Here is a 72,089-nt window from a genome sequence, read left to right as displayed (position 1 = left end):
GCTGAACCTGTGGACCCAGCCCTTGGTCCTCTTTCATATCTATTAAGATTGACTTTCATATTTTTGTAATAGTGTGTCGTGATACACATTCTTTTTTATATAGGTGCACTCCTTAGAAACCGGCTATAGGTGTAATCCCTGGTGTATGGAAGTTGTGCACTGCGAGACCATTATTTCTTTACTTTTAGAAGGTGTTGTAAAAAATCATCCTGTTCATAGCAGTTTTTTTTCTAAACTAAGGCCTAATTACATATCTTGAAGGAGACGTTTACAGGATTTGTCCAAGGTTTCGATGTTATTCCCTATACCTATTGAACAGAGTGGCAGGTCTACTATGTACCCAGCCACTCTTTTTAATGTCTGCAGGACTAGCAAGCATTTTTCCTTTTGGTAAATTGTGTATATTGTGTAGTGCTTAATTTCACTGCTGGGAAGTATTCTGCTTTGGCTTAATCCCACATCATGTTATTGGACTTCTTGTAGGTCATGCTTGGTGTTAAGGGCGTGCCTTTCAATGAACACCTTTGAAAACACATTAGCATACTTCCCAGAATTCCCCAGTGGAGCATCAATGGCTTTAAAGGGAACCTGTTACCCCCGATCAGCTAAATAAACCCTTAGAGAACACTGTAGAGTAATATCAATGCTTCTAACCCTGTTACTCTGTGTTGCTGTTGTGTGATAAAAACAACTTTTATTCTTCTAGTCATTGTTCATTTATGCAGTAAAGAAGTAGGGACAAGCTTACTGATCCACTCTAGCTCTGCCCGCCTCCTCACGGCTGCTCTCGCTTGAACCCACAAATCAGAACACCGCCCCCGTCTCTACGTCACTACACTACAGTTTCAAACTTCCCTGCATGCTCAGTCCACCTCTGGCCCTACAGGTGCATCACACATATGTCTGTAATATGCATGGTGCTCGTGTGATTGAGAGCTAGCCATCCACGGACGTGCACGCCGATGCCATACTAATATGCGGACTGCGCGTGCAGGGAAGTTTGAAACCGAGTGTAGTGATGTAGAGCTGGGGGCAGTGTTTTGATTTGTGGGTTCAAGCAAGAGCAACTGTGAGGAGGCGGCCAGAGCTTGAGTGGATTGGAAAGCTGTCCCGCCTCCATGACTGCATAAATGAACAACTACAAGAAGATTAAACATTATTTTATCACACAACAGCAATGCAGAGTAACAGGATTAGGATCATTGCAATGACTCTACAGTGTGCTCTAAGGCAGAGGTCCCCAACCGCCGGTCCGCGGACCAGGACCGGGCCGTTGGAGTTTATCAGCCGGTCCGCGCAGGGGCGCCTCCTGCTCCAGCACTGAGCTCCCGCACCGGACGGGACCACATTGCACCCCCCGACGCCGCCGGCACCATACCACGGCCCCCAGACCCTGCCGGCACCGAGCTTCCGCCCCCCTGCCGGCCTGCATCAAACTCCTGCCGGCCGGCCAGCACCACTTTCCAGTGCTCTGTCTGGCATCATGCTCCCGGACCGCCAATGTGCTGCCGCCCCCCACTCCTCGCATAACTTCGCTCTCGCCCATACCTCCCGGCTCCCCCTCCACTCCCGTCTCAACCCCGCTCTGCTAACGCCCCCCCCCCCCTCCAGGCTCTCGGCTCCCCCTGCCCCCGCTCAAACTCCAGGCTCCTTTCCCACTCCCTCCACTAACGTCCCCCCTGCTCCCGGCTCTCCGCCCCCCGCTCTCCGCTCCCTCCGCTCCCGGCTCTCCACTCCCGTCTCAACCTGTCTCCGCTAACGCCCCTCCAGGCTCTGGGCTCCCTGCTCATGCTCCATGCTCCCCTACCGCTCCTTCCGCTCTCGGCTCTCAGCTCCCTCTGCCCCCCCGCTCCCGGTTCTCGGCTCTTGACCTACTTGCTTCCGGCTCTCCACTCCCGGCTCCCCTTCCACTCCCGTCTCAACCCAGCTCCGCTAACGCCCCCCCCCCCTCCAGGCTCTCGGCTCTCGGCTCCCTGCTCCCCCTGCCCCCGCTTAAGCTCCAGGCTCCCTAGCCTCCCGGCTCTCACGACCTACCCGCTCCTGGCTACCTCACCGCGCCACCACCGCTGCAGGACAAGCACCGAAATTTCCAAGAACACAATAGAGAGGTAAGGTTACTTTATCTTTGCATATATATGTGTAATATGTATATATATGTGTAAATATATGTAATATGTGTGTATACATATATGTGTGTGTGTATATGTGTGTTTGTATATATGTATATATGCGTGTATATATGTATGTGTATGTATGTGTGTGTGTGTATATGCTGTATCTACTGTTTGTTTGTGTGTATATATGCTGTATGTATATGCAGCATTTGTGATATTTATCAGGGCTTCTATTTTGTACTACATGGCAGTACTCTGTATGCATTTTATACTACTTGGCGGTACGTTGTATCTATTTTATAATGCTTGGTGGCATGCTGTGTGCATTTTATACTACTTGGTGGCACGCTGGATGCATTTTATACTACATGGCCGTAATCTGTATGCATTTTATACTACATGGCGGTATGCTGTATGCATTTTATAGTACACGGTGATACGCTGTATGCATTTTATACTACATGGCGTTACGCTGTATGCATTTTGTACTACATGGCGGTATGGTGTATGCATTTTATACTACATGGCAGTACGTTGGATACATTTTATACTACATGGCGGTATTCTGTATGCATTTTATACTACATGGTGATACGCTGTACACATTTTATACTACATGGCGATATGCTGTATACATTTTATACTACATGGCGGTATGCTGTATGCATTTTATACTACATGGCGATACGCTGTATGCATTTTATACTACATGGCGATACGCTGTATGCATTTTGCATTGCATTATTTTTACACCAAACCAATATGATGGATCTGGTCCGGACACTCCCTGATATCTTATATGGGTGGGGCGTCTCTCTATGGCTCGCCTCAGGCAGCAGACAGGCTTGGTACACCCCTGGGTCCGCGGCGCTGCTGACAGCTAGCTCCGCGGCCCTGCACCTGGTCAGAGCTCGCTCTGTGTGGATTTATAATGTTTTCTGCCATAGCCGTGATGGCTCACAGCTCCCGGCAGAGAACATTATGCAGGACGGGGTGGGGCGTCAGGCGGGTCTTAGTGACGCAGCCCTCCACAGCACAGCATGGTACCTGTTGTACGTCACGGGGCGGGTCTTAGTGACGCGGTCCTCCTGCACAGCATGGTGTGTTCCTGATGGGGTGGGGCGGTAGGCTCTCCTTACTGACACGCCCCCGGCAGAACATGTTATGTGGGGCATGCTGGGGCAGCAGACTGGCTAAGCAGCAGCGCTGTATACACTGACGCTCAATGTACAATGCTGCTACTTAGCAGCGCTGTACACAGAGGTCCCACCAGTATCCTCCCCATACAGTGCTGTCTGGTGCATATAGCAGTGCTAGTAGCAGTGCTGTACACTAAAACTGGGTTTTCTGCCATGACAACAGCAAAAACGAGATTACGGAGTAGACTGGACATAAGGAACACACTTCGGGTTTCACTGTCTCCCATCACTCCTAGATGGGACCGTCTTGTTGCAGGAAAACAAGCCCAGTGCTCCCACTGATTCAGGGAAACAAGCCTGGTGCTCGAACTCATTCTAAACCTATGGTAAGTTGGATCACATTCTCATTAAAAATGTCATAATTATATGATAAGTATGCACTAAGCTCCACCCCTCCATAACCCCACCCCATATGACCAAAGCCCCGCCCCCACCCCCACCGGGCCATGGAAAACTGGTCAAGCTTAAAGCCGGTCCTTGGTGCAAAAAAGGTTGGGGACCTCTGCTCTAAGGTACTGTTTGGGCCGGCCTGAATTAGCAAACTCTCCATAAGGAGAACTCTTACCTTCTGGCCCTAATTTCCATGCTGTGAGACTAAATCCTGAAATTACTAAATTGTCAAAATTTTATTAAAGAAATAAGCAGTTTAAAGAAAACCTACCATTTGATTTAATGCATTATGAAGCAAACATACCTTGAAAATGCTGTAGCTACACTGATGCAGGATCATATTTTGGTTAATCCCTGAGCTGAGTGGTTTTGCTGAAAAAACAATTATAACATTCAGGATGTTGGGAAAGCTGGGTCAGCATGGCTGGCTCAATCAACACTAAGCTTATAATTACAAATGGAGGTTAGTCAAGCATGACTAATCAACCTGAGCTGGATCACTCACACAGGATGAGCTGGACACACAGCAGCTGGGGGATGGTGCAGCAATTGATTATTCTGTCTGGCATGGAGAAGAGTGTTCGCATCATCTTCTCCTGCCGAGAAAAACATGCCAGGAGAAGGGACAGAGCTTCATTATCATAATGGTATATCTGTTTTATCAGCAAAACCACTCAGCACAGGGATTAACCAAGAAATGCTTCTGCATCAGTGTAGCTACAGCATTCTCAAGGCATGTTTGCCTCATAATGCATCAAATCAAATGGTAGGTTTAACAATTTATACCAAACTCTAAATGGGTTTGTCAAATTGATACCACAAGGTGTCCTAGAACTAAAAATTGTTTGGTATCTTGTGAAATGTGGTATTCATTAACCGGATTTTTGTAGTTGTCAAACAGACTTGACAAATAGACCTAGAGTTCAAATGTTCCATGCAAAGTTTTGAAATTGTGAAAAATAAAGACATTTACATTACCAGAACAGAAGTGGTTGGCCACTTTTCTTCAAGTTTTTATATTATTTATTAAATAATTTACCAATATACATATATTATAATGGTTGGCCAGTGGGGCTATAAAACAAAAAAAATTCCCATTGTCTTGCGCCACCCCTGTTCGCTTACAAAGGCAGGTATGCCTAACCGCCCACTGCCGTGCGACGGACACAGCATTAGATTCAATGTGACTGTGAGTAGTCAGATACAGGCACCTGCCACTGTAAACAAATAGGCAGTGTAGAAGAATACTTTTTGTATTATAGCCCCCTGCCCAGATCTATATTTTTAAACTCAGACAACCCCTTTAAATGCACTGCTTTCTTGATATGTAAAGTAAAGGCTTCTGGTTGAGAAAAATCTTCTACCTCATCAACAACCATTCCCGTCTATAAAATGGTGGGGGTTAGAGGGTCATGTGATCCTAAATCTACATGATCGGTCTGTACATGTTCTATCTTCAAGGGGTATCAATATAGTCACTCGCCTGTATTTTGCTAGGGCAGTAATAGGATAAGTGGATTGATAAACTACGAGACAGGACGCCACTTGTCTCAAGTATAGGGAGTGCCATGTCATTAAAGGGGTATTCCTACGAAGACAAGATTCTCAAATAACAAAACACATTCTCTAAATTACTGTTATTAACAAAAATACAGCATTTCTCAGATACAATTCCAACCTGTATCTTTCAGTCCCAGATCCCTCTTAAATACCTGTGTAAGCAGTTTGCACTAGTAAGAATGTGTAAAGTCCAACAGAAAACTGGCACCTGGAGCTCAGTAAATGTGCACCATTGTTTTCCTGTCTGACGCTTTATTGAGCTCCTTTCTGCAGTGGCCCCCACCCTTGCACTCCAACACGAGCTCACACACACAGACTTCCTGCCGGCAAGCTGTGTGAGGAGACTAAAGCCAGGGCCGGCGTTAGGCGGCGACAAACTGGGCATTTGCCCAGGGTCCCCTATCCTAAAGGGGTCCCATGCATGTTGACAGAGGATGTATTGCTCCTTTAGTACCACTTGGTTGAATGCCCGGGTGAAGATGCTTATCATTTATCTCCTGTCCATATATCTATCATCTTTCTAGTTATCCATATACTATAATTTGTCTATTATTTATGTATATATCTCACTATTTATCTATATATAAACTAATTTATATTGCGCATCTATACATTTATCTTTCATCTATCTATAAATCTGTATCATCTTTCACATTTATCTTCTATCATTCATCTACCTATTATGTCTATCTCCTATAAAATTCTCTTACAATGCCATATTACATGTTACCTTACCATACTACTGATTGTAAACTCAAAGTGTTATTATTGTGCAGGGTAAAGGGAGCTACTGACTGTGACTGTTCACAAAATAGTTTTATTTTGGGGCCCCACTGTTAGTTTTGCCCAAGGCCCCTAAAATTGATTAAAGCTACTAGAAGATAAGGTCTTTATCCAGGGGAGGGAGAGGGAGGCACAGCAAAGCTGACAGTTAATGCAAATGTCATGAGTAATATGCATCTCATGGATCTCATCATCTCTCATTTCTGATCTTTCTCATCTCTCTTTCTATGTGTCAGATACTAGTGAATGTTCAGAAACTAAATGAAAGTGTAGATAAAAATGTACCCGGATAATCTAACCACATTGTCCGCACACAGAACTAGAGGAATCATGACGTTTACACTGACCAACCTAGGGAGTGATAGGAGCAAAAACAGCTATTAAACTGAGTAAAATTGTAAAGTAAGAGGTTAAAAATTATCCCTATTGTGTAAACATCACTAGGGGATTGAAATTAGAGAATTTTCTTTCATGGGCAAACCCCTTTAATGAAACTGAATACCATATATATATAAGGAATATATATATATATATATATATATATATATATATATATATATATATATATATATATATATATTACCTAATGTCCTGCCCCTTAAACATTTACAGATGACGATTTTCTTGTGAAATGTACTTAAACCTCTGACCCAAGATTAGAAAAAGATTTACATAAACAATTGGTCAACAGCTAAAGTGATCCCCATATTTTTTTCTTTCAGAACGCTTTAATAATTGTCACAACAAGCTTATTCAGTTTATTTGGTTTTATTATTTTTAATAAGGAAATCCTAGATTGGTGTCAATGCAGGACAACTGAAAGGTACTTGTTAAAAGTGAAAGTAACATAAAATTAAACTAAGAGAAGTGAGAAGGCCTCTAGAAAGACTATTACCGTATTTTTTGCCCTATAGGGCGCACCGGACTATAAGGCGCATTAGTCCGATGCGCCTTATATATGTAATAATTACATATATAAGGCGCATCGGACTATAAGGCGCGGGGTCCGGGGGCCGGGGGCATGGCGGGGCTTGGCGGAGGCGTGGCGGAGGCGTGGCGGAGAGCCGACATGACGTGACGCGGCGACGGGACGCAGCGACGGGACGCGACGCCGAGACGCGACGGGGAACGCGGGGAAGGTGAGCGGGGAAGGTGAGGGGGAGGTGGAGGAGGGCAGCGGATCATACTTACATAGGTCCCCGCTCCAGGTCCCGCTGGAGATCTGCTGTCTCCGGTCTCCGGTAGCGGGGACCTATGTAAGTTTGGTCCGCTGCCCTGTGCCCAGCGCCATACATAGGGCGCACCGGACTATAGGGCGCACTTTGGATTTCCACGGAAATCCAATGCTTTTAAGTGCGCCTTATAGTCCGGAAAATACGGTAGTAACACAGAAAGGGAAGCTTCTCTAAGTGCAGTGGGTTAGTCCATAAAGTATAGGCATAATACATTCCAGAATACTGAGGGTGTAAATGTTTAAAAACTGGATCAAGAAGGGTAGCATTTAGAACATTCAATAGTAAAGTTTGTCCTATATTCATCCATTGCATGAAGTCAAATTTTTAACTATTCAATACAAACAACATATGTGAGTTACCCATTAAAAAATTGGATCACAAAGAGTAACTCAAACTAAGGGGGGATAACAGAAAGAAGAAAACTAGGTACTTGTGTGTATAAATGTGAGATGAAGACATGCTTCCATCCTGTCCACCATATGTAACATATTGCTGTCTGGCGTTGCTCGCCACCTGCTCCCCTTATTTCTTGTTTTTTTAATTCCATTTCTGTATAAATTCTTAGAATAGTCAGAGAAGGGGATAACAAAATAACACATTGTCTAATTCACTGTTATTAACAAAAATACAGCATTTCACAGATATAAGTCCAACCTCTATGAGTCATGGCGCAATACTGGCTGCCCCTGGCTCCGACCATGGATCTTCTTCTGACTTTAGGGTAAGTAGTTGTTCTTCTGTCTGATGCTGCAGTGAGCTGAGCTCCTCTCTCCCTCTAGCCCCCACAATTCCCGGAAAAGCTCACATAGAAACACACTGACTTCCTGCCAGCAAACAACAACATAGGCTTAGGAGAGTAGAGCTACAAACTACAGGTAGATAAGATCTTTATCCATGGGAGTGGGGTGGTATATAGTAGATCAAGGATCTCATCATCTCTCATCTCTGATCTTTCTCATCTCTCTTTCCAAGTGTGAGATACAAGTACAATGTTCAGAAACAAAATGAAAGTGTATATAAACCTGTACCCGTATAATCTAATCACATTGTCAGCACACAGCATCTCATAGCACTAGAGCAGTGGTTCTCAACCTTTCTAATGCTGTGACCCCGCAATACAGTTCCTCATGTTGCGGTGACCCCAAACCATGCGATTTGCAGTAAAAACGCAATAAAATTGCGGCTCCGATGGCTTTAGACGACCCCCGGTTTTGGTTGTTCGACCCCCGCTGGGGTCGCGACCGACAGGTTGAGAACCACTGCACTAGAGGAATCATGAAGTGTCTGTCTGTGATGGAAGTTTACACTGACCATCACTAAGTGACAGGAACTTAAACAAGAGTAAAATTGTAAGGGGTTAAAATGATCTTTATTGAGTAAACATCACTAGGGAATTGTAATTTTAGAATTTTCTTTCATGGGCAAACCCCTTTAAGGCAGCTTAATAATATTGGACGTCCAACTTTTCAGTTTATTATTTTTTATAAAAGTTTAAAATGTGCAATAAATTTCATTCCACTTCACAAATGTGTCCCACATGTTGTTGATTCTTCACACAAAAAAATTACAATTTTATATCTTTATGTTTGAATCCTGAAAGATAAGAAGTTCAAGGGGGGCGAATACTGCATATTGGCATAAAACCTCTCACAGAAAACTATGCATCCTATGTCTCATTATTAGTGTTTCTCCTTACCTACTACTTTCAGGGATCCACAGTGTCTGCCTGATATGAGTGTGATGTCAGTATGAGAACAGATTGGTTCTTTTACTTTCTGATTAACATAACTGCATATTTATTCATTTTTTTTTTTAATTAACCACATTTACAACCTACTCCAGAAATCTTCTATGTCTCTGACCAGGACTGTATTTTATTTGTCTTTGACTGGGAGATAATTTCATCTATTTCTATTGAGCCATCATAATAGACATGACAAAAGAAGAACTTGATACAGCCACCATATCAGATATTGCAATGCGTAAATTAAACAAAATATGACATAAAACATTTCCAGGACACCTAGTGCTATTAAAAACACAAAAAGATGACAAAATAGTATAGATTTGGTAAACAGTAACATGTGGCTGTTTTGTATTAGAGACGCACTTCCTCATCAGTCTATTTGTTGACACACCTTGGGGCTTTTCTGTACTTCTTCATCGCTTCTGAAAAAAACACATCTATTTGTAAGAGCAATTGAAACTTATCATGCCCAAGGCTCTGCAAATGACTGTATTATTCTTCCCTTACAATGGGACAATATTTCCATAGTGATAAATTAACACACAAATAATTAGTCTTGGATAAAGGAAACACAAAGGATAGGATGATGTCAAACCACGATAACATACAAAAGAACCATGTATTTCCACTCCTTTACAATAACCTTTACACTTATGATAATGTTTTAGACCACCGCCGAAAGGTTATATAGGGTTTAAAATGAATTTTTAAGTATTGAATATCTGAATAAGCAAGTAACTGCTGTAAGTAAACTATATGTACTGTAAAACAATACAGATTTAATAATAATAAAAACTCCTTTATTTATATAGTGCACATAGATTATGCAGCGCCACGCAGAGCTTGCCAAATCAGTTATATAAAGTATATGACATAAAAAAGAAAATGACAAAGGCAGGTTTAGTACTTTACATGTATTTGTGCAAGCTAAGTAAAGTAGGTTGTAAAACTGGGTGTCAATGCACTGGGGAAACATTACATTAACTTGCAAAGATGTATAGAACCTTTGAAATGGATCAGTATTCAGTAACTACTATTCCTTGGCCGGGTGCCTCTTATACACACCACCACTGAAATCATTAGTCAGCAGCATACTGCCTTGTGTAAGAAAGTTATGTGCTGCCGACCAGCACAAGGAGGTCAATAATTCTAGTGGTCATAGTCATGAGGATTCTGTGGCTGGTTCTGGTATAAGTGATTCACTAATGACTTGGAAGCAATGGGAAATAGAAAGGAATAATTTGGTCAGGTTTTAATGGCTTCATAGGGAAGGTCTGGGTTACTTTTGGGCCTTTATGTTTTTTTAGTTATTGGGGGGAAACAGAATAATTTTGCTGTACACCTCCCTCACTATCCCTCACTCATTATACAGGAATGGACAGAAAGAAAAAAAGACAAGAAAAGGGAGCAGGAGGCAAACAACGCCAGGCAGCAATATGTTACATATGGTGGACAGGGAGGAAGAAGGTCTTCTTCTCACTATTCAAGGTCTTTATCTCCCTGTTATTCTAAGTCTGCATTCACACTACCGCAAGGGGGACGTATATACGGCCAACGTATATATGGCCCATATATGTCCCCCATAGCACCGTACCGCTCCGTACCCAGTAAAAAGATAGGATGCGCCATATGTTCCTATGGAGAGGGGTGGGGGTGAGCTGCGCTCACCTCCTCCTCCCCTCCCCGCACGTGAATGTAGCCTAAGGGTATATTCATACGACCGTTAGAGAGACGTATATCCGGCTGCGAATTTGGAGGAATGATATACGTCCCCCATAGGCAGCTATGGCCGCAATAAAGAGTTCTATCTTAGGCTGTAAGAATAGCAGTGTGGCATTATTTTCTATGGAGCACACCTCACCTCTCCTCTTCTCCAGCACCCCTGACATATGCATACATTCATGTGAATGTACCCTAAAAGCCTGTCCAGTTAACTTGCATCCCAATGTGTAACTACAGCTGCTTTGAGGCCTCAGAGGTTTGTTAGAGAACACTTGCATACATGAAAACTAAGCAACACACCAGTAATAAATTTGTGGAACCCTCTGATAAAGCTAGCAGACACTGCAGCGCCATAGCCTCTTCTTCCCCGGACCACCCCTCCCACACCATAGGCCTCCTCCTACCGCCCCCTCATGAATACACTGGACATGAGCTTGGTCCAGCCTCTGAGACTATGGCGCTGCAGTGTCTGCTAGCTTTATGGGAGGGTTCCGATAAAGCTAGCAGTTTAAAACTGCTAAAAATGGGGTAGCAGTGTTCTGATGCATAAAATAACATTTTATAGCCAGTGTAAGAAAGTTTATTAATCTAACAAAAATTTGGAACATGTATGTCACAAAATCTTAATGAAACAACTTCTCCAAAAAATAAACATCACTTTGAAGTGGGATCTTTTTGATACAATCTTCCAAACAGAGTTGCACTTAATAGTGGATGTGAAGATATTCCAGACTTGCTTGTAAGGCGTCCGTCCTTGAACACCTGAAAAACACATTCATAATGAAAATATGTAAATATTACAATAAATTTGGGATGTTTCTTTATTCCTACATTCTTCTTCATCTGGTTAAAAATTATGCTAAAAAGTTAATGAGTGTTATTATGTAAATGCATCCTTTTTAAAGAGAACCTGTCATGAGGATCTGCCACCCTAAAGTGTCCCCATCATGTTCACTGAAATAAATTAGCTTTGGTAAGTTAACCTTATCTAGTCCTAGTGGTGGGAACCTGCTTTATCTAGTCATGCAGTCATCATGCTACACGGTCTATGAGGTGGGCCTAATATCCTACTGTCTGGTGACAGCCTGATGCATTCCTGAATATACTGCAGTACTAGATGACGTTGCAATCACCACTGGTTTATGTAAATTTGTATATACAAATCTAAAGCCTCTTGAACTAAGTTTGATTTCCTTTATGTATGAAATTTACACTTCAACTAAGCTTATGTACTTAGCTGAAACTCATTGGGGGAGATGTATTAATGTGTTGGTTTTTAGATCAGTTCAAAGAATAACTAGACAGTTCTCTGCTGCGCCCCATTATTAATTGATGTATTATAAGACTGGTGAGTTCTACTTTTCACCTCAGATTAGTATTAAATTTTCTGGTGTACAGTCTATCTGATCACGCACCATGTTCCTTTTTGGACAATTCAAAAAACTGACTAAAAATGTTTTAAAACCTTCAATAAACATGAGGCATGTAAGCTCGGTCCGGCGTTCTGAGGCTATAGCGCTGCAGTGCCTGCTAGCTTTTTGGGAGGGTTCCGATAAAGCTAGCATTGCTAAAAATGGGATAGCGCTAGGAGCTGCTTACTTTAGTAAGGGTTACAGGTCCTCTTTAAAGCTAAATATAAAGGTAACAAATCTGTGCTCATTCAATCCAATCACTGCAGAATTTAAGCGTTAGAGGACTACCACAAACCACTCCTTATTAATGTTCTAAAACCTTCAATAAACATGGTGCATGACATTTCATGTATAAACTGCCCCAGTTTTCTGGCCTAGTTAGATTTAAACTTCTCATAGTGTACGTATAATTAACTAAGTTATAACATCGAATGTAGCAGCTCTTTCCTTCCGGTTTACCAATTGCCCTTGCTTATCTCTTTATGAAATGTTTTGCGTTTTTAAAATTTAATGGTTTTTGGGCACTATTTGTACTTTATAAAATGTGGGAAGATGTGATAATAATCATTTGCTTTTTATATTGTACATAATAAATTCTATGTCCCCACCTACTAGAGGTTTCCTCTCCTGTGGTGGCTATAACTACATTTGTTTCATATTATTTAACTGTAATATTTAATTTCAATAAAAATATAAAAAAGTTTTTAAAAAATTTAATAAATGGAGGTTCTCTCTTGCTTCCTTTCTATTTAAATTGAATGTATCCACACTGAAATCATGCAGAAGAGGAGCAGAGGTTTTTAAGACCCATGTTTTAGAGCAGAGATGCTCTCTTTAAAAGGCAAGATTTATCAGAAGTTTCTGAAGAAAAACTGTTTGCCATGCTCCAGGTGTAGTGGACCCACTGGACCACCGCGGATGATGACGTAAGCCAACACCTGAGACCGGAATTTAAGTGGTACCCGGTTTTCACCTCCGCAAAGTGGGTTGGACTTGCTGTCGAGCGGTACCACCATGCCAAGGCAAGGTACACAGACGTTATGCAGATTTGTAGTCGGGGACAGGCAGGATTTATTACCATACCTCTTTAATCTAAAATGAATGTTGAAGTGCTGCATCACCATCACAGTAGGAGGCATGGCTTATTTGTACCTCAATCTGTCTTTTCAAAGTTAGGAGATATCAGTATTATATAAAAAAGGATTATGATGTCAGGATTATTTTACCAAATTTTTAAGGTGGGAACATTTCTTTGGTGGACCCAATGTACCCACAATGTAAATTCACTTGTGTTACTTACCTGGAACATATCTGGGGCCAAATGAACATTGGTCAACAAAACTTCTGGGAAAACAAATGAAGTAGAAAAACTCCCACTTATGGAAAACGAGTCAAATTTGGTTGAAGCTGATTCTACAGATTCCCCGCATGACGTCAGATTTGTACTTTGACATTTTAGCAATGTGCATATCTGGATAAAAAGGGACACATTGAAATGATTCTATTTATTTACACCTGCTTGCAATGTAACACTTGTACACAAACTATATATGGAAAATAATCAAAATATATTAATAGATCTTCATAATATTACACCTCGATATTACACATTTTACCCATTGCACAATTTAAATACCCATAGTCTCTATTTCCTTTGGTCACATGAAAAGACCTATACACTATTCTGTCACCTCTATATTGTGCATTTGCTATTTCCAGAAATATTATTTCTAAGGCTACATGCACACTGCCGTTGCCCCCCGCACCGTAGCACGGCGGGCACAAAGCAGCGCACGGGGAGAGGAGGAGGAGGTGAGCGCAGCTCACCCCCGCCCCTCTCCATAGGAACATATGGGCCACGGCGGCGTAATACAGGAAAAGATAGGACATGTCCTATCTTTGACAAAAAAGAAAAAGGTAGCAGGCAACTACGTCTCTTCCACATATACAATACACCTTGACAAATGCTGGGTCTGCAAATTCACTCGGTGGTGCACTCCGGGTGCAACATGACAGTCAACAATACGAAGAACAATCCAAATAAAGAAAAGGAAACGGGTCACTCACCGAAACGTGAAGATTTATTGGAGCAGGTAGAGAGGTGCCGGACACGCCACCGGCTTCAATAAATCTTCACGTTTCGGTGAGTGACCCGTTTCCATTTCTTTATTTGGCATGTCCAATCTTTTCCCGGGCTACAGAGCGGTATGGAGCCCATAGAAGTGTATGGGGGACGTATATTGGCCGTATATACGTCGACCATATATACGTCCCCCATACATCTGTGTGAATGCAGCCTAAGAATGTATTTATTCACTGATAACTGGGTGTTACCATTTCTTAGAAAAGGGTTGTGCTCCGACAAATGCCCTATCTTTTTTTGCTGACAGCGCAATACATGTATTGTGCGCATTCACCGTATTGTGTCGCATACAGTGCACTTCTACAGCAACCCTATGCAAGCAGGCAGTCATGTGAAAGGGTCCTAGCAACAGTTTTCAGAAATGACCCTAAGGCATGGTGGGCACACATCGGCGCACGGGAGAGGAGGAGGGGGTGAGTGCTGCTCGCCCCCGCCCCTCTCAATAGAAATACATGGCGCATGGCACCGTAATAAAGGGGTAGATAGGACATGCCCTATATTTTCCCCGGGGAAAGAGCTGTACAGTGCTTCACATGTGCGACACCGTAGCACTCTGCACCGCTTGTGGCTGTATATACGTCCCCCAATGGTTCTGTGAATGTAGCATGGATATTATATTTAAGTAGGGACACACACCCAGATGGTAGGTTACACAATGCATAATTGAGAAAAGGCTTCCACTTTAGTATGTTATGTGAAATACAAGTGTGTACTAAGCACTATGCTAGGGTGAAGTATGCATTTATCTAATATTTATGACAAAGTATTTTGTTAGTAGTTCAATACAAAAGGGAATGATAGTTACCTGTAGATAGTACTCTCCTTCAACTGTATGCAGACCATCAAAGACACCAAACACATACACCTCATCGCTGTCCCACTCACCAATGGCATAATTTAAGTGGCAGCAAAAGTCATTTTGACAAATGGAGTACTCGCCATGCAGCTCTTTCAGTTCTGTAAATGTATATTTATCATGAAAAATGAGCCCATTAAACACCTGGCTCTCAGAAGGACAGATATCATTTTGAGAGGAATACTGGTTCCATGTGATAGGATAGTATGTTGAAGAATTCCGAGGATGGGAATTTAGTTCTGAGATGAGGAGGTGTCCTGACTCATTTTGCATGTTATAGTAATATGGAACAACTTTATCTGGGGAAAAGATTCCACTGCCTGGCAATAAAAAGAAACAGAAGGAAAATATATTATATTAATTGTCAGTATATATATACATATATATACACATATACATATACAGCCGTTCCATTACTTAAGAACAGCTAACTTACAGACGACCCCTAGTTACAAACGGACCTCTGGATATTGGTAATTTACTGTACTTTAGCCCTAGACTACAATAATCAGCTGTAACAGTTATCACAGGTGTCTGTAATGAAGCTTTATTGTTAATCCTGGTTCTTATGAGAATCCAACATTTTTAAAATCCAATTCTCACATAGACAAAAAAAAATTTGGCTGGGGTTACAATTATAAAATATACAGTTACGACTTACATGCAAATTCAACCTAAAGGGAACCTGTCACCAGGAGACCCATTTTTAGCACTCCTGGTCCCAGTCCTCACAGACCATCGTACATACACTGCCAAAGTGTTTTTGTATTAAAAATTGGTTTTACAGAAAAGAAGATATGTTATATTGTACCTTTCATTAGCATCTGCTGTGTGACTAGGCAGTTGCCAAATGGGAGGGGCTGGAAAGGAGCAGTTCCCCCCACCCTTGGGAACAGTTACTCCATGTGACCTTTTCAAATATATGAAAACACCCATCACTGGGCTTAGCGACGCCCCCTGCTCCTCTACAGCCAATCCCGAGTGAGAGGAGTTATTCATATATTTGAAAAGGTCACATGTTTCCCAAGGGTGGGGGGAACTGCTCCTTTCCAGCCCCTCCCATTTGGCAACTGCCTAGTCACACAGCAGATGCTAATGAAAGGTACAATATAGCATATCTTTTTTTCTGTAAAACCCATTTTTAAAAACACTTTGGCAGTGTATGTACTATGCTCTGTGGGATATATATATATTCCATTTCTTAGGTTACTTTGGGTTGTTGTAGAATTGTTTTTGCACCATTTTGTTTTGTAGTTTGTAGCTTCACAAATGTACATCTCCTCTGCAATGAGATGCTGCATAAGTAGAAGTTGGTTGTTTGTAAACGCCACTTTTCTTTATTCTTATATCACAATGCGTTTCGACTCTGTACTAGAGCCTTCATTATGTTGTCACAAAAACGTGCTGTGATACAAGAGTATAGAAAAGTGCCCAAAAAATATAGTGGGTAGCACAACCAAAAATACAATAGAGCAGATGCATAAATATTTATAAACAATCTAGCTGAGAGACAAGATGCACCACAAGTTGCTCATAGATAATGCAATTCAAATATTTATTTGTATCCAAACAAGAACAAAATCCGACATACATTTAAAATCATTTAAAACATGCAATGTACATGAAATGACAACCGGAGACCCCGGTGTGGGTCTTCACAGTGAACACCCCCTGCTACGAGTACTCAGTGGTCCTCAATAGTCCCTACCACTCACTATACAATATGAACCAATATATGAATACTCAACAAATGTGTGATTCTTAGTAGTGCATATGCCCACAAAAAGTCTCTGCCATGCAAAGTTGAAATGCTGGCAGGCAGGCATACAGGTGGAGGGAGAAAGAAGCAGGGGTGTGCAGCTCCCCACGCGTTTCGTCGCTCTGGGTGACTTCCTCAGGGGTGTTGAGCACTTGCACTTTATGACAAACACAGGTATTCATCAGTCTATTTGGAGTTTTTGCATCAACTTTGCATGGCAGAGACTTTTTGTGGGCATATGCACTACTAAGAATCACACATTTGTTGAGTATTCATATATTGGTTCATATTGTATAGTGAGTAGTAGGGACTATTGAGGACCACTGAGTACTCGTAGCAGGGGGTGTTCACTTCTCCGGTTGTCATTTCATGTACATTGCATGTTTTAAATGATTTTAAATGTATGTCGGATTTTCTTCTTGTTTGGATACAAATAAATATTTGAATTGCATTATCTATGAGCAACTTGTGGTGCATCTTGTCTCTCAGCTAGATTGTTTAAGAGTATGGAAAAGTGCCGTTTATAAACAGCCACTTCTGCTCTTGCAGCGCCTCCTTGCTGACGGGATCTACAATCTCTTGAACTACCGCGCCCCTGGGACAGGAGGGCTGCGGGCATTTATTTTTATATGAGGTGAGAGTCTCCAACACAATTTCATGAATACCAGAACCTACCTATGTACTTGTATCTCTGCGCTTTCTTTTCTTTTATCCCCTGTCTTTGCCACAAAGATCAGGATCTTTCTCTGTTTGTGGATTTTGCACCATTTCGGAGGGCTAGAATACATAAAATTCTAGACACCTCTGTATTCAGGATTTTCCATGGCTATGGCCAACACTGTGGTCTCACATTGGTGTCCTTATTGTGGAGATGCTTCCATGTATCTGGACAGTTCCTAAGGGATTCTCACAGTTGCTGGGCTGGCCCTACTGTTTACAGTAATAGACCCCCCTCCTCCCTAGCATCTGATCTACACTTGCTCTGCTTCTGTTTATGCTCATTATGCCTTTGTGAATTCCCCTTGCTCTGGACACTTCTGCTCTTGTTAGGGGATGTGTCATCACTTTATTTCTTCTCACCCTGCTTTCAATGTCTGTCCCTCAGTCAAATCATCCAAAGAAATGGTAGAGCCCACAAACTGGCAGGGAGCAATGAGGGGGCAAACACTGAACTCCTGGTAAAAAATTATGTTGGAGCCAAACAACAGTCAAAAGAAGGAGGCAGTGAAAATGGTGAAAAACGCATTTGCGCCATTTTCTTGTGGGCTTGGATTTTACGGCTTTCACTGTGAGCCCCAAATGACATGTCTACTTTATTCTTTGGGTCTGTACGATCACGGGGATACCAAATTTGTATAGGTTTTATAAAGTTTTCATACATTTACAAAAATTAAAACCTCCTGCACAAAAATATTTTTTTGATTTTGCCGTCTTCTGGCGCCAATAACTTTTTCATACTTTCGGTTTACTTTTGATGACGTTTCCATTGCTATCATTTTTAGGACTGTGTGATCTTTTGATAACTTTTTATTGATTATTTAATATTTTTCATAATGGCAAAAAAGTGCTATTTTCCATTACGGGGTTAAACGCAGTGAAAAATCATTATTATATTTTGATAGATCGGGCATTTTCGGATGCGGCGATACCTAATGTGTTTATGATTTTTACTGTTTATTAATATTTATAGCAGTTCTAGGGAAATGGGGGTGATTTGAATTTTTAGGTTTTTTAATTATAATTTTTGTTTTTACTTTTTTTAATTTTTACTTTTACAATTTTTCAGACTACCTAGGGTACTTTAACCCTAGGTTGTCTGATTGATCTTATCATATACTGCCATACTACAGTATGGCAGTATATGGGGATTTTCCTCCTCATTCATTACAGTGTGCTGACAGTACATTGTAATGAAAGGGTTAAAACAAAACAGCCTTTGGCGGGAAAACACCCAGAATTGTACAGATCTGAAACAGTTCTGAGTTCTGCACATCACTAGACCTCAGGGAAAGGAATAGTTTGCAATACATTTACTAGTTATATTCTTGTTGATTGGACTATATCTGTGAGAGTTAGCACTTGCCTGTCATCCTCATGCTTGTCTTATGAGTGTTTGCAGAAATTAAGTTCACACCCATTCCCATGGCCCAAGCAGAGTGGAATTCAATAGCAGTCAGATGTGGGAGAACATTCATCCATGCAGTTGGAAAAATAATAGTGTCCACATTGTGATCTACTACCAGTGCGGCAGCTGGGTAGTAAAAGAGTATATCAAAACAAATAAAAATTCCAAATTTTCCAAATGGTGTGTCAAAGGTCACAATTTCTGGCTCTTTGGGTACATTGAATTGGACCTCTCCAAGAAACAGGTTATACTGCAAGAAAGATGTATCATTAGATAAAATACACAATAATGCAGATAATACCATTATATATATATATATATATATATATATATATATATATATATATATATATACCATTACTTAATATATATTATACAAATATCACATATACACCGTATGCTGCATAAATGTTGTAGAATTGTCAAACCTCACAAATGTAGATTCAAAATAGTCATGCTCTATATCATATATTAACTGGTTATCCCATTGTCAGTAGAGGTGGGAGTATGTGGAAGAGGGGAGGTATAGGGGTGTACATTCCATTTTGTACAAAATATTTTGAGTACTTAACCTCTCCATGCGGAGGTGCTGAGGCTGTATGAAAAGGGCTCAAGGGGTGAGCCCTCTTCATACAGAAGTGGGTGTTTTCTGCGATCGGTCTATTAACCCTTCCGATGACACCGGTGCCATTTAAAAGACATTGGGGCATGGGTGCCGCCATCTTTGCTTTCCGATTGTCGCTCCCCAGGACATTGGACACCATTGGGGCCATGACAGCCTTCTTCAGACCCAAGGCTGTATGGCATCTTTCATTTTGTTACAATGAGCCAGTGACTCATTGTAAAGAATACTGTATAAAAATGCCAAATACTGCAATACAGTAGTATTGCAGTATATGGTGGGAACGATCAGACCAACTAGGGTTAAAATAAAAAAATAGTAAAAAAAAATCACAAACATGTAAGGTATTGCTTTGTCTCAAAATGCCCAATCTATCAAAATATAGAAATGGTTATTCATGGTGGTGAATCCCATAGCGGGGTCCCATAGCGGGAAACACCACTTTTATGCCATTTTATATAACATAAAAAATGTAATAAAAAGTGATCAAAAGGTGGCACAGTACTCAAAATGGAGCAATGAAAACGTTGGCTCATTTTGTAAAAACTGACACCTCACACAGCTCCGTACACCGTAGTATGGAAAAGTTATTAGTCATAAGATGGCGAAACTATTTTTTTTCCTACACATTCATTTCATTTTTGAAAATAGGTTAAAACACAATAAAACCTATATAAATCACCGTCATTGTGCTGAACCAAATAATAAAGTAGATGTATCAGTTGGTAAGAAAGTGACGCAAATTTTTTGCCAATTTTACCACATTTGGAATTTTTTTCCAGCTTCCCAGTAGACGGAATTGAATAATAAATAATGTCACTGAAAAGTGAAATTTGTTACGCAACTTAGTTGATGATAGATAATTATTACTCGCCTCCCTGTTCCCACGTTCTCCCCGCTTCATTTCTCATAACTTGGTATGGCCGCATTTTGGAGAAAAATTATTTTACATCATATGCAAATTAGCCTGTGTAGTCACCAGCTCTCTTTTCAAATGTCAGCAAGCCAGCAGCGCATCGAATATGAAAATCTTGCGCATTCGCGTGGTTACCTGCCAGCTTGTTCCCACCACAAGATTTGAAAAAAGCTCTTTGGGCCGTAGCAACTTCCCCGGGCCGTGCGTTCATTTTTGGTCTATATTCAGTGTTGTTTTGGCGTAGTTGAGGTACAAATGCTGTTTTGTGCCTTCCATTGCACCAAATCAAGACATGACCAAATTCATTATTTGCATAGACTAGTTTTCAAAATACGACTAAATTCATGAATCACAATTAGGCACAAATCTACACCAGTCTATGTGGCGACTTTTGATGGGTTTTTTGAAACTTTTCATGCGGCTGTCACAAACAACCCACACAGCAAAAAAACACTGCCAGAAGATTTATCAAGGGCCAAAGCCACTTAATGAATGTGAATTCAGGGGAGCTCCGAAGACTGACATAGAACTGACGTAAGGAGCCGGTTTAATGATAAATACATTATATATCATATAGATGATTTATACCCCCAGTACATTTCATTCTAACCTGCAGAAGCATTTAAATTCCTCCCGCATTAGTTGCATCTTGACCCTATCATGGAAGAGGCTTGTATGAGCTTTTGGCAAGGTAATTATAGATACAATCCTTACCATATTGAAATATTATATGTGGTCTATCGGAGAAGTTAGGACAGTGGCTGCAGAGGGCAAGATCAGTTAAATGCACAAAAACAAGGGAAGTTAAGAAAATACATTCATAAAAATTGATAAACAAACCGTATATACATACCTTGTGATAGCGTGCTACTAGCTTTCCACTAGAGTCATATACCACAGCAGTGTTATAGTTATACTGACCATCAGCTGGGCATTCCTTGTCAGATTTGTTACACAATTTTTTATCACCGATATTTGCAACCACATAAATAGAATTATTCTTTGCCATACAGCTCAGTCTTGTCTGCACATCAGCTGGACCATACCTGCAGAATTTAGAATCAATAAGGTGAAGAAGGTCCTGCATTATAATTGCATCACCTCTGCCTTCTTATCATAAGGGATTTTAATAGTTCAGTCCCTAGTTGAAACTTCAATGTGTAATCTTACAGCTCATCAGGAGGTGCCAAGAAGTACTATAGGAACAGGAGGGGTGAGACAGTGTAACAGTTTTAACCTTTTAAAAGTTGGTTTTAGATGGAAGGAGGCCATGGATAACTATTATAAGAAGATTACCACAGTCACCATGCCTGGATCCATGGGTAAATGCACCTAGTTTATCATGATGGATTTTGTTGGTAGATTTCCTTTAAGTTAATATAAGAATTGGTGAAGGGATACAAAACTGGTTCTGAGCTGTCTTCAATAAGGGAGACAGTATAGCTGGTTTATTTAGATACATATATGTAAAGATTATAGAAATAAGTACACAATATGCATCAGCAAAGAAACAAAACACAGTACCAGGGCATGCTTCATTTATTGCTTTACAAAATGACATATTTATAGTCTCCTATCCACCGTATGGACTTGAAAATTCATCACATGGATAGTTTAATAGAAAACTGATACAAAACAGAGTAAAAGATGGCACTCCAGCTTCCAAATATTCTCTAGAGCTATTCCAGGTGTCCGCCGGTCAGAAAATGAATGGTTTGTAAAATTGTTCTGGCAATGTACCATATATATGCTGAGTTTTTCAGCACAAAATGTGCAGAAAAAACTCACCTTGGCTTATACACGAGTCAATTAAAAAATAAAAAAACTTAATACTCACCCTCCGGTGTCCGGATCGTTGGCGCGGGTCCTGATCTTCGGCGCGGTTCCCGGCGGCTCCTCTTCTCCGATCTTGGCTGTATACTATATGGGGGCTGGCTGTATACTATATAGGGGCTGGCTTTATAATATATGGGGCTGGCTGTATACTACTTGGGTCTGGCTGTATACTACATGGGTGTGGCTGTATACTACATGGGGCTGGCTGTATACTACTTGGGGCTGGCTGTATACTACTTGGGTCTGGCTGTATACTACTTGGGTCTGGCTGTATACTACATGGGTGTGGCTGTATACTACATGGGGCTGGCTCTATACTACTTGGGGCTGGCTGTAAACTACTTGGGACTGTCTGTATACTACAGGGGGCTGGCTGGCTGTATACTACATGGGAGCTGGCTAGCTGTATACTACACCCTCGGCTTATACTCGAGTCAATATGTTTTCCTAGTTTTGGTGGTAAAATTAGGGGTCTCAGCTTATACTCAGGTCGGCTTATACTCGAGTATATACGGTATCTTCAGAATTCATTTTTATTTTTAACAAATTGTTAAAATACCATTCCTTGAATATTTTCTCATATTATTGCATATTGACTATGAAATGGTATTTTAACAATCTATAAAAATAAAAAAAATCGAATGATAATTCTAAAGATAAAGTGGCAGAACTAACAATTTTACAAGAAGTTTACCATGCCTTTGGTCATTACACACAAATAAAAAAGGGTTGAGACTAGGTACCATATAACATAGCATAAACATTTTTGTGGGGTGAGCGGTTCTCTGAAACAACTTACTGTAGATTCTGCACTGGCAGATTGAGGTCAATACTATACACTTACTACAAACTTCTATGCCCGTGTTTTTTACTTACTGTGTAACCAATTAGTTAGTCAGAAAATTTGTGTACCTATTAGGGTCAGAGCAGGGTATCCAATCGACGCTGGGGTCAGGAATATCTTCCAGGTAAGGATAAATAGTTTCTCTTGTAAATCTCCAACCGTATATACCATCCTCTGGCGTAACAATTATATGAGCACCCTAGATAAAAAAAAAAAGATTGTAGTGTAAAATATTTATGTGAATTTTGTGGTAGCCACAGCTAATTATGCACTGCACAGTTGCCACACAGAGCAAGAGTAGTAGTACTGTGCTGTGTCTATTCATAGAGTATAAGAGAAGTTGTACTACCACACATACAGAATACAAGTAATCATACTGTGCCCACATTATATATCTATATATATCGTGTAGGATTAGTAATACGCCATTTATCCAAAATAGTAGTAGTTATTCTGTGGATATGTTTATACAGTATAGGAGGAGACATGTTTGACAATGCATTTGCAGCCATATGATTGGAAGGAAAGTCAAAAGAACATTAAAACAAACGATTCAAGCAATCACAATATTGCATCTAGTAAAGGTCCTTAAGGGGGTTTACCACTAATACAAAACTTCACCAGGATAAGCATACTTACCATGGTAAAGTTTCTGGGAGGCCAATGGGAGCCACAAGTCACATGACCTGTTGGCAGCAGAAGTTGGGACTTCCTGTAACATTCTGAATGTAGGGAGTCAATTAGTGATTATTGTTTGCATGGCCCCTCCATAATAACGGCTCTCATACCAAGCACATCTGTAATAACTGCACAGTCCCCTTCATTAACAGGAACTCCTGCTGTCAACTGATCGTATGACCTGGGTTTCCGGATGGTTCCACAGGAACTTTATCGGGGTAACTATAATATGGGTGAGTCTTTTGTTCCTATACTTACACTAGTAAAGTTTTGAATTAGTGGGAACCCCTTTAAGGATCCTGATATGTTACAACTGTTGCTTCATTTTTACTTAGTTACCTTAATTTTTATAATTTTCTTTAGTATTGTATAAATATTGTTTTATTAATAACAGGCTCTAAACTTTCACTCAGTTCTATGTGTATAATGAGTGCTATACGCACTGAATTTGCCCCTGCCTGTCATTAATCATAGTACAATTCAAACACTTAGAAGCCAACTAACTTATATATGAATTTTCCTAACTTATCAAGATTTCTCAACTTTAAAACAGTTTTTATAAGTCCATGGATTACAAGCCCATGGGGAGATGTATCAGAAGCGTCTGGGGATGAAGGCTTGACAGCTGAAACCTGTGTCAGGGTCAGCGTAGGGCTCATTCTTATCATGGGTAAGGACATTTGGACTTTATGATTTACAGTAGCACATTTTTATCTGTACACTTGCATGTACTTTTTCCTTGTCCACCTTGTGTATAATACCATACCTTGGTTTTGTATACATATTTTTTACCTATGATTGCATGACAACAAATGTTATTATTCTCATCATGCAGCTTGTATGTTACCACGGTGTAAAATGATGTACATAGCTTTAGCCCACGCTGTTTAGTGCCGGGGCATATTTTTCCTGTGCACAGTTGTCCATCAAACAGTACATATTTGTATTCTTTTAATTAACTTTTTTCTACAATAAAAATGTATTAACATTTGACTATTTGTGGTGAGGAACCCCCCCTTTTTTGTTTTGATTATACTGTTTCGGTATACTAGGGGTTGGGGTTAGTGCCATAAAAGAGGGCATTTTTCTTTCTCTGCTCCAAAAGTTAAGAGATACCGTATATACTCATGTATAACCCGAGTTTTTCAGCACAAAAAATGTGCTGAAAAACGTCCCCTCGGCTTATACACGAGTCTATTTAAAAAAAATTACCAACTAGTATACAGCAGCCCCTAGTAGTATACAGCAAGCCCCTAGTAGTATACAGCATCCCCTAGTAGTATACAGCATCCCCTAGTAGTATGCAGCCACCCTGCCCCCACAGCCCTTAAAAAAATAAACTTACATACTCTCCGATGTCAGCACGGCTCCCCGATGTCAGCGCGGCTTACCGATGTCCACGATGTCAGCGTGTTCCGTCTTCTTTCTTTTCCGCGGCTCCTCTTCTCTCTTCTATCATGGACGCGGCCGTTTTTCTTCCAGCAGGCGCATACTATGGCGCGGCCGCTGCTGACGTCATAGTATGCGCGGCCACGAAGAAAACATGGCCACGTCCATGACAGAAGCAAGAAGAAAGAAGAGGAGCCGCGGAGAAGAAAGAAGACGGGGCGCGCTGACATCGGGGACATCGGTAAGCCGCGCTGACATCGGAGGGTGAGTATGTAAGTTTATTTTTTTAAGGGCTGTGGGGGCAGGATGGCTGTATACTACTAGGGGCTGCTGTATACTACTAGGGGCTTGCTGTATACTACTAGGGGCTTGCTGTATACCACTAGGGGCTTGCTGTATACTACTAGGGGCTTGCTGTATACCACTAGGGGCTTGCTGTATACTACTAGGGGCTTGCTGTATACTACTAGGGGCTTGCTGTATACTACTAGGGGCTGCTGTATACTACTAGGGGCTTGCTGACTACTACCAAGGGCTTGCTGTATACTACTAGGGGCTTGCTGTATACTACTAGGGACTTGCTGTATACTACATGGGGGCTGGCAGGCTGTATAGTACTGGGGGCTGGCAGGCTGTATACTACTGGGGGCTGGCAGGCTGTATACTACATGGGGGCTGGCAGGCCGTATACTACTGGGGGCTGGCAGGCTGTATATTACTGGGGGGGGGGGTTGACCAATGCATTTCCCACCCTCGGCTTATACTCAAGTCAGTAGTTTTTCCCAGTTCTTGGTGGTAATATTAGGGGTCTCTGCTTATACTCGGGTAGGCTTATACTGGAGTATATAAAACAGTAACCTTGAAAATAGTTTATCCACAAAAAAAGTTAATATGAGCTGAAGACTTTACAATACGTAGAATGTCACTTTCTGGTGTAATGGTTTGCTGTGGTTTTTTGCCTGATTTTGCAGCAGATTTGGTCCGGAAACACATATACGCTTATCCTAAATGATATATTGGGGAGTCCTATATTTGCTAGCATTCTATGCACGTAGCAAATCATTATTTCAGTAAAGGTTTTATGGTCTCTATATGATTTTTGTGGTGTTTTCTAGGCTATAGTGTTCAGTACCTGCTGTGCAGCTGTCTTCACTGCCTCTTCAAGGATGTCCATATTCTTATTCATTAAATCCAGAGCTGCCTGTCTTGTGACGGGCGTTGTGGTCTCTTCTGGATGGATTACGGCATGTTCATAGGTTGCGGCAATGAATTTGTCTAATGCCTGACAGCTTGAGGCCCAGAGTAAGACAGAAAGAAGAAAGGCTGCAGCGTCCATGGTGGAGAAGCTGGGATACCTGAAACAGAGCAGAAACCTTTAGCTGCTTCCCCTGCTAGTAATAGAGCTGTGTTATCTGCCTGGTAAATAGGTTACATACAGATAATGATAGTGAAACCCATTGCACAACTTATAGCATGTGACAAAGTGGGTGAAAGGCCTCACACCATCTAGTTTCACTTTTGAAGAAAATCATCAGAATAATGTTAGTGCAGATAAACCAGATATTATATATATTACACCTTGACTTGGAATCGGCCTATATACTTATATACATATAATAAGCCCCGGGTTGTGGTCAGGGCCTACAAGAGGGACCTCCACCATCTTCTCCCTCCCTCCTCCCAGCTGCCGGCTTTCTCATGAGGGGGATGGAGGAGGAATCACTGACTGCTGCCTATCCCTGTGACTATCCCTGGTGCAGCAGAGGAGAGCAAGAATGGCAGCACCTGCAGTGGCCTCCGGGAATCGGCAGGAGATGAATGTCCCCGCTCCCCAGATTGTCTGCTGCTCCTTGTCACAGCCTGCCTTAACCCCTTAGAGTCCTGTGTATAGGAGATCCCTTAAAAAGGCAGCTTAGTTTATCTTCCCAGTCAGCTATGAACCTAGAACACATCTACGGCCCCCCTGTCACTGCATATGTGTATATTATGAGGGTCTGTGGCAGCTAAGATGTGTATTAGGAGGTTCTGCAGTAGCTGAAATGTGTATGATGAGGTACTGCAGCAGCTGAGGTGTGAAGTAGGAGGTTCTGCAGCAGCTGATATGTGTATTATGGGATTGTGTTATGCAGCAGCTGAGGTTTGTGTTAAGAGGTTCAGCAGCAGCTGATATGTTTATTATGAGGTTCTACAGCAGCTGAAGTATGTAATATGATGTACAATATAAAGTATGTAGTAGGAGGTTCTGCAGCGGCACAGGTGTGTATTATGGATTGTGTTCTGAGGCAGCTCAGGTGTGTATTAGGAGGTTTTGCAGCAGCTGATATGTGTATTATGGGATTGTGTTCTGCAGCAGCTAAAGTATGTAATATGTATAATATGAAATACGTAGTAGGAGGTTCTGCAGCAGCACAGGTGAGTTGGTTCTGCAGCAGCTGAGGTATGTAATATGATGTTTTGCAGCATCTTAGGGGTGTGATGATTTTCTGCAGCAGTTGATGTGGTTAGCAGTTTCTGCAGAAGGTGAGGTGTGTAATATGAGGTTCAGCAGCAACTGAGGTGTGTAATATGATTTTTGTCAGCAGCTGAGGTGTGTACTAGAAGTTCTGCAGCAGCTGAGTTGTATATTAGGAGATTCTGCAGCAGCTGAGGTGTGCATTAAGTTCTAGAACAATTGTGGTGTGTATTATTAGTTTCTGCAGCAGCTGAGGTGTATATTAGCAGGTTCTGCTACAGCTGAGGTGTATACTAGGATTTTCTGCAGCAGCTGAGGTATGCATTATAACTTTTTTTTGCAGCAGATTATGTATATATCAGGAGGATCTGCAGCAGCTGAGGTGTATATTAGAAGGTTCAGCAGCGACTGAGGTGTATATTAAAAGGTTTTGCAGCAGCTGAGGTGTATATTAGGAGGTTCTGCAGCAGCTGAGGTGTATATTAGCAGGTTCTGCTACAGCTGAGGTGTATACTAGGATTTTCTGCAGCAGCTGAGGTGTGCATTCTAATTTTTTTTGCAGAAGATTATGTATATATCAGGAGGATCTGCAGCAGCTGAGGTGTATATTAGAAGGTTCAGCAGCGACTGAGGTGTATATTAAAAGGTTTTGCAGCAGCTGAGGTGTATATTAGGAGGTTCTGTAGCAGCTGAGGTGTATATTAGCAGGTTCTGCTACAGCTGAGGTGTATACTAGGATTTTCTGCAGCAGCTGAGGTGTGCATTATAATTTTTTTGCAGCAGATTATGTATATATTAGGAGGATCTGCAGCAGCTGAGGTGTATATTAGAAGGTTCAGCAGCAACTGAGGTGTATATTAGAAGGTTCTGCAGCAGCTGAGGTGTATATTAGAGCAGGGGTGTAACTAGGAGAGGCAGGGCCCCAAAGCAGACATCTGAATGGGGCCTGATAGGCATTTTTATGCAGGGCCCCAACATCCCTCTTGACTTTTGTAAGGTGAGTCCTAATTAACCCTTTGAAGGAGGATGAGATAGCTGCCGGCAGCGAGATGACAGAGTAAAAGAAAGACACAGCCCGGTCTTTAGATGCACTCAAATCACACTGTTTATTTCAAAAAACCCCAGCTGTATTTTAATACAGAGAAATCAGTATTTTGGGTGTTGTATGAAAGGAGATAAGGCACTTAGATTCTATTGGACATCAGCACATTCTGGGAAAAAAGTTCATTAATTGTGCTCAGTTCTCAGAGACCTTGTACACAGATATTGTTTATACTAATTTGGTGAGAAGAAGAAGATAAGTGGACTCCAGAATCATAATATAATCAAGGACAGAGTGGCTTCTCATTAAATGTCAAAGGGTATTAGTTGACAGGCGAGCAAACAGGTTACATAAAATGAAGTTTGAATCATGACATTAACTTGACAATGGTCAGGGAACATGGCCGCTGTATCTAAGATGGCGGACAGTAGTCAAGATGGCGTCCGAAACCAGTGCGATCTCCTTAACAGGGCCCCCTTACCCCATTATAAAATATTTGTATACACACACATTTATACACTCATACACACATTTAAACACTTATGCACACACATTTATGCACTGATACATAAATTCATAAACACGTCAGTGCACTGTAGAGGAGGAGGGATTAGCACTGTCACCCCGCCCTCTCCATAAAGAAGCGCAGGGGCGACGCCATAACACATTGAAATTTCTCGGTGCACAATGCAATGAGACAAAGGGAGCTCAATGTACCATGACCGGGTGCCAAAGGCATCAATGGGGCGCCATTACATTGTGTGAATGCACCCCTACACAGTTGTGTCCCGGTAGCTGCTGACCACATGAGGGAAGTACACAGCAGGAAGTAGAGATAAGAGATCCCTAGTCCTGTCATTCTGCTGTCTCCTCCCTATCCCCCAGCATTTCTTATCTGAGCTGCCGATTCAGGCTGTGTACTGTGGAAGAAGTGTACTGCTATATACATATTATGCTGTACAATGCTGTACAATCCATTCTTTAGTGTGTCAGGTCACTGACACTGCGGGCCCCATAGCTGCTGCTATGGCTGCTAGCGCTGTAGTTATGACCCTGTATTAGGGCTTTTTTTCTACGATTCATCTTAAGGGTCCAAACTAGCGCAACCAGTATCTAGAAAACCCCCCTAGGGAACCCCCTGTCTTGGTCCTTACAACATCAGTACTGAGAATTAGCACTATTTTTAGTGGTTTTATCACTTGTAATCTGTATTTTAGTAGCTTTTCCCTCTCGATCTTTCCAGGGGTAGTGAGAGGATATCAGATGCAATGAGGTATCCTAGCATATGCTGAAAGCAGGAGAGTTACCAACCCCAAGGTTATTTTCACGCAGAGAAAAAAATCTGCTTCAGGATTTTCCATTGTGGTTTTTGATCCAGATTTGGGGTCAGGAAACTAATTTTGAGCTTTCATTGATTGTATGAGGTCATATTTTCAGTACATATATACTTTCCATTTTGACCCTTAGCGTAAGGAGCCTAATATAAAGAACTTCTTCAGTTGCTGCACCAAAGATATTTTGTTGTAGGAGCCACCAAAATTATTTACATTTGGTCTCTGCTTGTCACTGTATACTGTATACACTGCTCTTTTTAGGAGGATTATGTTATTTATCTTATTCATATTTTCTGATATATTGAGAAAACAAGGATGGTGAAGTCTTTAGGTTATGTTTTTCCACTGATATTACATACCCTATCTGCATATTTATAATATTCCCCTGGTCGCTTGTTAGCACCTCTATGACATGTCCCCATTATGGGCTACAAGTACTGCAAGCATTTATAAAGAGCGGATATAAGGCCAGGAAGAGTTCAATATTAATCAGTATTAACTGTATGCACAGGCAGCCTGCACAGAAACTACAAGAAGCACCTGGAGGTACCAATAAAACATATTCTACTTTGCGACGGTGAAAACCTTTCACGGTACCATTATAATATGATTGGTTACCCTAATTAATCCCTTCTCAATCCTAATCTCTAATTAGCCAACTCTGGAAATCTAGGATTTTGTTACTGTGGAATATATGATGTATAGTCCCTGATGTCTGACAAGTTCTTGTATGTTAAATGCAAGGTTGTGGGGCATCAAGCGGTCTTCCCACCAGACCCAGTTATACAATATACAGAAGTGGTATTCCTCTGTCTGCTGCATAACTTCTGCAGTTTTAAAGAAAAGAAATAGAGCCAGGGGTAAATCCTTATTGGCTTTTCCCCTAGTGTCTTCGAGCAGATAAATGATGTCCAGAGGATAGAAAGGACAGATAAATTCAGATGCCCCTACCAAGGGTTCCAGTGACTAATAGAATGACATGTTTATCACCTATGTTACAAAGGTGCTGTTGTATAACACCTGGGCTTTTTGCCCCCAAAAGACGTTTATACAAACCCGTGGGATGGAAACTTCTGATGTTCTTCTCTCCTGAGCTTCTTGAGATGCACATGTGTCAAAGTCCTGCTGTTCAGATATAATGCCTACAACTAAAGCCTGCAGGTCTCTACCTCCAAGAGCCTGCCTTAAACCCTGCTGCTGCATGGGGAAAAGAATAATAATTATAGTAGTAATAGATCTTTCCCTGTACGTACGGCCAGGCATATGGACTCGCTATGGAGAGGGGAGAAGTGAGCAGCACTCAACCATCCTTCTCTTCAGTGTGCTGCCGTGTGCTTGACCTGGACGAACACACGGCAGTGTGAAAGTAGCCTTACCCTCTAAAGTCATGCTCTGCCATCACCAGAGTTGAACCTCTCTGTCAAGTTAGGTGATAGGTTACCCAATTTTTTTAGCACGAATTCATATAAAAGGAGAGACTTATGAGACATCTCTAAGAAAAGTAATAATAAAACTACTACCTAATAATAAAAATAAATACATATTTAAATCACCTCCCTTTGACTGCACGTATAATGAAATAAAATCAGAAACATGGTAGGTCATTGTCCTATTGAAAAATAAATGATAAATGATACCTCTTAAAGCTCATCAAGAGAATGCCAAGAGTGTGCAAAGCAGTAATCAAAGCAAAAGATGGCTACTTTGAAGAACCTAGAATATAAGACATATTTTCAGTTGTTTCACACCTTTTGTGTATAATTCCACATGTGTTAATTCAAAGTTTTGATGTCTTCAGTGTGAATCTACAATTTTTATAGTCATGAAAATACAGAAAACTCTTTGAATGAGAAGGTGTGTCCAAACTTTTTGGTCTTTACTTTATGTTATATAGATTTTATGCTGTACAGTGTGGAGCATAATATGTGTGTAATGGTGCACATCCTCCATTCTTTACCGTCAGGCTGGATGACAGGGGCCCCATAGCGGCTGCGATGGCTGCTACCACTATAGTTACACCCCTGTGAAGGATTATAATAAGCCATAATAAAAACCAGGACATGTCAGGAATTTTGTTTTAGTTTTTACCTCCTATCTGCAGTGTTCCCCATATGCCATAGAGCTGAGTCACTGTATTTAGGCTGGCTTGTTAAGAAAAAATTTCCCCTTCACCACGAAGGCACCAAGCGGAGAGAGGGATCAGCCCAACCAGGGACAGGAAACCTGCGCATATAAAGCGACTCCTCCTCCTTTGCATCAGTGGTTTCCTGTCCCTGGAAGGGAACCCGTGCTACTCTTACCCTCTGGAGTGAGGGACACTAAGTTTAGCCGCCAGTTGAAGGATTGGATAGACGACGATCTCTGGTGTCAGATTGACTAAGCAGAGCAGCGACGAGAATGAGAACACTAGGCAACGCGTTCTGGAAGTAGGTGACAGGTTACTTCCGCTATGCGCAGCTAGCCGGTGGTAAATTGTTTTGTTGATCTTAGTTTCTGTTCTTATCATTAGATTAGTGTTTTCAGGAGGGTTTTAGGCCTAAATCCTGCCTTGAGGTTAAATATAGTTGTATTATCGGGTATATTATTCCGTCCGGATGTACCGCGATACCACGCCCCCTCCAACTTGGGACAGATTTAAAAGGCCCACAGCACTATGGAGAGTTGCTGCTCTTATCTCCAGCTGATACACCATTTTCTTCTACCAACATGGCTTCAGAAAATCGGGATGTGCCAGAAACGCCTAGGACCCTGGCCACGATATTTATATGTTATATAGGCTAATTTGTGTTGTATTATGTTTTTTTAGGGCGAAGATTTGCCTAAAAAGGCCACCAGAAAGACCCATTGCAGGGAATGTAGGATGTGTGGGCACAAGTTACCCTCTAATTATGAGAAAACCTCATGTACTATTTGTATTACAAGCATACTTACAGAAGAGGCAGCTGTATGGATTGAAAATCTGCTTAATTTGGTTAGGGAAGAGGTTCAGAAAACTAGAGAAATCTTTCCAGCATATGTCAGAAAGACCTGGTACCTTAGTGGCCGTAGCTACGGGAGAAGGGTCAGGTTCAGAAGAAGACGGAGCTGTGAGCGAGGGTCCTTCCATTTCATCAGTATCAGATACAGAGTATGCAGGACAGCCCTTGTTCTGTATTGATGGCACAGACCACCTCCTAAAAATAGTAAGATTAACCATGGAATTGGAGGATAAAAAGGAACCAAGATCCATTCAGGATGTCATGTTCGAGGGCCTATGGGAAAAAAGGAAGCAAGTTTTCCCAGTTCATAATTGTTTCCCTCATTGATAATGAATGAGAAAACCCTGATAAGAAATCTTATATTCCTAGATCAGTAAAAAGGAAATATCCATTTGACCCAGCAGCTTCCACAACCTGGGGTAGTTCCCCAAAAGAAGATGCCTCCATGGCTAATGTTCTGTGCAGGTCTTCTCTTCCATTTGAGGATATAGGTTCCTTAAAGGACCCAATGGACAAGAAAGCAAAGAGTTTTTGAGAAAATTGTGGGACTCCTTAACTTCAGCCTTCAAACCAAATATAGCCGCAGCGGTTTCCCGTTCCATGTTGTTCTGACTCAACAAATTAAAAGGAGATATCCAGAATAAAATCCTTAGAGAGACTTTAGCATCCTCCATTGCAGATATAGCAAATGAGCCACTTTTCTAGCAGTCACCTGCATTGATGCCCTGAGATTAACTGCCCGGTCGGCAACCTTCTGTAATTCCGCCAGGAGATATCGGGTCCAGAAATAGACTCTTCGGTATCCCTTGTGTAGGGAACATGTTGTTTGGTCCCTTGCTTGATGAACTGTTAGAAAAAGCTGGGGAAAGTAAGAAATCCTTTCCCCCAGCAGATAGAAGTCTCAGACCTCCTCGGTCCTTTTGTAGATCAAGATTCCAGGCGAGAGGACGAGATATAGGAAAAATTCCAAACCACTCCAAAAAGGCAGAGGTTTCCTATTCAACCAAAGTAGAGACCAGCCAAAACGTCAGGACCCTAGCCCCCTATGATGCAAGGGGGGAGATTAGCCCATTTCTTCTAGGCCTGAGGTAGAATATCAAGAAGTAATTGGGTTCTAAGTATTATTGAGGAGGGGATAACCCTGGATCTCACCTCCCCCCCCCCCCCCAACAAGATTCAGGATCAGAAATTCAGCCTCCGGAAACAATCAGAGGGCTATGATGAAAGAAATACTTTCCCTCTGCTTTGGGTTAAAAAAACACGAACAGTTCCTTAAAGAGAACCCGTCAGGCAAAATAACCCCCCTAAACTAAATATATTTTCATAAACCGCCATTAGAGAGCATTGCCTCTATCCCTTCATTGTCCCTCTACATGCCTGTAAACCTAAGCAATGAGGTCCTAAAGCTGTATGCAAATGACCTGTGAAATGTCCAATGAAGCATTAGCATATTCAAGCTGTCCACTCTATTCATGAGTGGGAGGCACAGCCACACCCCCAGTGCTTGACTGACAGCCTGTATAATGATGTGAGGCTGTATAATGGTGTGCTTGCTGGTGGCCACGCCCCCTGCAGCCTGTGTGTGCATGTGTGTGTGTGTATAGGAGAGATACAGCAGCTCCAGGCAGCCATGTTACAGCAGAACATGTCAGATTCATGTGTAGCTGATGTCTGTGTCTCTCACCTGTATATTAGGAGGATGCAGCATGTCAGCAGATGACATACACACACTAGCCATGCTTTACTATACATTACACACAGACATGAGCAGGGGGAGGAGAGGGGAGGGGTAACAGTGGTGACATCACTGCCTCTGACCATGTGACCAGCCTCATTTACATGATAAAAAATATATGATTTTACAATGAATAATGTATGAAATAACTAGATAAAGGCTGTGATGGGATCCTTGTGAGCTGCTCCAACAGGTAGTAGTGACAGGACTAGTGACACAGACCTGATGACAGGTGTCCTTTAAGAACCATCCTAAACCTAAAACCCTTCAACAGGTTTCTTCAGGTTGCAAAGTTCAAGATGGGGACTCTGAAGTCAACCGTAAATCTTCTATCATCCGCTTGCTTCATGGCCTCCATCGATCTCCAAGTTGCATACTATCACATAGCCATCCATCCACACTACCAAAGGTATCTAAGAGTGGCTATACATATAGAAGAACACATTTTTCATTTTCATTACAGAGCCCTTCCCTTGGGAATTTCCATTGCTTCAAGGGTTTTCACAACTGTGGTCTCAGAAATGGCAGAACACATCAGAGAAGAACGGCTTATTTAACCAATATGTCGATGATTTTTTACTGTTAGGTCAGTCACATACAGTGGTTTTAGACCAGATCTCCAGGGTGCTTAAGATTTTACAAAAGCTAGGGTGGCTGGTAAATCAAGAAAAATCTTCTTTAGTTCCCACCACCAGGAAGCTATTTCTGGGAATGTCGCTATATATTCTAAGACAAACATCTTTTCTTCCTAGGGAAAAAATAGAAAGGATAAGGTCCACAGTAACAAGGATCAGTCGGTTCCCGGTTATCTCCCTAAGGGAGGCCATATCTCTACTAGGACTATTTGCTGCTTCTATTCATGCTGTTCCATGGACTCAATTTCATGCAAGACCACTACAAAATTTTCTACTTCTATCCTGGGGCAGACTGCAGTCCTCTCTAGACATAAAATTCAGTCTTCCTAGAGAGGTGTTAGTATCCCTGAAATGCTTGGCGAAAATCTAGAGATAGATCTTACTTGGGCTCCTGTCTACGACAGGGTAATTATGACAGACGCCACTCCTTGGGGATGGGGAGCTCAGTTAGGAGAACAGGTCTTCCATGGTCAATGGAGTCGGGGCGAGAGCATGCTATCCTCAAACAAAAAAGAACTCCTGTCAGTTCTAAAGTCATTCCAGACAGCTCTTTCTCTCTTAGCAGGACACGTTGTAGTAGTCATGTCAGACAACACTACGACAGTGGCATACATCAAGAAGCAGGGAGGTACAAGAAGTTTAGGATTAATGCACCTAGCATCCCAGATTCTCACTTTGGCAGAAAAAAATGGGTTCCGCTCCCTAAAAGGGGTCCACATAAAGGGAGTAGAAAATATCTCTGCAGATTACTTAAGTCGTCATCCTCAATGTTTCTAAAAATAGCAAGGCTATGGGGCATCCCATACATAAACTTATTTGCAACAAGGAAAAACAGGAAAGTGGAAAGGTACTTCTCACTACACAGATCAGATCATCCAACAGCAATAGACGCATTCTTCCATCCCTAGGGTCAACATCTCCTTTATGCTTTCTCTCCCATGATTCTCTTACCCAGAACTAAGATAAGTGATTACCCAGAGATAAGAGAAGACAAGGCTGATGTCATTCTCATAGCCCCCTTTTGGCCTCGGCGGGCATGGTTCTCCAGCCTAAGGGGACTATCAGTGGAGGACCTATGAGTTTTTCACAAATAAAGGACCTATTATCCAAGGGCCCCATCTTCCATCCAGAAGTGAGGGGTCTGCATTTGATGGCATGGTGATTGAGAGGATGATTTTAGGTAAAAAAGACTCGTGCTCAAAAGTAATAGCTACCCTACAAATAAATAGAAAGCCGGTTACATATAAGATCTGGAAAGCCTTTTTTATCTTTTCTGGGAAAGGATAGTCTGGATTTATCTCTACCAGCTTCAGCTACTTCCATCGCTAGGTGGATAAGAATTACAATCCAAATGGCATATGACATTGCAGAAGAATCTGCCCCGGTCAAGATTAACGCACATTCTACAAGATCATTGGCAACCTACTGGGCAGAAGTTAGAGATGCCTCTTTGGAGCCAATTTGCCAGGCGGCAACTTGGTTTTCCCCTCACACTTTCCTAAAGCGGGTGGATGTGTTGGGGTCTTCTGATATGCCCTTCGGGAGGAAGGTTTTGTCTTCTATTGTCCCTCCCTAGTGTTTTTTCTCTGAAATTCTCTCTGGTTGGTGCCATCATGGTGAAGGGGAAAACAATAAATTACTCTTACTGGTAATGTTGTTTCCTCGAGCCACAACGGAACCCAGTATATTCCCATCCAGGTGTTCTTTTTGTGTGGTGTCGGTATCACAGGTGTAGCATAAAAAAAAAATAAATATTAATAATATTTAGTAAAATAAATATATATAACCCACTGATGCAGAAGAGGAAGAGTCGCTTTTTATGCATGGGTATCCTGTCCCTGGGGGGGGGATCCCTCTCTCTGGTTGGTGCCTTTGTGGTTTGAGGAAACAACATTACCGCTAAGAATATATATTTTTTTTAATATTCTGATTACATATTACATGTAGATTTTATGGGAATGAGGGCGGAAAACATATCTTTGGGTCTTTGCCCCTAATTGTTTAAGATCCTGGAAATAAACTTGGCTTCTAGTCTTGTATTATTGTGTCATATAAGCTGCCGAATGGTACTCATAAGCTCATTAACAAACATAAGACCAATGGTAATCCAGCTGTACAATACAATAATAATTTAAGTGGTCAGTATGCATTATGTACTATTTGTGATATTTTTAAGTTTATGTTGTATTGTGTAATATGTTTATGCTTATTCTGTTGTTGGACTGCTGTAACTAATTTCCACTTGGGGATAAATAAAGTTGTATTGTATCAAAGAAATGTTTGTGGGAGCCCCAAACTAATTTTTTGTCGTGGGCCAGTGTGTCTTTAGTTATAACAACATTGATCACAAATTATATTTTGAAGATTTTGAAGCATATTTAAACTACATGAATTGGGTCAAATTTCCACTACATGAATTGGATGTATGAATTTGATCATATGGAAACAATTAATATTACTTTTCTTGTCCTTCCACCTCACTAGGATTACATAAAGGAATTTTAATAGAAACAATATACAAGTTAATCTTGTTGCCGCACCTCAAAGTTGTCTCTACCACACCTCAGTTACTTGGCACCATATGGCTAATTTTAACCTCATGTTTGCACATTTGAATAAATCAAATTAGTCTTGTTATCTGGTGTGATATATACCGTATATACTCGAGTATAATCCAGCACAAAGCACAAAATTACATTGCACTCACCTTTTCGACTTCCCCTGTAGGTCCTCTTCTGCTTCTGATGCTCCAGTGACTCCTCGGGTCCTCTTTGGGTTTTTCGGCTCCTCCTTGGGTCGTTCTGCTCTTCTTCTGGTCCCCTCGCAATGCCGGTAGCTCACAAACAATGACGTCGCTAAGTGCCTGACATTATTCTGTGTGCCGGCCGAATCCGAGGTGGAGTTGAATGACCCAAAGAGGAGCCGAAGGACCCGAGGATGCACCGAAGCATCAGAAGCAGAAGAGGACCTATGGGGGACATCAGAAAAGTGAGTACAGTGTTCATTTTTTTTTTTACTACAGAGGGGCAGGCTGGCTATATACTGCAGGGGGCTGGCAGGCTATATACTGCAGGGGGCTGGCAGGCTATATACTAGAGGGCCTGACAGGCTATATACTAGAGGGGCTGGCAGGCTATATACTAAAGGGGCTGGCAGGCTATATACTACATGGAGCTGGCAAGCTATATACTAGCCATATGACTGGATATATGCTACAGGTGTTGGCAGGCAGGCTATATACTGGGAGGATGTGACCAATGTGACCTCGAGTCCATACGTTTTAACAGTTTTTTGTGTTAAAATTAGGTACCTTGGCCTATACTTGGGTCGGCTTATACATCGAGTAGGCGCTCTACAAAAAGTTGCCTCTTAGCTCCAGTTTTATCAACTACAACTCCAGGTGCTCCAGGAGATTACATGATTAATGTTGCTTTGTATTCCAGATCATTTTGCTAGAAATAGCTTCAGTAAACATACAGTTGTTGTAGATATATTTAATAAATTTGGGAATGCATTCTCATAACATTAATATAATTACAGTTTTAGATTTTTAAGACATTGCTGAAATATTCAAATTTTTGGGATCTTTCATATAATTTCTGCCCAAAAGAGTGACACTGAGAAGTGCCTTTGATGATATCTTTGGTTGACTCACTAAGCGTCCATCTTTCAACACCTAAAACAAATAAATCATTAAAAAATGTTTTATTTAACAGATCACTGGCAATCTACAGTATCTACATGCAATTTTATTCAAAATACACTTGACCTCATTTATCAATACTGTCTGAGAACATAATGAAGCAACAAATCAGAGCTCAGCTTTCATTTTATAATCTACTGTGGCAAAATAAAAGCTGATCACTGATTGGTTGTCATGTGCAACAAGAACAGTTTTGCTCTCAGACACTTCTGACACTATGGATAAAAAAGTTCTTTGAAACCTTGACATTGTTTTCTCAACTGCTTTACATAAGATCAAAAATTAATTCAAATAGAATATGCAATATTAACCTTTACGTGCATATGAATGTAATAGCACGTCCCGCGGAAAGATACTTCTTGCAACAGGACGTTCTATTATGTCTAGCTTCTGGAACCGGCTCACGAACTGAGCTGGCACCAGAAGCAGCTGGTGTCAGAGTCTTCCCCCTGGGGGGGATCCGATCCTCTTGTGGGCAGCCGCGAGGTCTGCCAAGTGCTACAGGGCTGCCTGATCTTTCCGGCAGTCAGACCCCTCCCGGGTTAGTATGCCAGACAGTTTACGCTGCTCTACAATGAATTAGTATTGTGGAGCAGTGTATTGAACATGAACCAGCAATGAAAGCACAGCTGGTTCAAGTTCAGGTTTGTATAAAGTAAAAACAGTGAAAGAAAATAAGCATAAAACATTAAAATAAATTTAATAAAAATATAAACCCTAATATAACACATTCCCAAACAAACACTTAATAAAGTATAAAAAGTACAAATACAGGGACAAAACCCACATATTTGGTATCGACACGTCTGTAACAATCTGTATAATAAAACAGAATTGTTACTGGACCCTCACAGTAAACACCGCAAACACCCCCCCCCCAAATCCATCAGAAAATAAATAATTAATACCCTTAAAAATGATCTAAAAAGTGATTAAGAAAATGTAACACACTCTAAAATAAGACCACTAAAAAGAACAACTCTTCTTGCAAAAAATAAGCCCTTAACCAGATTCATCAGCCGAAAAATAAAAAAGTTATGCATCTGAAAAGATATTGATGCTAAAATGAACAAGATTTTCTGCAAATTAGTTTTTATTCAATAACATTGTCTAAAATACACAAAACCCCCACATGTTTGGTATTGCTGCATCCGTATTAATCTTTGTAATAAATTAATATCATTACTGGACCTGAATGGTGAACCCCGTGAAAAAAAAACGTTCCGAAAATAGCTAATTTTTAATTATCGTAGATACTCGAGTATAAGCCGACTGGAGTATAAGCCGAGGTCCCTAATTTGAACACAAAAAACTGGGAAAAAACTGGGAACTGGATCAGTGGTTGGTAATAATTAAAATACGTTTATTATAGAAAACTCTAAAACATCATAGGGGTGTTGCTATTTGCTCCTGTGTGAGGTTAAGTGATGTTTTAGAGTTTTCTATAATAAACTTTGTATTTTAATTATTACCAACCACTGATATATATTGTATGTTTTGGGTAATAGATTTGTATATTGTTTTGAACACCCTTAGTATATAGCCTGCCTGCCCCCCTGTAGTATATAGCCTGCCAACCCACCTGTAGTATATAGCCTGCCAGCCCCCTCAGTATATAGCCTGCCAGCCCCCTCTAGTATACAGCCTGCCAGCCCCTGTAGTGTATAGAATTCTAGCCCCTCTAGTATATAGCCGACCTGTAGTATATATCCAGCCAGTCCCCCTGTAGTAAAAAAAAATTAACACTGTACTCTGTTCTCACCTTTCTGATGCCCCCCGTAGGTCCTCTTCTTGCTTCAGATCCTCTTCGGGTCCCTTGGATCCTCTTTGGGTCTTTTGGTCTTCCTCGGCTAGTTCCGCTCCGCTTCAGGTCTTCGTGCTTGGCCGTAACACAGAATGACATAGGCTGCTTGCCAACATCGCAAGGGGACCTAAAGAGGAGCGGAAGGACCTGAAGAGGACCCGAAGGTTACAAGAGCACTGGAGCATCGGAAGCAAGAAGAGGACCTATGGAGTACCTTTGAAAAGTTAAGTACAGTGTTAATTTTTTATAGACTTGAGTATAAACCGAGCTAGGGTTTTTCAGCACAAAATTTGTGCGGAAACCTCGGCTTATACTCGAGTATATACGCTAATACCCTTTAAAAAATGCTCTAAAAAGTGTTTTAAAAATAAAAAAGTTATGCATTTGAAAAGACGGTGATGCTAAAATTAACAACATTTTATCTAAATTTGTGTTTATTCTGTAAAATTGGGGGAAAAAATAAAAAAAATATAAATAAGGTATTTTCCTTATCGCGGCGACCTATAGAATAAAAATAATATACTATTTTTATGGTATGCCAAAAAAACAAAATAAAAATCTTACCAAAAATTGATGATTTTCATTTTCTCCACCAACAAAGATAAAATGGTATCAATTAACTAAAAATGCCCTAAAATTGTGTAGCAGAAAAGTGCATCTCATGTGGCAAAAAAATGAGCCCCTATGGATCCACATAAAAAAAAAAGAAAAAAATTATAGCCTGTACAATTTGACAATGCAAATCTGCTCTGGGTGACGCTCCTTCCTTTCTATGCCTAGACGGGTGCCCATACAGCAGGTTACCGCCACATATGGGATATCGGTAAACTCAGGAGGAATTGGGTATCAATCTTTGTGAAGCCTTTTTGTCATTTAATTTATTGCGAATGTTTAATTTTCCTTTGTGCAGCGCTGCGTAAGCTGTAGGTGCTATATAAATAAAGAATTATTATTATTTATTAATGTATTGTCCAAAAATATAATTTGTAGACCACACCTCCATTTAGTTTTAACCCCTATAAAAAAAAACCTAAAGGGTTAACAAACTTGTTAAAAGTGCTTTTTCATACGTTGAGGGTTATAGTTTCCATAACGGGATAATTTACTAGTCTTGCTATAATTTAGGCCTCTCACAGTCAATTGAAACAGGTCCCTCTACCAATACAGGTATTGGTGATTTTCCAAAAGAAATTTTAAAAAGGCACCCAAATTCTAAGTCTCATAACATTCTAGTAAAGTACGTGGCATTTTATTAAACCATGCCAACGTAAAGCAGACATTTGGGGAATTTAAGTTATGAATTAATGTGGGTGGTATAACCATCTTTGAAAATAAGAATTTTTGCCAAATTTCCATTTTCTTCAAATTACTGTATATACTCGAGTATAAGCCGACCCGAGTATAAGCCGAGACCCCTAATTTTACCACCAAAACTGGGAAAACCTATTGACTCGAGTATAAGCCGAGGGTGGGAATTGCATTTGCATTGGTCACAGACCCCCCCAGTATATAGCCAGCCAGCCCCCAGTAGTATACAGCACTGCCCCCAGTAGTATACAGCACTGCCCCCAGTAGTATACAGCACTGCCCCGGCCTGCCCCCAGTAGTATACAACCGTGCCCCCAGTGGTATACAGCCTGCCCCAGCCTGCCCCCTGTAGTATACAGCCGTGCCCCAGCCTGCCCCCAGTAGTATACAGCCATGCCCAAAGTAGTATACAGCGCAGCCCATATTAAAAAAATAAACTTATATACTCACTCTCCGGTGGCCCCGATGCGCAGCGCGGCTCCTCTTCTGGCTTAGCGGCTCCTCTTCTGACTTCCCGGCTGCTCTTCTTGCTTCAGCGTACTGGGCGCCGCCATTGTTCTTTCCTGCTGAAGCAAGAAGAGCAGCCGGGAAGCCGGAAGAGGAGCCGCAATGACATCGGGGGAGCAGCGCTGCGCATCGGTGCCACCGGAGGGTGAGTATATAAGTTTTTATTATTTTTTTATTCCATTTTTAATTAATTGACTCGTGTATGACTCGTGTATAAGCCGAGGAGACGTTTTTCAGCACATTTTTTATGCTGAAAAACTCGGCTTATACACGAGTATATACGGTAGTTTCAAAATTTGTATGAGTTATGAAGTACAATAGGTCACGAGAAAACTGTATCAAAATCAAAATATATATCTTCTAGCAATCGAAAGCTATAACCACTCGTAGTAACACAGGGCAGATTTGAAAATTGGGGCCGTGTCCAAGAGGCCAAAATAGTCCTGAAGGGGTTAAAGGAACTAACTCTATGTAATACCCAGATTTACAAACTGAATAAGATGCTTTATCAGACCCAGTCCCCTCTATTTGGAAAAGTGTGAGCTTGAAAAAACATACAATACTATCTTCTTCAATGTCTACAGACAGATACAATGGCTTGCAAAACAATTTTGAAGTTAAATCCCGCAGTTTGCCCGAATCCGTCAGATAGTCCGATAGCCTGTCCCCGATTTGTGTAGCATGAAAGCCAGCGCAATTACGCCAAAATCCAATTGTGTGTGCCAAAAATCCAATTTAAATCCTTGCCCCAGCGGCGCAAAGTGGAAATCGTCAGGATGTCCGACGAAAGTTCGATCTGCGGGGCCCTTAGTAATGAGCCCCAATGTTACCATTAAAGGGTTATTCCCTTGAAGACAAGATTCTTAAATATAATCAGGATAACAAAAAAACGCATTTTCTAATTCACTGTTATAAACAAGAATAGAGCATATTACAGATATAATTCCAACCTGTCTCTATCAGTCCTGGTGTTTAAAATTTTGGTTGGCCCTGGATCCGACCATAAATCTTCTGACAATGGTCTGATTCTTCTCATGAATAGTTTATCTTGTCTGAACACTGCAGTGCTCTCTGCCTCCTGCCCCTCCCCATGCATTACAAGACCAGCTCAGACACAGGCACTTCCTGCCCGAAAGCAGCAGTGTGCAGAGACTTATGCAACACCCTCGCCGATGCAAGGCAGAGTGGTTGTTGTGAATACGTCCCACCATGTAGCTTGCAGCCTGTGTAGGGTCTGATCAGCCCCACAGCATGTCACTACATAACACAGAGGAGCACTGCACAAGTAGATCCTGCCTGGTAAGGCAGGAGTTAATTGTTTTCTGTGATATAATTCCAGCAACCAATCACATGTGTTTATACTTTGTTTCTGTGAGCTGAGATGTAATTGGAGGAGTAGCCACCACCTGACCAGTGGGAGTAACAAAACCCCTGGTCAGGAAACTTCTAAAAGAAGAGTCCTCTCTCAGAAGAGAGTCCAGTGTGAGGAGAGAGTTCACTCTCCTACCTCCTACCTTCAAGGGTGATATCTGAAGCAACCCAGGACAAGTTGAAGCATCCTACTAGGACACAGCTAGCTTCCAGCCTGCCCTTGCATCCAGGCTGATGACCTACATCCTGTGGCTCCCTCCAACTGCATCTCCAGCATTCCACCATTCTGTTAAGGCACGTTGCTACGGTTCCTGTCGGTTCCAATAAAGAACTGTAAGTTGTTTTCGTTCAACGTCTGCCTCCGTCTGGTCCCTGCTACTATGGCTGTCACCATCACAGGCACCCTATCCACTACACTGGGACTCATACTTCAGACCCCAAAGGGTTGCCCCAGGGAGAACCACTATAGCAGCCTCTCCCTCATCATTTCTTGCCAACACCACCCTGCTGGAGACCTGCCAGGCTGTAGGACAGCCCTCCGGTTCCCCATACCAAGCACCGTGACACTAGCGTGCCTAGGCCGCAACCGCCAGCCACTCAGGTACTGCGGGCCCCGGCTGACTCCAGGCCCCAAGAAAAGGCTAGGCCCGGTGGGGGATGTTGCACTTACTTTACTAGCTACAGGCAAGATAAGGTCTTTATCTGAGGGAGGCATATAGCAGTGATGACTATGTGTGTATTATAGGCCAGTTAACAGAGCTGAGAGGTTTTATATCCATCTCAAGGATTTAATCACCTCTCATCTCTGATCTGTCTCATCCCTCTTTCTATGTGTCAGATACTAGTAGAATGTTCAGAAGCTAAATAAAAGTGTAGATAAATCCTGTACCATGGTAATCTAAGCACATTGTCAGCACACAGTATCTCATAGCACAGAGGAATCTGCTTAGAGAGTCCCCGCCCACACTCTGGAATTTTACACTGACCATCACTGAATGATAGGAGCTAAAACAGCAATAAAACTGAATAAAATTGTAAAGTAAGGGGTTAAAATGATCTTTATTTTGTACACATCAAAAGGGGATAGAAATATGAAAACTTTCTTTCATGGAAAACCCTTTTAACTAAAAAGTAATTTTTTCATCTCACCTGTGCGTTCTAACCAGAGATGTTTGCAGAATATTTGCAGGCATGAGGGAGATTTATCAGGGTTTGTACTGGTTTACGTCCAGGAATTGCAGGTGGGCAGTGCCCAGCCGTAGAGTAGGACACCCCACGCCAGTGAATCAGCTACAGTATAAGCTCCACCAGTAGGAGGGCCTGGTGTAGAATTTTTCTTCTTCACTGTTGTGCACCACATATACTAAGAGGCTTGAGGGGTGCTTAATAGATCCCTCCACATTGAGAAAAGGACCAGTTAGTTATTGCTAATAACATATTCATTGGACTGGTCATTATTAGTTGATCAGTGAGTGTCGCAGCACCCTACATTTCCCCGGCAATTGATGGGACACCTGCTTAGATAAAAAAATTTTCTTTGGTGCAACACACCAGAAGGGGAATTAATTCCACCATGTGTTAAAGAAGATATGACAGAAGTCCAAATTTCACCATCTATGGGTGTTTCTTTATCCACCAAACTAGTTGCAAAATTAGACCATTATCTAGGGAAATTCTGGATTGGGAATTGAATGGGAGTACAATAATTAAATAATTTTTTTTTTTAGAAAGGGAGCATGATCTCGGGAAAAGGGGACGTGGTCAAATAGAAAATAGTCTGTACAATGAAAAAATATGGAGGGTGTGCCAAGTTTAGACTAGCTGTTGAGTTTTACTTTTAGACCTGCTTTCAATCTTAAAGGGACACTCCTATTTGTAAATTCATATGCCTGCATAGTTACTTGTAGTGATGTGTCGTTCATGAACAAGCCAGATCTAAGAGCCGGCTCTTTATTCTTGAACTACAGGAGCCGGCTCCAGTCAGTGAACTGATGGCTCACTTAACCCCGCCCCTAACCGTTTTACCATGCCCCTTTTGGCTCCCTATTATATATTTAGGAAGTGTTCTTAGTGAGCGGAGCCTAATCACTAAGAAGAGCCATAATTCCCATCACTAGTAACTTTTACTTGCATTGCCCTGCCTCCATGTTCCTGATTGACAGCCTATGATATTCTGTTGTATGGAGAGTTGTGTTACATCATTGGGCACTTAAATCATGTTACCAGGATGACCTCATCTAAGTCCCTGTTACATCTATGTATCTGATCGCATGAGATCACAGCAGCCTCCATGGAGGATGGGGAGGAGTAGAATTCCATGAAGGAGGGGAGGAGTAGATGTCATTGGAGGCTGCTGTCATTTCATTTGATCAGATATTTGCATGGTGTACAGTTTAATAATGTTAGGAGGCTAAAGGACCTGTGATGATGTCACCCTGTTCACTTAACATGACATGGGGGGAGTAGATGGGGGAAAGATGCGCAGGACAAGCCTTATCTGATGCCAGGGAATATGACATAAAGTTGATTTAAAGAAGAAAAGTCATCCTTCATTAACTTTGTTTAAAATTCATGTCAAGGGTCTCAGTAAGTTACTAGGTCTCTATAGGAATAGGAAAAAACCTGACACTAGCTGTATATGTGAAACTGTGGTGAAATGTTCTCTTTAAATGATAGATCTTACAGTGACATCTAGTGGACGTTGTTTTTCCTTCTCTCTTGTCTTTCTGACTTGCTTAGATACATCCTGTTCCTGATTTATACTTTGCTCCAAGACATTTGTTATGAACTGGGATTGAGAATCATATTCTCTTTATGAACTGATATTGGAATTATTTTTTTTATTAATTTATACTCCCTTTCTGTTATTCACAACAGGGGATTGTTCCCTTTTGTTAATAGGTGATTTGTATTTTGGTCAGGGGTGTCTCCTTATATAGAATACATGGCACGTGCACTAATCTTTGGTGATATATACAGTGAAGGACTACTGCCATAAAGATTACATAAAATGAAGAAAGTAAATTGCAGCACCCGATGTGCATATAGAGAGTGTTTTTTAACCTTGTTCATGTATCACAATGTTATCATACATACCATATTATTTTAACTTTATTAGTTTATGCCTTCATTGCATATATTAGAGCAATAGATATACCGACAAGAATATATAGGGTAATTTGAGAAACTTATAAATGAGGAAAAATAGTGGATCTTGAAGTTTTTCAATTTATGGATATTTCCCTATACTTACTAGATCTATTATTATTTAAAGAACATTAAAAGTATTACCTGAAACATTTCTCCATCCAACTGAACTCCACTGTGCAATACTTCTGGATAGACAATGGTGGACTGAAACGTTCCAGCTAGAGAAAACCATTTAAATTTGGTGTATGCACTGTCTGTAGCTATCTCACAATTGTCTATGTTCATACATTTCACCAGTGTACACACCTGTCAGAATAAAGGGGATTGGCATAAACATGTTTAAAGCAAGCTAATAAGGCAGTAATGGCAAACCTTTTAGAGACTGAGTGCCCAAACTACAACCAAGACCCACTTATTTATTGCAAAGTGCCAACACAGAACTTTAATTTGTGATTTATACTCGCTTCTCTGTCACAGATTTCATTGATACCGGCACCCTGAGGACACCAATAAAGCAGAAAATAGAAGAAATTTGGATGATCATTGTAGCTTCCCTTAGGGTCCCGTAAACAGGAAGAATTGTCAGGGCCGGAGCAGGAGCCACAACGAACTGTTCTATTTGCGTTACTGTTGACACATGGATGTTTACCATGTGTTGAGATTGAACCAGGAAGAAGAGTCTGAGTAAAAAAAAATTTTAAAAAAAACATTCCAAGAGCCCTGCAAATTGTATTTTATTAAATGTATGTTATTTTATACGTGTATTTTAAAGATTGCTTAACCCATCTTTTGCGGTGCGAGTATTTGTTTTTGATCTATATTTTTGGTTGGTGATACTCCAACATACTTGAGCACCGAGGCCGGATTATAGGGGGGGTCTGCCATAGACGATCGGATGTAAACAAAGATGGCGGCGTTGCCATTATAGGGGGTCTGTATATAGTTATTATAGGGGGACTGTATGTAGTTATTATTGGGGGACTGTATGTAGTTATTATAGGGGGACTGTATATAGTTACTATAGGGAGACTGTAAATAGTTGTAGGGGGATGAATATAGTTAATGCTGTGGGACTGTATATAGGTAATGTTGGAACTCTATATAGTTATTTCTGGGGGACTATACATAGTTATTACTGGGGGCTGTATAGTGATTACTGTGGGAGCTGTATATAGTAATTACTGGGAGCTGTATACAAAGATTGCTGGGGAAGCTGTATACAGTGATTGCTGGGGGGCTGTATATAGTGATTGCTGGATGAGCTGTATATAGTGATTGCTGGGGGAGCTGTATATAGTGGTTGCTGGAGGAGCTGTATATAGTGGTTGCTGGGAACTGTATATAGTGATTTCTTGGGGCTGTATATAGTGAATACTGGAGGCTGTATACAGTGAATACTGGGGGCTGTATATAGTGATTACTGGAAAGGCTGCGGAGTGGTATATAGCGATTGCTGTCCCCTGTCTGGACAACTTTCAATGAGGGCCCCCCAACATATTTTGCACCCATGGGCCACCACCAACCTTAATCCGGCCCTGTTGAGCAGGCATTTGTGGAACTATAGTGGTAGTGCATAGCCCAAGTTGTATAATTGATAGACTATATACATCTGGGTGGCCCAGTCCTAATGCTGCATAGACATACTTGTATCCCCATTACAGTTATAGAGGTTTAGTGCTGTGTACTAAGGTACATGAGAGAAGGGAGAATAGTGTGCCCCTGCCAGACAACCTAGGATTAGAGAAACTCTTGAGCAGTTTAACCCTTAGGTCAAAGTGATCATAGAGGGAATTAATACTTCTGTAAAACACCCCGCAATATTGGGTGTTGGTGCATTACATGGCAGCTGAGGAACCTAATGGAGAGTCCGAAAATGTAAAGGAAAAAAGTAAAACATTAATTAATAATAATAATAATAATTCACCACCACCCCCTAAGAAATGTTTAATGCTATTGAAAGTTGTGCTTTATATATAGATATAAAAAAACTATATAAATGTGGTAATGGCATTATCCTCTCAATAATTATATGTAGCCCATATTTGATGTACTTAACATTATGAACTGTCCCACAAAACACTAACAGGCCCTTATACAATTGCATCCACAGTAAAATGAAAATGTATGGGCTTTTGGTATCCGACAAGGGAAAAACACATTCTATGAGACAATGCATATGAATGCTTACCTCAATATAAAAGACTTGGTGTGGCCCATGGTAGCCATTATAGGCACCAAGTATATAGACCTCATCATCCCTCTTCTCCAGCATGCTATAATTCAGGTGGCAACAGAGATGATGGTGGCAGACTGAAGCACACCCTTGTAGTTCTGTTAGCGCAGTCATGGTATAGTTATCCAACATAAGTTTGCCACTGAACACTTTGCTGCTTGGTAAAGGTTTCTTAATCTGGGAAGCATACTCATCCCATTGGACAGGAGAACATTCAGTGCTGTTTCTTGTGTGGGAATTTAGTTCAGATATAAGCAAGTGACCGTCATTGACTGTATTGTTGTAGTAATATGGTCCAAGCTTATCTGGAGCAAATATTCCACTTCCTTTGAGAAAAGATTATTATAGTAAGATGAACATTGTACTGTTGTTGCATTCTTAACATTTGCAATATAATATATAATGCACCTATCCACAATATGTAATAACATCTATTTCCTAATCTGACACTATTGATAATCCTTAGGGTGGCTTCACACTGGCGTTTTTTTCACATCAGTGAAATCAGTTTTCCACTGAACCCATTTTGGCTTATAGACGCATACATATTGGTTTTCTCTTCCTGGTTCCAGTGATTTTTCACTGATGCTTTACTGAACCCTTTTTTCAATGGGCTCTTTCACACTTCAGTTTTTTTAACTTATCAGTGATTAGTTTAGAAGCTGTTCTTTTTGAGTTCATTGACAACAACTAAAAGACTAGTGAAAGAAAAGTGAAAAGAACAAGTGAAAGAAAAGTGTGAAAAAGCCCATTGGAAGTAATTGGTCAGTTAGGCATCAAGGGATATCACTGGAGCCAGGAAAAGAAAACCAATCTGTATGTGTCCATAAGCCAAAATGGGTTCAGTGGAAAATCCTGGATTTGAAAAAAAAAAAAACACCAATGTGAAACCACCCTTAGAATGGGTCATCAATATCAGATTGGTGTGAGCCCAACTGATGAAGGATGAAGGATTGTAAACCAAGCACACTGGCATACAGATATGTTCCCCCCTTTCTATGCCCTTGTTTTTAAGAAAAAGAAAAAAGGCTTTAAAATCTGCAAATGAGCTTGAGGTGCTCCAGGCTCCTTTAACACTTGTGAAGCCCAAAGCCCCTCAGGCAAATTTCCATAATTTTAAAAGCCTTTATTGTCTACGGGGGTGGCCCTGCTAATATACTGGCTGATGATGTGGTCCTGCTACTATATTGGCTAATGCTGTGGCCCTGCTACTATATTGTCTAATGCTGTGGCCATGATACTATATTGGCTGCTGCGGTGGCCCAGCTACTGTGCAAGTCCTGGTACTATATTTTGGTTACTGTGGGGGCCCTGTTACTATATTGGCTACTGTGGGGGGCCCTGTTATTTTATTGGCTACATTGAGGCAGAATTGTGAACTCAAGGAGCAACAGTACTAAGTTTGTGCTTGGAGTTTGAGGACATGATGATGAATTGAGGAACCTAAGATTATTGTGCTGCAGAGAAAAGTCATGCCTGGAAGTAGCTGACATGGCATTATAAGTCATAGAAGAAGGGAACTCATCCAATTAGACATCATCTCTAAGTCACCAGGTTGCATCTCTTTTTGTAATTCAATTTACCTGTAGTTCTATGTGATCTGGTGGACTGCTGCTGTCAATCAATTGTTGAGACAATTCAGTAGCATTACAAAAAGCCTCAGTGTAGCCCACAAATTATTGTCAACCAGGTTTTACCTTTCTCCCTGTCTGTAGTGTGCCCCTAGTTAGGATTAGACTCCATCAGAGTGTATTTTAGCACAGGCCTGGGACAGGAGAAATGGTATCACCAAGTTGTCAATTTATTCATACTAATACAGGATACAAAATTTACAGAAAAGGGTCATTTGATACAGAACAAGAATACAGATCTGACATAACTCTGGTATTGTATTTATGTACTGTATGTATGTACATTTATGTACTTTCTTTTACATTTTTTTTAGGTATTAACGCATAACTAAACTATATAAATTTGGTAAATCCTTGATCTTACTGATATAGAGGATAAAGAGGAGGTGTCATCTAGACTACATAGTGAAAACCATAAAAACTATGGCACCGCTGTTTTTTTCATTAATACACCACATTTGTGATTTTTATTTCCAAAGTACACTGAAAAGAGTATTAAATGGGTACACTAGAAAGTGAAGATAATGAGCCCTCATATCGGTCTGTAAAAAATAAAAAAGATATGGCTTTTGGAAGGAAAGGAGTGAAATATGGTAACATAAAGACTGAAAAGGGCTGATAAGACGCGTCTTACTATAGGACGCACCCCAGATTTAGGCTTCCAAAAAAAAGGAAAAATATATTTTACACCAATTAAAATTGGCACTAAAGCAAAGCACACACAGACATATATTTGCACACATAGCTCAGCTACACACACAGAACCACACACACAGCTTAGCTACACACACAGACCCACACACTCAGCTCAGCTACACACACAGAACCACACACACAGCTCAGCTACACACACCGAACCACACACACAGCTCAGGTACACACACCGAACCACACACACAGCTCCGCTACACGCACCGAACCACACACACAGCTCCGCTACACACACAAAACCACACACACACCTCAGCTACCATTCCCCTTCTTTTTACCCTGTCCCAGGGCAGCATGGCAGTATCAGACCTGTGGTGATGTAAGAAACATGTGATCAGTCACATGATGCTGACATCACCACAGGTCCTGTACCTGTAGGAAGAAAGCAGTACGGAGCCTCTCCTCTCTGGGAGATCGGGTGCAGCTGTATATCAGGGCATCACCCGTTCTACATTACAGGGTCAGGAGGGTCTGGCAGTGCTGGATCCTCCTAACCTTCGGTCTATAAGACGCAGGCACTTTTTTGCAACATTTTTTCTTGCTAAAAAGTGCGTCTTATAGTACAAAAAATACCGTATTTTGCATACTACATGTTAAAATAAATTATACACCATATAATCAACCATTGGCATTGCAGCAATGCAAAGATGACAGTTCAACATACCCTGAACAAAATGACATGGAATGTATTTGGGGACTGCAGGAATACTGTGTCAGTCCCCTTGTGGAAAATATTGATAGCCTTGAGGCATATAGCCGTTGGGCTAATGACTGCTCAAAGGTGGCTAGCAGTCAGAATACAATAGAATGTATGTGGCCCCTTTAATTAGTGGTTGCTTTTGCCTCTGATCTTCATGTATGAGAGGGACATGTGCTGGGGCTGCGGTTAGTAACTTGGGTGCTACACATGGTGAACATAAGCTTAAAGGGAACCTGTCACCAGGCAAATCGATATATAAAACCCAATAAGTACCTTGTAGGCCTGGTTGCCTGTGTGCCGGACATGTCTTTATAAATCGAGACCCTTGCCTGCAGCCAGAAGAATTATGTTATATTCATGGTCCGCTTCCAGTCAGGGGGGTGGGGTTTCAGGCACAGCAGTCAAGGAGGTGATGGCCCTCACAGCCGCATCTTTACATAACTGCACCTCCTTATCTCCCTGTAATCTCCATCTCTCAATTTTCATGCATGTGCTGGTCATCTGTGCTCCGACCCTGCGTGTACGTGGAGGGAGAAAGGCACACTGCACGTGCGTGAGAGTTGGGACAACACCACAACAGGCCAAGGAGAGGACAAGAGGCCAGACCATAAATATACGTTAATTTTTCCTGCTACAGGCAGCGGTCTCAATTTGTGAAGACATATCTGACACACCAGCCCCACAAGGTACTTGTTGTGGTTTTATATCGATTCGCCTGGTGACAGGTTCCCTTTAAATAACCTGCACAGCAGAGACTAACGCTGTTCTTCATCGGTTTTCCCTCCCTCCCTTTTATATAGTTTTTTCGTTTACTTCTGTTACAGCAGGCGGTTTTTCAGGGGTAACACTGCTACATGCCCTTAGATAAGGCAGCATACAGAGTTTTATCTGGTGTTCTGTAAAGTGGAATGGTTAAAAAATGTTTATATATTCAAATAAAGAAATGGTTAAATTATTTATGATTTCAATAAAGCTGTGGCTTACCCCGAGTCAACCCACAGTTTAAAAAGGTTTTCTTTGTGGTTATTTATGTTTGAACTATGCAGTACTAAAAGGGCCAATGCTGCTCCGAGTTAAATAGCATTATTTTTTGAGCAGTCTGCATTAGAATAATTTTCAAAAATCGTAAAATCATACAAAATCACAATTTTAATGTACAGTTCATTGCTAATAAGAAGAATTTGAGATTTTTATAACTAACCTGTCATGTCCAGGCTAATATTGTGTACATTAGATGATAAGAGATTGACTCTCATTGCCAGTGCCCATGATGAATGAAACTGAATAGCACTATAGTGAGGGAGAGTATTAAACCATGCATTTGTGAAAATAACTGTATCCACATTATGGTCAGTAACTAGGATTACTGCAGGGTTATAGAACAGTATGTCATAACAGATAATGATACCAAATCTCCCAAAAGGTGTGTCAAATGTACTGATCTCTGGTTCTTCTGGAACATTAAATAGGGATTCACCTAAAAAGAGATGATACTGTAAAAAAAAAAAAAGAAATGTAATTAAAATACATAAAAATGACAATTTAAATGACTGAAAAATTCACATGTTGAAAATCTTGGATTCTGGCTATTTATTCCCATTCATATATACTGTATATATAGTCGAGTATAAGCCTAGTTTTTCAGCACAAAAAATGTGCTGAAAAACCCTAACTCGGCTTATACTCAAGTCAAGGGGGGAAAAAAACTAAAAGTGAACCTTGCCCGGCATCCATCGCGGCTCCGACATGGGGTCCTGGTCCGTCACTGTCTTCGGGACGTCAGCCGCATCGGCACACACTATAATGTCAGCTTTCAGCTGACGTCATGGTGCCTGCGACGGATCGGGAAGGGCTGGCAGGCTATATACTCGAGGGGGCAGGCAGGCTATATACTTGAGGGGGCAGGCAGGCTATATACTCGAGGGGGCAGGCAGGCTATATACTCGAGGGGGGCAGGCAGGCTATATATTTGAGGGGGCAGGCAGGGCATAATATTCAAGGGGGCAGGCAGGCTATATATTCAAGGGGGCAGGCAGGCTATATATTCAAGGGGGAAGGCAGGCAATATACTCGAGGGGGCAGACAGGCTATATACTCGAGGGGGCAGGCAGGCAGCCTGTATAATCCAGGGGGTGGCAGGCTATATACTTGATGGGGCTGGCTGGCTATATACTCCAGGGGGCTGGCGGGCTATATCCTTTAGGGGGCTGGCGGGCTATATCCTCCAGGGGGCTGGCAGGCTCTATACTGGGGGGGCTGTGACCAATGCATTTCCCACCCTGGGCTTATACTCGAGTCAATAGGTTTTCCCAGTCTTTTGTGTCAAAATTAGGGGTCTCGGGTTATACTCGGGTCGGCTTATACTCAGGTATATACGGGTATATCTATTATTTTATAGAAATTAAGAATAAAACAAGGGGAATACATTATTCTCTCCTCAGAATAGTGGCCTAATAATTAAGAAATGCATGCCTAATAAAGTATTCCTTATAAATTGCCCCTGCACAAAGAAAATCAACTGTGGTGTATATAATACCAGTCTGCATGTATTCTCTTTATTGTGTTTCATTATTGTGGTGTGAACAGCACCCCCTACAAAAATGATCGTGACTTACCTTATGATAACGTGCTAAAAGTTTTCCTTCTGGACCAAACACAACAGTAGTATCATAGAAATAGTATCCATCTGGTGGACATCGGGGGTCACTAGCATTACAGTGTTTTTTGTCTCCAAAATTTGCAGCAAAATAAATTGAATTATGTTTTGCAATACAACTCAGCCTTTCCTGTACTGGTGCTTGTCCAAATCTAAATACATTTGCAGTAAAAGGGAGATCATGTTATTTATCTTTTCACATATAAAAAAACCTACAGAAGAAATGCAATAAACATCACAATTCTGTAAACATCACAATGTTTTCTACATTTATTTTAGTGTATCGTTAAAAATGTTAAAAGCCTCAACTTCCCCTTTCCTTCTCCTCCCTCAGGTGAAACGGGACGTTTACATACACTATATAAAGACGCATATGCGTATTTTCTCTTATTATCGGACATTAAATCAGAATAAACCTTTTCCATTTCAGTTTAACAAAATTATTTATGTTTGCCAAATGAATAATGAAATATATAGTTTTAAGGCATTTTTATTACTTTCTGCAAAGCCAGTTTACTATGCATTCAAAATATTTGGGACAGTCCATATGATAATGTCATGTCTTTGGAAGCTACTGACATGTTTATTGCCAACATCTGAGTTAATTAGAGAAATATGTGTGAATGTATTTTAAGGCACACTGAAAACACACACTTTTTTGTGTAAAATCATGGGGAAGTTCTAAAGAAATCAGCCAAGATATCAGGAAGAAAATTGTGGATTGCACAAGTATGGTTCATCCTTGGGTGCAATTTTCAGATACCTGAAGGTGCCTCGTTCATCTGTAAAAACATTTATATGAAAGTACAAACAGGATGGAAATGTCGAGCTATCATACCACTCAGGAAGGAGATAGGTTCCGTGTCCCAGAGATGAACAAGCTTTGGTTCGGAAATTGCATATTCACCAAGAACAAAAGACCTTATGAACATCCTGTCTGAAGCTAGTAAAAGTGTGTCGTTATCCACAGTGAAAAAATGACTGTATCGAAATCTGCTAAAAGGCCACTCTGGCATCAAGAAGCCATTACAAAGCCGTGATAAAAATCACGGCAGGAAGGGACAGAGGTTGGGACAAGCTCAGGTCACACTATCCCCTGTCTCCTGTGTTACCCAACCCTAACAGGCGGCTTATAAACATGGAACAGTTACAGGAGGAATACAGGAGGAATAAGCCCATATTCCTACCAAATATTGTGAGAAGCCTGTGGAAGGTTATCCAAAACGTTTAACCCAAGTCATACAGTTTAAGGGCAACGGTACCAACTGGTAATGAAATGTATTTAAACTTTTGACTTTGCAAAAATTTATAAAATCACCATATTAAAATCTGTCTGTCATTATTCTGGTATTTGGCAAATATAAATAATTTTGGTAAACCTAACTGACCTAAATGCGAAAGGTTTATTCTGATTTCAAATAAGATAGTGAGAAAAACATCATATGTGTCTTATATATAGTGCATGAAAACTTCTGGTTTTAACTATATAGATCATGAGTTTTATACAAACTGGGTAAAATTCTCATATGGCTAAAATTTTGGTAAATGGGAGATTCTTGGATTAAAGTGCAGTAAATTAAAAATGACAATAAACATGGGGTTTTAGAAACTATATTTTTAACATACATTGCTATATAGGTTAGCCTCTAATTGAAGCTTCACAATTTTGGTATCATTGCAATGCCTGGTATGAGACCACTTGCCAATGCCACTACTACATAATACCTACATGTGGAGAATCCCAGTAGCATCCCTTCAGTCATCAAAGCATTTGTGTTGTATGGCACAAATCATGGAAAGGAAAATGTTTGGCTTGGAACTGGCATTCCACTAAGGGAAATGGGATGATTGGGGTGATTATCAGGGCTCTTAGAGAGTCCTGCATGTCCTGCCACAAGAAACTCTACAAACCTTGTTGGAGCACAGAAAGGCGTTCACCAAGCTGTTGCCAAAAAGTTAGAAGCTAGGTACATATTATTGACTAGGTCCCATCTAATAGATCAAAAATGTCAAGAGCAGATGAAGCAAAGGTAGCATCAAATAAAATTTCCACATTCACTAAGCTCATCGGCATGACCCAACTGAACAGGGCACACCCTACTCCAGGCGGTTTTCTCCCCGACAACGATCACTGGTATCCTGCACTCCGCTCTCCAAATACAGAAGACCCGGCAAAGCATTACAGGACTAAAGTGAAGCTTAATTAGTGTTAGGCTTCACTAAGCTCTTCCCCTTGCTCCCAGCACTCTAGACAGGGTGTATGGAGGTGTCTGCTGCATCTCAGGCATCTCACCAGACTCAAGGAGGAGATTGCAGCAGACTTGGAAGAAAACATGGTTACAGACTCCAGCTGTAGTGTGAGTGGGGGAGGAGGCAGTTAGCTCTGCATACTGTAATTGGGATACAGGCAGGAGCTCCTGTATACTATGAGTGGGGAAAGATCAAGTGTTACTGTATACTGTGAGTGAGGATGTGCAGGTGGTCCTCTATACAGTTAGTGGTGGTGGTGTTGTTGTGGCACAGTGGGATCCTATAAAATATGCTGGTCGCATTTCTGTATCCATGTAATGCACTGGTTTCAGAAAAACTTCGGTTCTGCATGAATCCGTAGTTTACAGTGATTCGTGTGAACAATTTTTTTTTTCACCTTTATTGTCAAAATGGCTGCAAGCACAACATGTTACATGGGACACAGAACTCTGGGAAGTTCACAGTCGTGGCCAGAAGTTTTGAGAATGATACAAATGTTAATTTTTACAAAGTCAACTGCATCAGGTTTTATAATGGCAATTTGCATATACTCCAGAATGTTATAAAGAGTGATCAGCTTAACAGCAATTAATTTCAAAGTAAATATTTGCCTAGAAAATGAACTTTTTCCCCTAAAACACATTTCAACTTCATTGCAGGCCTGCCTTAAAAGGCAGCTAACATCTTTTTAGTGATTGCTCCATTAACACATGTGTGGGTGTTGAGGAGGACAGGGCTGGAAATCAATCTGTCATGATTAAGTAAGATGCTTGGCAGCATTGTTTCTCTTCTGTTAACCATGGTTATCTCTAAAGAAACATGTGCAGTCATCATTGCACTGCACAAAACTGGCCTAACAGGGAAGAATATCGCAGCTAGAAAGACTGTACCTCAGTCAACAATCTATCGCATCATCAAGGAATTCAAGGAGAGAGGCTACATTTTTGCCAAAAAGGCTCCCATGTGCCCAAGAAGGACCAACAAGCGCCAGGACTGTCTCTTAAAAGTGTTTCAGCTTCAGGATCGGGCTACCAGCAGTGCAGATTTTGCTCAGGAATGGCAGCAGGCAGGTGTGAGTGCAACTGCACACACAGTGAGGCGGAGACTCTTGGAGCAAGGCCGGGTGTCAAGAAGGGCAGCAAAGAAACCACTTCTCTCCAGAAAAAACATCAGGGACAGACTGATATTCTGCAAAAAGTTCAGGGAGCGGACTGCTGAGGACTGGAGTTAAGTCATTTTCTCTGATGAATCCACTTTCCAATTGTTTGGAACATCTGGAAAATAGCTTGTTCAGAGAAGACAAAGTGAGCGATACCACCAGTCTTGTCTCATGCCAACTGTAAAGCATCCTGCAACCATTCATGTGTGGGGTTGCTTCTTAGCCAAGGGAATCCGCTCTCTCACAGTCTTGCCTAAAAACACATCCATGAATAAAGAATGGTACCAGAATGTCCTCCAAGAGCAACTTCTCCCAACCGTCCAAGAGCAGTTTGGTGATCAACAATGCCTTTTCCAGCATGATGGCGCACCTTGCCATAAAGCAAAGGTGATAACTAAATTGCTCAGGAAACAAAACATAGAAAATTTGGGTCCATGGCCTGGAAACTCCCCAGATCCTAACCCCATTGAGAACTTGTGGTCAATCATCAAGAGACGGGTGGACAAACAAAAACCAACAAATTGTGAAAAAATGCAAGCATTGATTGTTCAAGAATGGACTGCTATCAGTCAGGATTTGCTCCAGAAGTCGATTGAGAGCATGCCAGGGTGAATTGCAGAGGTCCAGAAGAAGAAGGTTCAACACTGCAAATATTGACTTGCTGCATTAACTCATTCTAACTGTCAATAAAAGCTTTTGTTACTCATAATATGATTGCACTTGTATTTCTGCATGTGACAAAAACACCTTACAAACACACATAAAAACCAGAGGGCAACAGATCATGTGAAAATATAATTTGTGTCATTCTCAAAACTTTTGGCCATGACTGTCTGCAGTTCCTGGAGTGATTTTTTTCTCGAAAGTCAAGGGTTTCACTTCCTGTGGTCCTTTATACCCCAAATTTCAAGTGTTTTTTGTTGATAAAGCAGATATCAAGAAATCCGTGTCAAATCAACACAGTTGATAAACCAATATGTCGGACAGAGAGGTGGCAGGTAGTGCAGACACAGGTCGCAGCACAGTAAGGGGACGTTGCAGCAGGGGTGTATCTGTTAGGCCAGAACTGCCGGTGTGTTGATTAACAACCCAAAGGTTCTCGATTGATTGACTAGGTCACCCACTTCCTCCCAAATGACATCTGACAACCCAAGCCAAGAGTCCATGGGTTCGTCAAATACAACCCTTAGTTTGCATGGCCCAGGAGCAGGTCAGCGGTCCTCGTCTGTACTAAACTAGCCTCTGTCCTGTTCATTTCCCTCAGCCATAGATCTACTAGGTGGTCTGGGCTCAGTGCCACTATACAACGAACAGTCAGAAGCTGCTTGGCAGTGGAGAGGTGGGGCAGACATCCGCTGCTTCATGCACTAGGCGGGAAGGTAGAGACATGGAGAGTTGCATGGGAGGTTATGTTGCACTTGCAAGTAGTCAGGCTGTGCATACTAAGACTTTTGAGGAGAATAGCCATTAGACAGGAGAATAGACAGTAAAACACAAATCGTTGATGATGTAGCTGATCGCACTTGGGAGCCAGGTGAAGCCAAGGCCTAATCATCATCATCGAGAAAAGAGGGTGTTAGCTTGTATGTCAGGCAGCAAGTCGCTACTGTGGCCATGAGTCAGCAGGTGGGCAGCAGTGCGAGAATGGGAGCCAAACAGCTGCAGGGTACAAAACCCGCTTTGCAGGTCCAGGTAAGCAGTGGCACAGGGGCTCAGCGAGGTAGCAGCGTTAGTAGTCACTCAGTGCAGAGTGTTGGCGGTAAAATCACCTTCTCCGCATAGTGGCGTTTTTTTTTTGTTAAGACACCAGAGGAACCAAGTGTGTGTATATGTAGAATCTGCGAGCAAAAAGTGAAGCATGGCCAGGGAGCTGACCTTGGCACCACGGCCCTGCATCAACACATGTAGCGTCAGCATCCAATGGCCTGGGAGAAACGTGGTGGTCCATCCTTCAGCAACAGCAGCAGCACATAGTGGCACACATTGCCGAAGGGAGACGTTTGTCTTTGTCATCATCTCCTGGTCCAGATGCTCCTGCTCCTCGCTACGCATGGTGGCAGCATTTGTTGAAGAAGGTGATTACAAAGAGACAGCTGTATGCGTCCAGCCACCCTAAGGTGCAGAAGCTGACCGTGCTCCTGTTCAAGTTGTTGGTACTGCAGTCCCTCCCTTTCCAAGTCGTGGACTCTGCACCCTTCAGAGAACTAATGGCTTGTGCCGAACCGAGGTGGAGAGTTCCAAGCCGAATAAAGCTTTTCCAAAAAGGCAGTACCAGCCCTTCTCAAATATGCAGAACAGAAGGTGGGCCAGTTCTTGAGCTTATCGGTTTCTTCCAAGGTGCATGGCAGCACGGACGTGTGGAGCTGTAACTACGGTCAGGGCCAGTACATGTCCTTTACGGCAGACTGGGTGAATGTGCTTCCCACCCAGCCACACCAACAACTTGACTCCTCCTTCTCCACCACAACCTCAGCCTCCACAAATTTAAGTGCAGCGGTGCACGCAGTTGGCTGGGCGAAAGAAGTCACACAGGGGAGGAACTGCTCTGCGTCATGCAAGAAGAAATCAATGTGTGGCTTTCTCCGCAAAAACTACAAATCGAAATCATGGTGACAGACAATGGGAGGAACATGGTATCCACGCTGCACCAAGGAGGGATGGTCCACGTGTTCAATCTGGTTGTCAAAAGGTTCCTGAAGTCTTGCAGCCATCTGCAAGACATTCTAAAAATGGCCAGCAAACTGTGCATTCACTTCATACATTCTTTTAAAGCCAAGCACACCCTCCTCGAGTTGCAGCGGCAGAACGGCCTTCCCAAACATAGGCTGATATGCGATGTTTCCACACATTGGAATTCCAGCCTCCATATGTTAGACCATGTATGACCATGATTTTTTGATGAAGCAAGCGGACAGGAGTACTCCCCTGTGTAACCCTGTGCAGCTCATGCGTGACACCTGCCGTTTGCTCAGGCCCTTTGAAGAGGCCATGTTACTTGTCAGTCTGGACTACGGGATGAATAATGTCATACCACTGCTTCATGTCCTGGAACAGATGCTGCACCTGAGCACAAGCAGAGTCCGGTGAAATTAGTGGTTTTTATACTCAGGTGACAGGAGAGGAGGAGCAGGAGAGGAGGAGGAGGTAGAAGACGAGGCAGATGACCCAGAAGCACCGTGGCAGTATACAGTGGAGATGGAGGCCGGAGGTCCCACAGAGTCACTTGCTCAGATGGCCCGCAGCATGCTGCTTTGCCTAACTAGTGACAGCCGAATAGTCAACATCCGGCATGGGGATGACTTTTGGCTCTCCACCCTCTCGGACCCTCGCTACTGGTCCTAAATGGTTGCCTTTTTTCCAGCTGCCGAGAGTGAGCAACAACTGGTGTACTATAGAGAAATGTGCGTCATTGTCCATCCTTTAGTAAAATAAATAAAGGAAAAAGTTCTTGAGTAGTGATGGGGCGCTAATAAAAACAATCCCAAGGAACAAAAACGAGTCCAAAGTGCAGTTTATTCTTTAAATGTTAATATTTAAATGCCAAAGCACCATTAAACAATTAGAATCAAAACATATGAATTGAGCTGAAATTATTATTTCAAAATACAGACAGGAGTAGAATAAAAATATTAGTAACATCATAGGAATAAATATACCTTCAAAGAGCCTACCCGGAAATAAAGTGCAATAGGACTGGTTGTTGTCAGCAGCGTACTCACGGTTTCCATGTAAACTGGCGCGAATTTGAGAGTCGTTTCTAGTAGTACAGGTACACGCATGTGCACAGATTGCGAAGCAACGCCGTGGTTTGCCGTGTCACAGCGCATGTGCAGAGGAGGAAGCGTAAAAGCGCATGCGCAGAAGAGAATCCAATGTGTAGAGATGTAGTCAAGGTGACGTACACAGTAACTTAGCAAAATACAAACTACTCTAAAATAGAGTAATAAATTTCAATGTATATCCCTACACAATACTTTATGTTAGATATGTTATGTGTTGTGTAGGGATATAAAATATTACTCTATTTTATGATTTATTGCCATTGCAAATGTAATACCTCAATTTTAATATTTAATATTTAGTTTTTAACATGTTCCTTTTCCATTTCGTCGGGCCCATACAAACTGGGGTTTCAGTGACGTAACTTGACGTTGATGGGCCCCAGTGCAAAGTCTGTGCCAGGGCCCCTACTATAATGTATGGTTTATAGTAATAGTCTTCTCAAATGGGAAAGTGACACCATAAGGGCCCCCTAAAGCTCTTGGGCCCGGGTGCGACCGCATCTTCTGCAACCCCTCAAGTTACGCCCCTGTGGAGTTTGAATGTAGTTTTTATGTTGCTAAATTACTGTGTACGTCACCTCGACTACATCTCTACACATTGGATTCTCTTCTGCGCATGCGCTTTTACGCTTCCTCCTCTGCACATGCGCTGTGATACGGCAACCCACGGCATTGTTGCGACTGCGTGTACCGGTACTACCGGAAACAACTCTTGATTTGCGCCAGTGCCATGAGTACGCTGCTGACAACAACCAATCCTATTGCACTTTATTTCCAGGTAGGCTCTTTGAAGGCATATTTATTCCTATGATGTTACTAATATTTTTATTCTACTCCTGTCCATATTTTGAGAAAGGGTCATAGTACCCGAAACGCGTAAATAGGACTTTTTAATTTCAGCTCATTTTATATGTTTTGATTCTTATTGTTTAATGATGCTTTTGCATTTAAATATTAGCATTTAAAGAATAAACTGCACCTTGGACTCGTTTTTGTTCCTTGGGATTGTTTTTATTAGCGCCCCATCATTGCTCAAGAACTTTTTCCTTTATTTATTTTATTATCACTGGCATCACTTACGGATGACTGGTATTTTGAGCCTTGGGAGCTGCTTTTCATCCATCCTAGGAACTAGTGTCTGCTGATCCAACCATTTCACTGGGCTACTTGACTGGACCCCAGGTTGGGCAATATATGCGCTATTTGAAGAATTCACAAGGTGAGCACATTTATGTTACCATATTCTAAAGAATCTACTTAGACGATATCACCCAAGGCGCCGCTCCTTGTGCCTCTTTTTTTCTTGTTTCTCATTGTCTATCCTCTGTCAGGTCTGACCAGGGGATTCCTGGCAGTCATCGCTCACATACTACTGCCACGACTGCTGTGGGGAGATGGGGGGGTAGGGGCAGTAGCAGCTCCATCAGCAGCAGCTTAATTCTGGAGTCCTTAATGAGCAGCTTCCTTCACCCGCTTAGTGAGGGTAGCCTCCACCAGCAGCAGCAGGACGTGGAGCAGACCCTGCACCAGCAGGTGGTGGCCTACTTGAACAGAACTGTACCACCCCAGGTAGAGGATCCCCTGGACTACTGGGAAGCTAAACTTGATGTGTGGCCGCCACTTGTGGAGTTTGCAGTAGAGAAGCTGTCCTGCCCAGCCAGTAGTGACGCTTCAGAGCAGTGTTCAGTTCATTACCCCAAGGAGAACCCAATTGTCCACTCGTAATCTGGAGAGACTGACGTGAGCTATGACGCCTCCCCCAAATGTTTAGAAATGAGTCTGCATTCTAACTACCTGCCTCGGCCACTATTCTGATGCTGCCACCCGCCTGATGCCACACATTTTCTGCCAGTTGCTCCATCTGCCTCCCACCATCTTTACCAGGGACTGGAATTGTGACCCACCTCCACACTCTGACTTCCTGCTGCTGCTGCTTCCGGTATCTTCACACTCTGTCATTGTCCCACTGCCTACCATGTTGCTGCCACCTCCAGAATTTGTCATTGTGCCACTCTGTGGCCTACCATTTTGATGCCACCTCCACACTCTGTCATTGTGCCACTCTGTGGCCTACCGTGTTGCTGCCTCCTCCAGAATTTGCCATTTGCCACTCTGCGGCCTACTCATCCTGTTGCCAACTGACAGCTGTCTCCCTGGAACAGCCTGTGATTTCCATAATGCTGTTTTCACCCTCCACCAAGTTGCCACTATGTTTGGTTTTCCCCTTCATTTAATCTGTCATAAGGAATGAAAAGCTTTAGGTTTTATAGCCAAAAGCATGGAGGATACAAAACACAGAGGACATGCAAATATCCCATTTGCTGGTCATCTCTGCTCTGGATCAACTCCTGTTTGTTTTTGGCTTAAGCAATACTGATGGATTATTGACCGATTGAAAGCGGACTCTGACGGATGAAAAGAAGGGCAAAATGATCAGCAACGTCAAGGCAAAATTACTGCCGACACCCTCTCCACTCTTTAGGGGGGTTTCTACATGTATCCGCGTTTAACAGAACAGGTTCTGTCGTAATCTATGGAATCATCTGATGTCAGTGTAAAAAGAGTGCACTCCTTTCAAGCTGGCACAGACGTTACCTTGTCAGGCTGCATTCCCTCTTCACTTATTTGGTGAAGTTGGCCCCTGTAAGTGCCCATGGAATTGAAGAGTGAATTCTAAGAGCGGCGGCTGTCATGTGCGTGACATACTAAAACACATAATTGTTTGATGATTAAACCACGCATGCTCTCTGCAGCCAGGAAATACCTGTTTTTTAACGTGATTCGACATGATTCAATTAGGGTCAAAACAAATTTTTCTGGAAAATTTGGCGAACCTGGTCGAATCGAATTTTAATGAATTCGTCAATCTCTAGTCATTATTATTATTATGTTTATTTTTACATTTACAGTAAGTACTGTACCTGTGGGGATCATTGCATGGAATCCAATTGACTGCAGGGTCTGGTATCTTCAAGATACGGAAACACAGTTTCTCTTTCTAACCCAAAACAACATATAGCATATTCAGGTGTCACTATGATGTGTGCTCCCTGCAGAGGCAAAAAATATTTTACTTGAAATGCAGACATAAGTTATGGGAGTGGGGTTGCATTTTCCATACACTACAGTGCTCTTAGCTGTCTTTACTCAACTGCTCAGCAGCTCCCTCCCCTGCTCTGGGAAACTGATGTAGTCTTCAACCAGAAGCTTTTACTTACAGTAAGAGGAGGATATGTGGAGCAGTTCAATGCAATCAATGAATAGAATTAAGGACAGAATAATGAGGATGATGGCACAACAACCCCCAATTAAACAACATCATACATAAATATACTTGAGAGCTGCAACTTGGCATGATCAAAATGCCAAAACCAGTTGAAAGAAAACACAAAAATGCACAAAAAACTGTATAGCTGTTTATAACATTTTTTTTCTATAGGTGAAAACTAACACTACTAACACACATTTATTACATTATTGCAGATGTTTCTCTGCTAATCCTTGGTTATCATCCTATCTCAGCTCTCTCCCATCAGCTTGGCATTTTGGTTAGTAAGAAGGATTTGCAGAGTGAAAGAGTAGGGAACAGGAGATGCAGTCTCTGGAGTAAAAGGTCACAGAAGGATGAGCTGGTTCTGGTCTCTGCTCAGTAGTTACAGGAAGCAGCTCCATCATGTCTGCTCTGTCTATACTCTGCACTTATGTTCCCACACACAGTGCACCTTCTCTCCCTGTAGCTTCTTAGTGTAATAAAGATTCTATTTTCATCCATCAGCTTTCCCTAAACACCACCAACTTCTTTCTAGGCTTTGACAAGGCTATAGTAGGGTCAATTGAGGGAATGGGGTAGGATCAGCACAGAAATATGATACATGGGATGAAGGCTATTTACTTCTGTCTGCTGAGTCTTCTCCAAACTCTGTACTCCCCAACCTGCAATGTCCTGTAATGAGGGGAGAGTTATAGCATCTGATGAACATCCATTATACCAGGTACTGTGTATAGTAATCATAAGGCTTCTTTATATTTGGGCTGTGGAGTTGGAGTCAGAATGAAATAAACTATGACTTCAAAAATATATAATAAATTGTGACAATTTGTTCACTGCAGTATGTGCTCAATACTTTTATTCAGAATTTGGGGAAATTGTGGAAAACCCTATAAATGTCTGTTCTATTCCTGATCTAAAGATGTAGGCTTTTAGCTGAGATGGACTTTTTGTTCATGCTCAGTAGTGAAGCTCCTCCTCTACAGATCAGAGGGGAAGTAATGTCTGACCTTACCTTATAACTGCTAGAATGATTAGGCATTATCTGCCTGAGATTAGACCATTTAACATATCACTTTTTGTTCCACTCTTCAGCCACATACACAAATATTCAGGCTTTCGGCATATTAGGGGATAAAAGGGAATAACTTCTTTTTATCCCCTTATGATTGCTGATCTAATATGTTTTACAGAGGTACTCATGTCTCATTTATTTTAGATCGTAGCACCGTGCCTAATTGCACGTGGTGATCAACTATCCACAATATCCTATATACACCATCCGCCTGAGGCATTTCTACATTACCATTGTGGGTAATGTGTCATCAGAGGCATCTTCATTCACTAATATAAAATATTTATGCAAATGTACGCCACATGATTAATTATTCAAGCATCTGCCGGTACTATTGAGGCCGTTGATGTTCGTATAATGAATAGTGTAGTTTCATTTTCATGCTTATCCTAAGTTAGTGAATGTAGATGCCTCTGATGAGATGGGATCGTGGGGTGTGGGTGCAAGGAGAGGTCTCACGGGCTGAGCCCTCTCCATAGCCGGTAAATCTTTGCTGCATATCGCATGGAGCAAAGGGTCGGCTGTGGGTGCATTGGAGAGGGCTCACGGGATGAGTCTTTGCGCATCTGTGCTGCCATCTTGTTGGAGATTGTCGCTCCCAGCGACGTCATCGGGGAGTGGCGATCAGTTGCCGTGACAGCCTCGACAGTCTGGATTTACCCCATTTATTACTGTGTGCTAATTGCATATTGTAATGTATGAGAATGAAAATCCCCATATACAGGCAGTCCCCGGGTTACGTACAGAATAGGTTCTTTAGGTTTGTTCTTAAGTCGAATTTGTATGTCAGTCGGAACTGTATATTTTTTAATTGTAGTTCCAGCCAAAATTATTTTGGTCTCAATTGGTGACAATTGGGTTTTAAAAATGTTGGTTGGTTATAAGAACCAGGATTAAGAATAAACCTCGATTGCAGACACCTTTGATAACTGTTACAGCTGATCATTTTAGCCTGGGGCTAAAGTACAATAAATTACCAGCATCCAGAGGTCAGTTTGTAACTAGGGGTCGTCTGTAAGTCGGGTGTTCTTAAGTAGGCTACCGCCTGTACTGCCATACATTGGTATAGCTGTATATGATAGGATCAATCAGACAACCAAGAGTTAAATTACCGTAGGGCAGTGATGGCGAACCTTTTAGAGCCTCAGTGTCCAAACTTCAACCAAAAGCCACTTATTTATTGCAAAGTGCCAGCGCAGCAATGTATTTCTCTTTGTTCATTGACAACTTTCAATCCTTCAGCTTCCCAAGGACACCAATGCAGTTGAAAAGAGTAGGGCAAATCCATCTATCATTGTAGGAAGATTCTGCAGGCAGATTCTTTGAGTTCTGTCTGGTGAACTTCATTCTGGGGTGATGGTCTGGGTGCCCACAGAGCTTAGAGTGCCGCCTCTGGCACCCGTGCCATAGGTTCGCCACCCCTGCCCTAGGGGGTCTGAAAAATAGTAAACTTAAAAACATTAAAAAAAAAAATTATAATAAAAAACCTAAAATTTCAAATCACCCCCCTTTCCCTAGAACTGATATAAATGTAAATAAACAGTAAAAATCATAAACACATGGTATGGCCGCGTCCAAACATGCCCGATCTATCAAAATATAATAAAGTTTTTCACTGAGTTTAACCCTGTAACGGAAAATAGCGCCCGAATTTTAAAATGGCACTTTTTTGCCATTTTGAAAAATATAAAAAATTCAATAAAACGTGATCTGAAGGTCGTACAGTCCTAAAAATGCTAGCATTGAAAACTTCATCAGAAGTCGCAAAATATGAAACCACCCACAGCTCCTATACCAAAGTATGAAAAAGTTATTAGCGCCAGAACATGGCAAAATCTTAAAAAACATTTTTATACAGGATGTTTTAATTTTTGTAAATGTATGAAAATATTATAAAGCCTATACAAATTTGTTTTCCCCGTGATCGCACCCACCCAAAGAATAAAGTAGACATGTCATTTGGGGCACACAGGAAAAGCCATAAAATCAAAGCCCACAAGAAAACAGTGCAAATGCATATTTTTCACCAATTTCACTGCATTTGGAATTTTTTTCCTGCTTTACATTACACGGCATGGAATAATAAATACCATCAATATGAAGTGCAATTTGTCACGCAGAAAACAAGCTGTCACAGAGTTTTTTACATGTAAAAATAAAAAAGTTATAGATTTTTGATTGGGGGGGTGAAAAATGGAAATGGAAAAACAAAAAATTTTATGTAAAAAATATATAAATTGTTATGTCTGTTCCAAAGATATCACCAGTTAAAGAAGAGCAGAACAGAACTGTAAACATTGTCTTGGACATTTAGGTAGCAATCATTCTTGGTCATGAAAGGAATAAATGGCACAATCCCCCCCACACACACACACGCACACACACACGCACACACACACGCACACACAAGCTGTGATCATATTAGTCAAAAGCATTGATTTTACTTAATTTTATAAGAATCTTACCTTTTGTGCTGCAGTTTTTACTGCAGTTTCCAACACATCTATATTTCTGTTCATGAGAGCCAAAGCCTCCGTACGAGTTACAGGTACTTGACTTGGGTCTGGGAAAAAAGGAACATGTTCATAGACTGCAGCAACAAATTTATCCATTGAAAAACCATACCTTAGGCTGCAAGCCAAACAGATCAAAATTCTGGAGAAAAACATAGTGCAATGAGTTGCTACAGTAATTGTGACATGCAGCAAAGCACTCAGATACCTAATGAGGCTGTGGATGTGCAATGTGGGAAAACCCCTAGGTAGGAACAGTAGTAGGCATGGTTGTGAAATGTACGCTATGTGCCAGGACATGTCCTGTAAATAATGAGGATTGCGCAGTCATTAAAAAAAAAAAGAAAAACTGGCTGGAATTAGATGGTCAGGTTTAATCTAATGGAATTTTCTCAGTCATTATGGTTATATAGCACTATGGCATCTAATAAATGTAACTGGTGCCAGGATAGGCTAGTTCCAGGACAAAATCTAGCACTTTGCTTTAGTAAATTGCTGTGAGGTTTATTAAACCGGATAATCCAGATAAAATGTGACATTTCAATCTTAATCCCAGAGCTTTTTTCAAACATCAAATTCAGGGTAATTTTCATCACCTGCATGGAGAGTGACCACCTTGTGTCCAAGGAATTTAGAGCATGGGGTGAGGGGTTCCTTCATCCCCAACCTGCTCAAACTTATAATGGAATCGATAACATATGTGACTTTAAAACATACATACTTGACTAACCCATGGCAAAGGTGCCCTATTTTAAGTCGATGCACCATGCTACCTAGGACTACAGGAAGAGTAATAAGCAAGAGCAGATTATAATGTAGGCAGTTTGGGTAGTAGCCCAGGGCCGAAGCCTTCTAGGGGCCCATGGTCACCCACCAATTTTTATACTCAGAAGCACCTTTACCCAAGATATCCTCATACATCTGTACCTGTTGTCAATTCACATGCACACAAGAGCCATTTCAGGACCTTTGAAAGTTCTCCAAAGGTTCTGAAACCACAGATTGAAAGCAGGCGTGTGGGAGGCATTCTAGTACCATATGTAGGAAATTAATTCAAGATGTTTAGGGGCTATAATATTCATACAGCCCAGGGCCCATGGCAGTCTTAATCCGCCGCTGGCAATAATGTGCGGACAGGGCCAGATTGTTATTGGGGCTATTGGAGCACCTGCTCTGGGGCTAGTTCACTAACAGCATCCTTGTAGTATTGAATATCCTTTCTAGCATTTTCATCTATGTATAAAAAATTTATATTTTAATCAAAATTATATGCAAAGCAAAAGATAAAAAGTCACATGTTGACTGAGATGAGTCAAAATGAGATTCTGGATGGGGACTGCTCCAGAAGAAAGCCTGAAGAGGTGAAACCCGGGTCTGGCAATGTGCTTGGTGTTTTTTATGACTACATGTGAAAATGTAAACATATGGTTGTGAGTACAAAAATACATTTTTTCTCCTTAAGCCTTGGTGATCTGCATGATCCACTCGTCCCTTTATGTAGGATCTACGGCCAACCTTGGAGACAAAGGTGGATCGAGGCTTGTCGTTGGCTCTTCCTATAGGGAGTGTGGATGAATAAAGAATCGTCAAAGGGTCTTCCATTCCTTATTATATTGCGGTGGTGATATTGACGTTCGAAACACAGCAAACTGTCTACCTTTACAGGAGTAGAGCACTGACTGAAACCGTTTTTTTTTACTATGTATTGAAGAGGCTGAGATACTCATCCTGAAATGACAATAGAAGTTTGATTCTAGTTGCCATGTAGCCCAAGCTAGTGGCATCTGAAGCAACATAGTTGAGAACTGGATCTGGGTCTACAGATTGCACTCTGAAGTATACATTCAACTGCCTCTATGTCAGGTCTTACAACACAAAGAACAGAGCTGATTGATACCATTGCAAATTTTTTAAAGCAAAGATTCATATCTTTAAAAAAACATTACATCAGAAGCATGGAGAGAGCATGGTGTTCTCTGGAGACCTAGATAGTAGCTTCATATCTAGTCTTTTAACTTGATTTATCTTGTTAGATCACTTCCACTGTGTGGTACTCCTCAGCACTCCTGGCAAGTGAATCTTTTTAATTTGAATACAGACCATTTTTAACATCAAATAAGGAACACTAAAGATTATATTTAAATCCTAACTATTGGTGATGTGGGATTGGTGGTGAAAATCCTTGTGACAGGTTCCCTTCAAAGGGCTCCTCTGCCAGAAGAATATAATCCCCAGAATACACCCTCACATATGACTCTAAAATAAAGGCCATATGCTCCTTCTTACTGTAAAAAGACTGTCTGCCGTGCTCAAGTTTTTATGTAAACACGGTATAACTGAGCTATGTAGTTTCCGTAAATACTATAAAAGTGAGCAAAAACAGAGTATGTCACAGCCTATCCTGTTTCCAAAACTCCTATCAACCACTATGGCAGTAGAAAAAAAAATGTAGTTCAGTACTGCGCTGTTTACGTAAAATCTTGACCACTGATGATAGTCTGCATTGGAGTATTAGCAGGGACAATATAATAATAATTCTTTATTTATATAGCGCCAACAGATTGCGCAGCGCTGCACAGAGCTTGCCAAATCAGTCCCTGTCCCCATGGGGATCACAATCTAGTCATCCTACCAGTATGTTTTAGAGTGTGGGAGGAAACCGGAGGACCCGGAAGAAATCCACGCAAACACGGAGAGAAGATACAAACTCTTTGCAGAAGTTGATCTGGATGGGATTTGAACCCAGGATCCATATATAATCA

At 41.5% G+C, this 72,089-nt stretch overlaps 1 protein-coding gene and 1 pseudogene across 3 annotated transcripts; both read right to left on the bottom strand.

Moving 5' to 3' along the window:
* Positions 1-8,744: 8,744 nt before the first annotated feature.
* VNN1 (vanin 1) lies at positions 8,745-27,271 on the bottom strand. 3 transcript variants are annotated; one of them, XM_072141511.1, is made up of 8 exons: positions 27,116-27,271; positions 26,463-26,685; positions 23,332-23,462; positions 21,437-21,629; positions 19,000-19,295; positions 15,111-15,477; positions 13,463-13,633; positions 8,745-11,512 (listed from the first exon to the last, which is right to left on the bottom strand). In XM_072141511.1, exons 2-8 carry the CDS (start codon positions 26,664-26,666, stop codon positions 11,405-11,407), a joined length of 1,470 nt encoding a protein of 489 aa, XP_071997612.1. In that variant the 5' UTR covers positions 26,667-26,685; positions 27,116-27,271; the 3' UTR covers positions 8,745-11,404. The 3 variants fall into 3 exon arrangements, with proteins under 3 accessions (XP_071997612.1, XP_071997614.1, XP_071997613.1); XM_072141513.1 differs by lacking the exon at positions 27,116-27,271 and adding an exon at positions 26,909-27,058; XM_072141512.1 differs by lacking the exon at positions 27,116-27,271 and having other exon boundaries at positions 26,463-26,760.
* An 11,744-nt stretch (positions 27,272-39,015) lies between these two features.
* Positions 39,016-69,585, bottom strand: LOC140121653 (pantetheinase-like; annotated as a pseudogene).
* Between the last annotated feature and the right edge of the window lie 2,504 nt (positions 69,586-72,089).

This window comes from Engystomops pustulosus, chromosome 3 (assembly GCF_040894005.1).
Source record: "Engystomops pustulosus chromosome 3, aEngPut4.maternal, whole genome shotgun sequence".
NCBI lineage: Eukaryota > Metazoa > Chordata > Amphibia > Anura > Leptodactylidae > Engystomops > Engystomops pustulosus.
Note: the sequence above shows the minus strand (reverse complement) of the source record. Positions and strands in the feature narration are given on the sequence as shown.

Bases quoted from the DNA above. Each gene is read 5' to 3' on its own strand.
- VNN1 (XM_072141511.1), bottom strand. From the start codon at position 26,666: ATGGACGCTGCAGCCTTTCTTCTTTCTGTCTTACTCTGGGCCTCAAGC. The intron at 23,463-26,462 runs GTACTGAACACT...TTTTTTATCTAG, and splicing joins TGAAGACAGCTGCACAGCAG to GGTGCTCATATAATTGTTAC. The intron at 15,478-18,999 runs GTGCTAACTCTC...ATTGCCAGGCAG, and splicing joins AGCATGAGGATGACAGGCAA to TGGAATCTTTTCCCCAGATA.